The sequence below is a fragment of the Gossypium arboreum genome, chromosome 7, assembly GCF_025698485.1.
Source record: "Gossypium arboreum isolate Shixiya-1 chromosome 7, ASM2569848v2, whole genome shotgun sequence".
Classification (NCBI taxonomy): Eukaryota; Viridiplantae; Streptophyta; class Magnoliopsida; order Malvales; family Malvaceae; genus Gossypium; species Gossypium arboreum.
Genome location: NC_069076.1, coordinates 58,300,108 through 58,372,196, shown reverse-complemented (window position 1 = coordinate 58,372,196; position 72,089 = coordinate 58,300,108). Strand labels below are relative to the sequence as shown.

Sequence of the window (72,089 nt, the reverse complement as noted above, 5' to 3'; positions counted from 1 at the left end):
GTAAAAAGATTAGATCGTAAAAGTGCTAAATTTGTAATAGTTATGAATTTTATTCAGTTTTGGAACCAATTGATAGTGATTGAATACAATTCAAATCCACAAAAAAGAATAAAATATATGTTGATATTTGAATCTGCAATCCAAATTGTGATTCCTATGCATATTCTTCATAAGTGCCATCAAACTTGTTAATTTAAATTTATTTTTTATGTAGCAAACAAAACATGAAATTTTGGGCGAAATAGATGAAATGCTTCGGAACAAATCGATAAAGACAAAATTTAAACCGAAACGAAATTTAAAGGTTATCATCCCAATTTACTACCGAAATGGCGTGTTTTTGCCATTACAAGCGGTATTGGTACGAAATTGACCACTATACTAGAGATCCATATATTGCAATTGTGCATCATAAAACTCAAACCTAAGTATTTAAAAACTCAAAACCTTCGTCTTAACCTACAATGATAATGCCCCATTAGCCATTATCAATTTTTTTCTTTAAAAAATGGTACCTGAACTTTTTTGTCCTATTTTGGTACCTGAACTTTGTTCTATAACCCATTTTAGTACTTAAAAGATAATTATGTTTAAAAAAAGGTGGCCAATGAGAATGTGTTATGTCCCCCATGACAAGGTGTGTTGACCAATGTTGTGTGGCCTATTGACCAATGTTGATAGACATTTGTCATTGTTGATAGGACAACAAAATTATTAAAAACAGTAAATATTATTTAAAATGTTTAAAATTATTAAAAATAATTAAAAATTTGTAAAAGAATATTTTAAAATGTGACAAAAAAATTTGATATAATTTTTCGTAAGTTATTGCATATTTTAATATTTTGCAATTTTAAATTTTTAAACAACCATTACTTTTTAAATAATTTTTATTAATGAGTTTTGTTTGATCAACAATGGTTAACGTGATTATCATTGATCAACATTGATTAACATACTATGTCATGAATGGCATATTCCCAGTAGTCATCCTTTTTTAAGGCCATTAGCAACGACACAGAGTTGAAGAATAGAAATGTGACAGAAAAAAAAAAAGTGAAAAAACGAAGTAAGGCTAGAAAAACAAATCTTACAAGAATGTTTAAAAAACAAACAAATAAAACAATGTTTTTGGAGCCAACATTCCAAACGAGCTGGTGATTAAGAGATTAAAAACTGTGTTAACATTGAAAATCTAATGTTACAATCGAAGGCGCGAGATCAGAACAACAATTACATCTTTTATACATATTTTTAGTAATTTTTTATAAGAAAATTGCTATGGTTATCAGAAATAATAAACATTTTTCTCAGAAGAGTAAGAAATGAATACAAAATAGTACATAATGTCCAACAAATTCATTAGTTTCGAACTCTTGATGAATAAATTAAAAATAAAAACTCAAGTAATAAGGAGTTAAGTGTTATGAAATATTTATGTGGCTGTCATTATCAACCCCATAAATTATAAAACTCTTCCTATACCCCATATGTTATGAGACTTTTCCTATACCCATTAATATGGGAGATAAAAGGTCATGACCCTTTATATGCTCTATAATAATTAGAGAGTTACTTTTAACCCCTATATATATGGGGCTTATGTATTCATGAAATATATATAAAAAAAAGATATACTCTCTCTTCTACATTCTCTCTACACTCTTTCTTCTATCACATTTTAGTTTTTTCTTTCTTTATTATTTCACAACACGTGATCAGCACGAGTCTCTAATACAAGAAATCAAGGCCAACAAATTTTTCCTTAAAGATTGCCGAAGGACGCGTAGGTGAAGTAAGGGTAACAAGTTGATCTATTTCATTTGCATATGTGTTATTTCATTTGCATATTAACATGTTTTATTTTACATTATTGACTTGTATATTTTGCCTTATAGTTTTATAATGTCAAATCTTACAAAACTCGAATTTGTGGCTCTGGATATCACTGGAAATAACTATTTATCATGGGTACTAGATGCTGAAATTCACTTAGATGCAAAGGGTCTTGGTGAGACTATTAAGGAGGGAAATGAAGAAAGTACACAAGATAAGGCCAAGGCCATGATTTTCCTTCGCCATCACCTCCATGAAAGTCTAAAGACTGAATATTTGACTGTTAAGGACCCTCAAATTCTTTGGGCCAATGTAAAGGAAAGATATGACCACCAGAAAACTGTGATTTTGCCTAAAGCTCGTTATGAGTCGCTGAATTTAAGATTGCAAAACTTTAAGTCTGTTAGTGATTATAACTCGGCCATGTTCAGAATCACTTCACAATTGAATTTATATGGAGAGAAGATTACTGATGCAAAAATGTTAAAAAAAACATCTCAACTTTTCATGCAAATAATGTTGTCCTGCAGACACAATATCGTGAAAAAGGCTTTCAGAAATATTCTGAATTAATTTCTTGTCTCTGAGCAAAACAACGAGCTGCTAATGAAAAACCATGAATTACGCCCAACTGGCTCTGCTCCATTCCCTAAAGCGAATGCGAGTTTAGACAATGGGCAAGAATTAAAAGAAACACACCATGCAAATAATAGTGTGCGTGGCCGTGGTCGTGGCCGTGGGCGTGGCCGCAGACATAGATATGGATATGGTCGAGGTGGTCGTTTTAAAAATTCACATTCCTACCAGAAGTGGGATCGAAAAAATGGTAACAGGGAAGAGAAAGAAAAAGGTAAAAATGTGACTAATGTATGCTATTGTTGTGGAGGAAAAGGACATTGGTCTCGTGTGTGTCGCACACAAAAGCATCTAGTTGATCTTTATCAGCAGTCCATAAAACAGAAGGGAAAGAAAGTAGAAACTAATCTTGTGTATAAAGATGGCAAAGGTGATTTTGATGATGGCAATGCAACCCACTTAGAAGTGGCTGATTTTCTTTCTACCCCTGAAGGAAATTATTAAGGCCACAAATTTCGATAAATAATAAAATAAACCTCTACTACTCTATGTCCCATTTAGCAACTTTAATAATGATGTTGTGATCTTTACTAGTGCTATGTTTTATGTGATAATTTTGTTTTATAGACCTTTTAGTAATTTAAACTTTGAATAACTGTTTTCACTATTATGTGTGACATTTTGTAGTTATTTTGTTTTTTTGAAAGAACATTATCTCGCAAAGGAAATCAGCTATGAATGGTGAAAATATGTCTAGCAAACAGTGCAACTACTCACACCATATTGAAAGACAAGAGATATTTTTCTCATTTAATAATGAAAGAAGAAAGTGTGAGCACTATATCTGGTAGTACAACTATTATAGAAGGCTCCGGAAGAGCAATTATTTTATTACCAATGGGAACAAAAATTGAAATTATTAATGCATTATACTCCCCTAAGTCTCAAAGAAATTTATTGAGTTTTAAAGATATTCGCCAAAATGAATATCATATTGAGACTTTAAACGAAGGAAATTGTGAATTCCTTCAAATTACGAGTATTGCTCAAGGCAATAAACAAATTGTTGAGAAATTGCCTGCATTCTTTACTGGTTTGTACTACACAAAGATCAGTTCTATAGAAACACATGTTATAGTAAACCAGAAGTTTACTAATGACTTTGTTCTTTGGCATGACCGGTTAAGCCATCCCGGTTCAATAATGATGCGAAAAATAATTGAAAATTCATGTGGACATTCATTGAAGAGCCAACAAATTCTTCAAAACATTACATATGCTGCATGTTCACTGGGGAAATTAATAATCCGTCTATCACCAACTAAGATAAATAACGAACCACTTACTTTTCTTGAGCGAATTCAAGGGGATATATATGGGCCTATACATCCCCCATGTGGATCATTTAGGTACTTTATGGTTTTAATAGATGCATCGAGTAGATGGTCTCATGTATCTTTGTTATCAACTCGCAACCTGGCGTTTGCGAGATTACTTGCTCAATTGATTCGATTACGAGCCCATTTCCCAGATTTTCCTATTAAGACCATCCGTCTTGATAATGCTGGTGAATTTACTTCTCAGTCTTTTAATAACTATTGCATGTCCATTGGAATAAGTGTTGAACATCCTGTAGCTAATGTTCACACACAAAATGGTCTAGCAAAATCTTTAGTAAAACGACTTCAATTGATAGCAAGGCCATTACTTATGAAATCAAAAATCCCAATCACTGCTTGGGGGCATACAATTTTACATGCAGCTATATTAATTCGCATCAGGCCAACAAGTTATCATAAAGTCTCCCCCTTACAAATAGTTCATGGTCAAGAACCAAATATTTCCCATCTAAGAACATTTGGATGTGCCGTATATGTTCCAATTGCTCCACCACATAGAACTAAGATGGGACCTCAAAGAAGGTTGGGTATATATGTTGGATTTAAATCCCTATCCATAATTAAATATCTAGAACCATCTACAGGGAATCTATTTACGGCTCGTTTTGCAGATTATCATTTTAACGAGTCAATTTTTCCAACATTAGGGGGAGAAATCAAACGGCTGGATAAGAAAATTAGTTGGAAAGAGTAGTCATTAGCTCATCTTGATCCTCGAACTAAGCAATGTGATTTAGAAGTTCAAAAGATTACTCATTTACAAAGTTTAGCTAATGAATTGCCAGACGCATTTTCTGACCCAGAGAAAGTGACTAAGTCACATATACCAGCTGTGAATGCTCCAATAAAACTTGATGTCCCAGAAGGACAAAATCTAGTTGCTACTGAGTCTAATACACGCCTCAAACGTGGTAGACCAATTGGTTCCAAAGATAAGAATCCTCGAAAAAAAAAAAGGAGCAAAGATTAATGATGGCGTAATCAAAGAAAAAATGATTATACCGGGATCTCCTGAAGAGACTATAGACATGATTGGAAGAATAGTTTCAGAAGAAAATCAGGTACCTGACAATGAAGAGATCTCTATTGATTATGTCATGTTTGGTATAAAATGGAACCGAAATTAAATCGACGTCGATGATATTTTTGCACGCAATGTAACACTAAATGTTATAAATAATAAAGAGGATTATGAACCAAAATCGATTGAGGAATGTAAACAAAGAGATGATTGGCCAAAATGGAAAGAATCAATTGAAAATGAATTGAAATCTCTAGCGAAAACAGAAGTGTTTGGACCTGTAGTCTGCATACCTACAGGTGTGAAACCAGTGGGATATAAATGGGTTTTTGTGCGTAAAAGAAATGAAAAGAATGAAATTGTAAGGTATAAAGTACGTTTAGTTGCACAAGGATTCTCACAAAGACCTAGAATTGATTATAAGGAGACATTCTCCTGTGGTGGATGCAACTACATTTAGATTTTTGATAAGCCTGGCTATAAGAGAAGGGCTTGATTTACGCCTAATGGATGTAGTAACAGCTTATTTGTATGGCCCACTGGATACTAACATTTATATGAAACTCCCTGAAGGATTTAAACTGCCTGAAGCAGTGAGTTCAGGTTCTAGAGAACATTATTCGATCAAATTGCACAAATCCCTTTATGGTCTGAAACAGTCCGGACGCATGTGGTATAATCGCCTAAATGAGTATTTGTTGAAAGAAAGATACAAAAATGATCCAATTTGCCCATGCATTTTCATTAAGAAGTTTGGATCTGAATATGTAATTATTGCAGTATTTGTTGATGATTTGAATATCATTGGAACTCTTGAAGAAATCCAAAAGACTGTTGAGTGTTTGAAGAAAGAATTTGAAATGAAAGACCTTGGAAGAACAAAATTTTGTTTAGAGTTACAAATTGAGCACCTAAAAGAAGGAATCCTTGTGCATCAATCAACGTATATTGAAAAGGTGTTAAAGAGATTTTATATGGATAAGGCACATCTAATAACTACCCCAATGGTTGTAAGATCACTTGATCCAAGTAAAGACCCTTTCCGTCCTCGGGAAGATAGTGAAGATTTTCTTGGTCCTGAAGTGTCATACCTCAGTGCAATTGGAACATTAATGTATCTTGCTAGCCATACCCGACCTGATATATCTTTTTCTGTAAATTTGCTAGCAAGATTTAGCTCATGCCCAACTCAGAGACATTGGACTGGAGTAAAACAGATATTTCGTTATATCCAAGGCACAAAGAATATGGGTCTATTTTTCCCTAATAAATCAAAGACAGAATTGATTGGTTTTGCAGATACAGGATTTATGTCAGATCCTCATAATGGAAAATCACAAACTGGATATGTTTTTACATATGGAGGTACTGCAATTTCTTGGCGCTCAACTGCAATTGCAGCAACCTCGTCTAATCATACAGAAATCTTAGCAATCCATGAAGCAAGTCGTGAATATGGCTAAGATCTATGATCCAGCATATAAGGAATAATTGTGGTTTATCATCTGGAAAGGAAGCTACAACTGTCTTGTTTGAAGACAACACAGCATGCATTGATCAGCTTGATAGTAGATACATCAAAGGTGACAGAACAAAACACATTGCACCAAAATTCTTCTTCACTCATAACCTCCAAAAGATTAAGGAGATAAAAGTTAAGCAGATCAGTTCAAGTGAGAATTTAGCAAATTTATTCACTAAGGCGCTTCCTACATCAATCTTTCAGAAGCTTGTTTACTACATTGGAATGCGTAACCTTCGAGATCTCAAGTGATGTAGCCATTAGGGAGAGTTAATACGCGCTGTACTCTTTTTCCCTTAACCTTGATTTTATCTCACTGGGTTTTCCAGGTAAAGTTTTTAATGAGGTAGCATATCAAGCGTATAATTATGTACTCTTTTTCCTTCACTAAGTTTTTGTCCTACTGGGTTTTTCTTAGTAAAGTTTTAACGAGGCATAATTAGATAATGAACATCCAAGAGGGAGTGTTATGAAATATTTATGTGGATGTCATTATCAACCCCATAAGTTATAAAACTCTTCCTATACCCCATAAGTTATGAAGCTTTTCCTATACCCCATTAATATGGGAGATAAAAGGTCATGACCCTTTATATGCCCTATAATAATTAGAGAGTTACTTTTAACCCCTATATGTATGGGGCTCATGTACTCATGAAATATATAAAAAAAAAAGATATACTCTCTCTTCTACATTCTCTCTACACTCTTTCTTCTATCACATTTTAGTTTATTCTTTCTTTATTATTTCACAAAATTAATGACTTAAAAACAAGAAGATCATCATCACCCAATCCATCGAATACACTACCAATAAGAACCTTTTACCTGTTATCCTAACGTGTGCTTCTGGATTGATTTGTCATACCAAAATGAAGGCCACAGGTGATACTTGCTGAAACTTCTATCTCATCCTTATAAATTAAGTACCAGAAGGTCTGCAACAAAGCAAGTATATGATCCCAGCCCCTAGATGGAGGGGCTTGGATGAAGTACAACCGTGAAACAAACACAAGAAGACTCGAACCAAACACATCCAACATCATTGTTACCTGATAGCAGCTCAAGCTTATAACACGGAAAACCACAAACATTGCAATGATAGAATGAATACAGCTCCAAATAGCAAATATATAGATATATAAATTAAAGCAGGACCCTATTATCATAAATAGGAGTAGTATATTCTTGAGAAAACACCAGCTACTATGGTTATCAATCCTCATTTATTGCAAGAAACCATTTTAAAACTAAAATTGAGACAATAAAACTACAATGCTGGCCACAAATGAATAGCGGCAACACAAATGCTCAAACTCAGCTGACTCTGGAACACTGTGATGCTTAATATACCAACCAAGCCACCGTGATCATAACAAGAAAAAATTGTTGTTATGGTTATATCAAATCATAAATAAAAAACATGGAATATATTTCAACTTATGCAGTTTAGCACGGAAATTGAAGCCAGCCATAGATAACTAGATTCTAACAGAATTTGATTTACAACTATTAGAAATTATATCACGGATGAATCTGTCTCAAGGAGAAAAGAAATTGCAACAAACATATTAGATCTACTCTCCACACCTGCATCTAATTAGTTCACTATCAACGAAAATAGTTAATGAATCATAATCCTCTGGAAATTACAAATGGTTTAACCATAGTTTCACCATAAGTAAGCTATTTACACAAACAACTGTAACAGTAAACCTACCTTCAAAGACATAACCATAAATATGTACAAACCAGAAATGCAATAGAAGGGAAAACAATCAAACCAGCAAGATGATCAAAATCGATACGGGGTTTTATCTACTGGAATTGATAACTACAGATAATCATAGAAACGCAAAATTCCATAATGCCATATAGGAAATCAATTCCATTAACAGTCAACATCAATGCCAAAGATATAAGCAAGCCGAGGGTTTGTTGAACTTTAAAAAACACGAAACGAAGACTGGAAACCAAAGATCAAATTCCCCGATCAACAAATTAACACTATCTTTAACCTCCACGGTAAATCATCTCACCGTCTTTATTTTATTATTTCTTGTTTTTACTTCCACCATCACCGCCGGCAGTGTTACCTCCAGCTGCCGCCTGCGCTGCCTTCTTTGCGGCCTTTTCTTGTAAGGCCTTTGCATCTCTGCAAATTAAAAAATGGACCCCATTATCACAATCAGAGGCTAAGGAGGGGAAAAAAAGGTTATTTAGATTTCATAAAGAAAATTAAGAGAAAAAATAGAGGAAACCTTTCACGGCGTTGTTCAGGGGTCAATCCATCGTCCTTAGAACCAGCTTTCCCTTTGTTGCCTGACCTGGATTGAGCCCTTTCTCTATCTTTTTCTCTCTGGTTGCCGCGTTAGCTTAGGTTAACGAATTAACATAAAAAAAAAATTTCTATTTACAAATTAAGTTCCCGATTACACGAATTATTATTTTAATCAAAAGGATATGAGTCATTGTTGATATTCTCGGGAACCAAACAAAGATTAAGCCCTGTAAAATTCAAACTACATATAAGCAGATCAAATAGTTAAAAAGAAAAACAAAGGTGAAACATGTGATTAATCGGAAGAATGATAAAGAAAAATACCGTTGACGGAAGGAAAAGAGGAATTTTTTCCCGACTCCTGTCTTCGTTTGGCTTGCTGAAATTTGGATTTATAATTCCCGAAGGAATTACAATTAATAGAAAAGTGTAAACTGTTATCATGTGGATTCATTTTGATCAATTTCATCCTCCAATTTTTATCATCACATTATATTTACACTTTCATTTTAGTCATCTATTTTAGGTGAATTTCATTTTAGTCACCTCTAAAAATATATAAATTTTATAATTTTTTAAGTATGTCAAGATAAACATTAATGATTAAAATGAAAATATGGTATAAACAAAAATAATACATTAAAAAATTATCAAATTTTACTTGTTTACTCTATTCTAAAAGTTCTTAAAATTTTAAATTTCAAAACTTCAAAATTATTTAAATAATTTATTAAAAATGTATCCCTTAATACTATGAGCTGATTTATTACTATAATATTAAAATTAATTAATTTAATCTTCTAAAATTTTAAATTTTATTTTATGTTTTCAAATTAAAATCAACTTATTAACTTATCTTTAATAATTGTCTATGAAACCTAAATTTCCTTAAAATTATATGATCTTGAATCTTCTATGTTAAGCTAAAAGCAAAGAAAAATCATTGCAATTAATTAAATTAACTAATTTTATTTTCCATGCCAAACAAAACGCATAAATTTTTATCACTTTTTACCCAAACAAAGAACAAACAATTAATTTAATTAATTGCAATGATTTTTCTCATGTGCTTTTAGCTTTGTATGGAAGATTCGAGACTAGATAATCAAAAGAAATTTAAGTATCGTGACAATTACTAAATATGAGACATTTGTATTGATTTCATTAAGGATAATATAGGAACATAAAATAAATTTTAAGATTTAGAAGGATATTAAATTACTTGATTCCAATATTGTGGTAACAAATCAGTTGGCATTATCAAAGTTGGCATTATCAAAGGATAAAAAATTTCGACAATTTATTTAATTTATTTTAATGTTTTGAAATTTAAAATTCTAACATTAAAAAGAAATTTAGAATTTTCGACAATGGGATAAACAACTACAATTTGATAATTTGTGTATTATTTTAGTTTCTACTATTTTTTTTACTTTAATTCTTGGTTTTTTTACCCCAAACAATACTTAAAATATATATTTTTTGGAGTGACCAAAATGAAAGCGACATAAAAGTTAAGTGACCAAAATAAAAGTGTAAACATGATGTAACGCGTATAGTTGAACACTTGGGTAACTAAAATAAAAATATCCTAAAAGTTAGGTGATGAAATCGTAAAGATTTAATTTGAGTGACTAAAATAAAAATACCCTAAAAATTGAGTGACTAACTAAGTAGTTTAAGCTAAAAAATCAAATTACAAATTACATCTCTGAAAATTGATTTTAATTTTAGCTTTTCCCAAATTTGGTTTTCATATTTTACAAAATTTTAGAAGTGATAAACTTTTATCTTTATGAAATATTTTTAATAAAATCAACACTTCGACCATTAATATGCAATAAATATTAAAAATTTAAGATTAAACTTATAAATTTATAAACAATCAGACTAACTTTTTAATGCTTATAAAATATGAATTTTAAATTTTAACAAATAGATTAACTTCTCATACTTCTGCACAAAAATGAAATAATCTCACCGTCACTATTTATTTTACATTATTCGCAAATAAATGTACTTCCTATTCAAACTCTAGTTAAGGTTTGGTGATTAACACCAGTGTGCTGCAATTAGGGGTAAAAAACTCTTATCAACCTCACTGATGCAAAATTTGGATGACATTCAATGGTGTGGTTAAATTGGTTTCAATCACACTAGGAGCCTTTAAATTGATTGGAGCTTTTATCTCGTGGGGAGTATTCCATCATTTGCGAGAAGTTGTTTTGCTGCGGAGAAGATGAGGGAACCAGATTAAGGAAGGGCGAACTGTTGTGGTAGACGGAGGCTTTTTTTGAGAATGGAACTCTGGAAATGGAGAGTAATTGATTGTTGTTGGGATGGGCATCTAGAAGGTTTCTGTTTAGGCAATGAAATGATGGTGCACGCCTTTTAGTATTTCTCTATTTTTTTCTCTTCTTTTTTCCTTCCTATTACTAGTTTTGGGTAGTTTTTGGCCCATATTTGGGTTGTTGGTTGTTTTGTGTTAGGCTACTGTTGGACTTGGTGTTTGTCACGTTTTTTATTTTCTTTTATATAATATAGCCCAATCTGATTTACCTAAAAATATTATCATTTTATCTAATAAATAATTTAAATTAATTATATAATTAATTAAAATATTTATAATAATATATAAAAGATAAGTTTTAATATTTTATTAAATGAATTTATAAATTCACATATTTTCAATAATTTTGTAAAAGTAAAATAATTTAAAAATTTCATTATATATCATTTCTAATCTAATGTCTTTAATAGTCATTTCTTAATTTAAACACACAACCGACCACACTTTCTAATCTCACTATTACAGTATTCAATCTCATCGCTATAATAACTAATTTCACCACCACCGTTATTTTTAATCTCATCGGAGGTAAACGTACCGCCCATCTAAACTAACTCGAAATGCAGAGGAGAAATAAAAGGAAATTAAGAGAAAAGATTATAATTAGATGAGAAAAAGTTAAATGTTTTATTTACCTCCAATTTGAGAGAAAAACTAAGGAAATGGAAGCAAAATAAAGTTTAAGATGTAAAATATATATTTGTCATTTCTTTCATTTAAAAATAGTTTGATGAAAAGGTTATAATTATAAAATTATTTATAATAAATCCTTTCCTTTCCACTCTCTATCCCAACAAAAACATTAACATTTTTTTTCTTTCATTAATTTTAACTATCACAATAAGATAATAAGTTAATATTTACTTTCTTTAATTTTCCACTCTTTTACTTTCTTTTCATTTCTTTTCCTCCTTTCAATCCAAACTTGGGTAGCATTTGGTATGATAAAAAGTGGTCACTTTCCTAGAAATTTAATCAGTTGGAAAGTGATTCTAATGAGCGGGAGTCGACTTAAAAACAAAAATGGAGTCGCCACCGATCTTTTTTCGAGGTGTGATCGGATCACCTTGAGATTGATCATTTTAATAAAATATTTTGATTTATTAAAGCAATGATTTTGGGTCTACGAAATTTGAGAAAAAAGGGTACGGGAGTCGGTTATGCACGAGGAAGGGTTAGCACCTCGTAACGCCCAAAATTGGTACCAATTGATTAATTAATGTCCTATTATCTAAAATTTAAAAAAAATATTTTGAAATACAATTTCTTTTAAAACATTTGAATAACTCAAATTGAATATTAAAATTCTCTTGTTTCGAAGGAATATAATATCACATCCAGCACATTAGGATATGATTCTTTAAGCCTTCGAAACCACGATCAATTCTTGATTTCCAAAAGCTCATACATTTGAAAATTACAAAATGATATTTGATTATTTGGTCCAACGAAAAACCGAAACCCAACACGTTAGGGTACAATTTCTCGGATTTCTAAACGTAGAACATTGCCTTTATTTTTTTTAGAAATTCTTATCTCGAAATACAAAATGTCATATCCAGTGAGTTAGGACACAACATGTAATACGTTGAAAATTTTTACAGTAAGATATTATCCTTGATATAGTAAAATAAGGACATAAAGTGACAAAAAGGGAAATTTTGAGTTATGTCAATATTGAGAAGTATATTATGATATATTAATTCAAGAAAGGACTAAATTGTAAAAGTGAGAAAAGTTTTGTTGCACAATAGTAAATACTTAAAATTTGAAGGGTTAAAGTAAAAATATGAAAAAGTTGAAGGACCAATAGTGTAAATATTTTAAGAGTGGAATGATCTAGAAACTAAGGAAAATGGATGAATTAGGACCAAATTGAATAGGTAAAGAACTATGAGGGACTAAATTGCAATTTAGTCAAATTAAATGATGAATCAAGGATGGAATTTTAAAAGATAATAAAGGGCAAAATGGTCAATTGAAAGAGAGAGAAATCTAGAAAGTAATGATGATGTTGATGATATTTTATGATTATTTAATTAGATATATATTATTTTAATGAGATATTTTATTATTTTATTATTATTTTTTTATTAATTATTTAGTATAAAAGGAAGGAAAGATGAAGAATTTTCATCATCTTTCCATGCATGCAACCAACATTAGAAGAGAAGGAAAAGAAAGAAATTTTCTTTTTTTTACAATTTGGTCATTCCACCAAAAATTCATCATTTTCACCTAGAAATCAAAAGAATTTCCATAGCTACTAAGAGAGAAAAATGTTAAGGAGACCATGGGGAGTTAGAATATCAAGTTGGATTCAAGAAATAGAAGCTGGAGGAGAGAGAAAATCAAGTTAAAGATTAGTATCAATAGAACAAGGTAAGTATATCAAGATTTCAATATGTTTTTAAGTTTGTTATTATTGACAAAGCATGAAAATAATGTTATAGTAGAGTTTTCTTACATAAGGTCCTATGTTCTTGATATGTTAGTGAAGAGAAAATAAGAGAAAGTGATGAGAAATGGTGTAGAAAAAGAAAATAAGGGTGTTATAACATGGTAATTAATATCTTGTACTAAAACAGTTTTGGACAGCAGTAGTAGTCTAACTTCGAAAAATCATCAAAAATTGTAGAAATCTAATTATAGGATGAATAAAATATTAAATTAAATATTATTAAGTCTAGTTTCTTATAGAAGAAATGATGTAAGCAATGGAATTGTAAATCATGAGATATGATGAATTTTGTGAGACAAGGTCAGAATGATTTCGGGTTCCCCTGTTCTAAATTTGTAAAATCATAAAAAAATTGGATAAAAATAATTAGGGGCTTAAATTTATGTGTTTATAATCCTGAATGAGTCTATTTTTAATAGAAATAAACAGGAACATCATTCGAATTCTGTACGAGGAGATAATTAATTTTTAGTGAAGAAGGGCCAGAACTGTCAGACAGCAGAACAGGGGTAACTTTAAAGAATAAACTGTACTTATTAGCGAAAGAAAAAATTCTGAAAATTTTATGGTAAGAATATATATAAGTATAATTTCAGGAAAAATTAGCAGATCTTAATTTTGAATTCTATAGCTCCAGATATAAATAATTTAGTAACTATGACGCAGATAGACAGCTTGAATATTCATAAAAGTAAATAATAAAAATTATGGATAATGTTACTCACAAGTGTGTTATCTATATTAAGAATGTGGAATGGAGAGGAGGAGGAGGAAAAATATGTATGAATATTCATCTAGCATGGCTAATTTGTATATTTTAGGCTTAGGGACTAAATTGAATAAAAGTAAAACTTTATGGGCAATTTTGTAAAAAATGTCAGAAATTACCAAATTGCATGAAATGGATTATTTTATTATTTAGATTAAAAAATTGAATGAAATTATTAATTTAGTTCAAGATCGGGGGAAAACATGTTTTAGGGATTAAATTGAAAAGTGTTGAAATTATGGAAAATTCTGATATTTTATAGAATTCATGGACTATTATCAATACATATGAGAATAATAGCTGGAAATAAGGATTAAATTGCAAGAATTTTATTTTCCTGACCCTAAGGATGAAATCGTCATTAATTAAAAGTTTAGGGGCAAAATGGTTATTTTGCCTAGAGCATTAATTAAATGCATTAGAATATGAAATGAATGAAAATGATGATCAAATTTATTTATAAAGATCCGGACGACTCAAATATGAGACTTGATCGTGGAAAAGAAAAGATATCGGATTAATGAAATTATAAACACAAACAAGCAATTATGTAAGTTCGTGTAACTTGAATTATATTCTTAAATGCTTGAAATGTATGTTATTGATGTGAAAATAAATTGAATGTTCATTGTATGAAAATTGATGAAACATTGATACATTTGATAAAAAGGGAAAGAAATCCCTGTTGGATAGAAGGAAAATTCGATGGATCTCTGAGAAGGAATTGATGGTAAAAAGGATCTAGCCCAGACGGGTGATCCTATCCTGATATAGCCCTCCTGAAGAATATGTGGAGAATAGATTTAGCCCGGACGGGTAATCCGAATTAGGTTCTGAATTTAGTCTGGACTGGTAATTCAGATCCAAGCTCATTAGAGTAATTGTCGTTGCATGGGATTTAGCCTGGACTGGTAATCCCACTGTAAGGATGAGGTTCGTGGGAGTGTGCTCTCTGCTATGAAATGTGTAAGACCATGGTTGAAAGATACCATGGCAACCTGATATGAAATGTGTAAGACCATGGTTGAAAGATACCATGGCAACCTGATATGAAATGTGTAAGACCATGGTTGAAAGATACCATGGCAACCTGACATGAAATATGTAAAACCATGGTTGAAAGATACCATGGCAACCTGATATGAAATGTGTAAGACCATGGTTGAAAGATACCATGGCAACGTGATATGAAATGAACAAGACCATGGTTGAAAGATACCATGGCAATATGACAGAAAATGAGTAAGACCATAGTTGAAAGACACTATGGCATCATGTCAAAGATAAATAAGACCGTAGATGGGAGACGCTATGACATCTGTTGAACAATTGATATTCAGGTAATATGTATCAGATGATGAATGATTATATAAAATGGTTGTGTGAAATGTTTACAAGAACTGGTCATATGGAAATATATGTACAAAATAGTTGTATGAAATAATTATGAAGATAGATAAACGAAATAAGTATAAGTACATGGAATATAATTTATGTTAAGATATAAGCTATTACCTAATAAATATACATAAAATATATGGAAATGATGGAGCATGAAATATTGATATAATGAAATGAATGATATATGCTTATGAAGAAACGGTAAGAGCATGATATGTTTCATGACATGTACATATATGGTTATCTTTGATATGCTGATACAAGGAAATTATGTAAGTTGAGACTATTATTAAACTCAAGTGCGATATGTCGAGAAAATAGATATATCAATGTTGAATTTATATGAGATATGTGCAAGTATACTAACAATGTTGTTGTCTGATGCTTATACAAGTGCCAAACTGTTGATTGAATGGTAATATATTTATTTATATAATGCATTGAATCGGTAAGTAATTAAATTTTTTTTAAGTGATCTGCAAATGGTAGTAATGCTCCGAAACCCTGTTCTGGCAGTGGATACGGGTTAGGGGTGTTACACAACACCTCGAATTCCTGAGAATAAGCTTTTCTTTGAAACTTATGCGCTTTGATTGAAAAAGGGGTACTCGGTTACTTAGATTCAACGAGGAAAATTGGAATCCAGTAAGTTAGGGCACAATCTTCTCGAAGATGCCAAATACCGAGTATTGCCTTATTTTGAACACTTTTGAATAAAATGATTTTAAAACTTAAACGATATTAAAACGCGACCTTTTAAGCAAATAAAATGTGATGGAATAATAATGTACAACGCAAAGTAATAATTCATAAACAAAATGTTATAATAATGAATCACAAATAACAAATAAATACAAAGTAAGAAAATCTAAAATAAAATATAAAACAATTCTAAGCAAATGATACATAAAAAGGATTTAAAATGGATGTTATAAAAGCGATCTAAAGTATATAAAATAATTTTTAAAAAAATTAGTATCCATTTCAAGATAAAATAATATATAAAACTCTTTAAAAATAATATATAAACAATTCAAGATGTATAATGTGTAAAAAAAGTTTGAAATACATAATATATGAAAATATTAAAGTAAATAATGTATAAAAATTTAAAATGAGCGTTATATAAAAAGTTAAAATAGATAATAACAAAAATGTAAAATAAATAAATAAATAAATAAATAAATAAATAAATAGAATGTTAATAAAAAAAGTAAAAACATATATATGAAAAATAATAATGAAAATAATATTAGTATTTAAATAGAAATAAAAATATAATAAATAGAAATATAATAATAGTAGAAATATAAATAGATAAATAAAATTAGATAAATAATAATAGTATTACAATAACAAAGTAAATATAAATATAAACATAATAATAATAGCAATAATATATTAAATTAGTTAATTTGATAATAAAATAGAAAAAATAAAAAAAGATTAAATCAAACCTTAAAGCAAAGTTTTGGGGCAAATCAAAAATAAATAAAAGGAAATGGACCAATTTGAACATGCGAATAACAAGGAGGGACCAAAAGGGAAATAATCCCCACCCTCCAAAACGCACAGCTTCAAGGAGGACCAAAATGCAGTCAAAAAAAATTTAGGGCCAAAAAAAATAAAAACTTAATTGCAAAACAATAAAAAACGGAAGGGCTAAAAGCAATTGGACGAATTTTGAAAAAACAAAGAAATTGAAATGAAATGGACAAAATTCCCATGTAATTGAAAGAAAAAAGAAAATAACTCAATTCCAATGAAAATAGGAAAAAAGAGAATAATCCAATTCTAAATTGAAGTAGGAATACAAAAGTCCCCTCTTTCAAAGAACAAGATACCCCTATTTATATACATGGGGTTTACTAAAAATAGCCTAACTAATTTAATAATAAAATAAAAAACATATCTTCCTATTTTTAGCCTTTTACCAAGTCAATAAAATTTCTATCTTTTTGATTTGGCCACAATTTAATAATTGTCTTTCAATTTGACTATTTTTGGCTTATTTTCCACCGATTGCATCTTTTAGCTTCGGTTATTATTTTTTGGGGGCCCAGGCCAAAATTAGCCTATTACAATTGGTATGTCAATTTCTATTTACTTTCCTTAAAATTTAACTTTCCTTTGGGAGTTGCTTTCCCATGAACATGGCAATGTGATTCCCATGTAGATTAGAAACTTAAAAAAATATGAACACAAAGTTAACCCTATCTTATATTAATTTAGGATATTAGGTAGCGTTTGGTATGAACAAAAGGAGTCACTTTCTTGAGAATTTAATCCGTTAGAAAGTTATTCCAACAATTAGCATGTCAAAATTTATTTACTTTCCTTAGACTCTAACTTCCCCTTGGAGTTACTTCTCCATAAACATGACAATGTGATTCCCATGACAAAAGGTGAGAAAGTTACTTTCTCATGTAGATTGGAAAGTTTAAAAAATATTAAGAAAAAATTAACTCTATTTTTATATTGATTTAGGGTAGTTATTGCCTCTTTCTTAATACTTAATCTTACTTATTACTTCAACAGATCCTTTGGAAGTAAGGTTTTTTCTCTGGTTTTGTTTTTTTTCTCCTAACCACAAAATTAACTTAGCACTTGTATTTGTATGAAATACTTTTTTTTTTTGTAGAATATGGGTAGAATTGTCTCATTTAAGCTATGTAGATATTATGGATTAGACCTGTAACACCCTAAACTTGATCCGACGAACCAAATCCGAATCTTGGGTGTTACTAGTTTAATACATTTGTAACTCAACTCTAATTACACAAATTACAATAGATTTGAACTAATTAATTACAAGACCTCATAATACAATACATAAGTATAAACATTGAAGAATTTCACTTTTAATTCATAGGGATTTGATTACAAATATTACTAAAATGATGTCTTGATCTAATGTGGTTATCCTGATTCAAGGGTTTCTATGTGCCAAACAAACTCAATCAGGCCATCAAGCTTGCTTTGTATGCATAATAATCCAATACGCCGCTTCTTGGGTGTAGAACTAACATCGTTTCCCCCAAGCACAACATCACATTCAACCTGAAATAGAAAACACAATCCATGTAAGTTCATGAGAACTTAGTGAGATAGACACCCATTTACCTGAATCATTTTTTTGTATTTCACGTCTAGTAATTCAATTCACCTTCTCATTTTTCTATAGAATACCTTCCAAGAATGCTATTCTCCGTACCATAGATGTTACCTTTGACTCTGAAGCCATCTCTAATTTTCTGCATCTTTGATACATTACTCACGTTCTTCACTTTACAGCTTCGTAACTCCTTAATCATACCCATTCTAGAGGCTTATACAGACAAAATATTGTTATTCTTATATACATACTCTAAGTCATAGTTTCTTCGAAATCCATAAATGATTTCGTACTTAAATAGAAACTACATTCTTTAATTATACAACTTGATCATTTATGGAGAATACCCTTTTTCTTCTAAAAATTACAGACATGTAACCTTCTTCAATTTAGTAGACATAGCCCTTACTCAATTTGTTCTTCAAGTATAATTAACCCATACTTCAAATTCGCCACATGCTCTAGCGCATTCTAGTTTCCCTATTCTTGTTTATAGACCATGCAGGGTACGCCATAACATTTCATACGAAGCTCGCTATAAAGGAAGCTCATTAGAATATCTTATCGAAGGTATAACATGATACGCCACAGGGGTTTTTCCTTCTGAGTTTATTGCAACTATCGTTCCTTCAGAGTTCATCGTAAATACCATTTCTTTCTTTCAAGTTCGCCATAGAGGCGTTTTCTTCAGATGGTTGCCAAAAGGGCCATTCTTTAGATTGCGCCACAAAGGCATTCATTTCACAGATTGCCATAAAGGCTTCCTTTTCATAGGTCGCCACAAAGACTTCTTTTTTATAGACCGGCACAAAGACTTCTTTTTTTCTAGCATGTTTACAATAGGGATTCACCTAGACTCACATTTTGTGAGGTTTGCCCCTTATTGTCCTGGGTCACACAGAGAACCCCATTGGGTAATAACCTTCATTTAATTTTTTTCTATATGATGTCATAGCCCAAATATGGTCTTACATAATATGGTGCCATGGCCATAGATTTTTCCTTTTAGAGATTCATATCAGAGATCATGTTTTTAGTCCTGACGGATCCCTTTAGACTCCATCGCAATGAATAGACATAGATTCTTCATACACTGACATCATTCAAGACTCAACGCTTAATTCATATAGACACCCAAGCTATTTCTAGACATGCCCATACAACCATATTTTAACTTCAGAATCACTTATTTAAATTTGTTAGATTTCATACAAACTACACATACAAAGTCTATCAAACTTTCATGCAATAACATAATCATCATGCCATACTTTTTTAGATTCGGTTTCATAGATCAATCACCTTTCACAAAATCTCTCACCTGAACAATATTCAAATAGGAGTCGGCTCAGAGACTCACTTGGCAACCACAAATAGTAGCTTGAACCTTAGATCCAACATCCAATCAGGGATTATAGCAACCACTGCCTTATAAAATAGAAAATCACCATTAAAACTCATTTCAAATAACCTTATCATCATCTCTAACCTAGATAACCCACATAAAAAGTCTTACTTTTTCATCTTACGGTTCATACATTCTTAAAGGCCTAATTTTTCATAACATACGAAGCCATAAAACTTACCTTAACATGGAGAGTCATCCATATAATCTAGGATTTCATCATCAACTCAAAGAAATACTTTTTTGCTTCTTAAGCTCCAGATAACAATATTCTAGAAGAAGGAAGAAGAGAACTCCCTTATCCCAAATCTTGAATATCTATTAATATAATTTAAGTCCCTATTTGAACTTGAAAAGTGTCACTTTTTACTATAATATCTTATCTAAAAGTCCACAACTTCTGAGAAACCTATTTGAGTACCCCTTTATCCTTTAACTATTCAGGTTCACATTCAGTTGGTTCCTAACCAACTTACCTTGCAACATAACTTGCACAGTATCACATTTAAAGTATACTATTCTTCTGATGTGAACTCACACTCTCAATACCGTTCCACTTTGTCACTACCTTATTCCAATTGACATAGCTATCTGACATAGCATTTCATTAACTGAAACACAACTGTATCTGCCCAAAATGTACCTAGGCGAATACTACTCCGCTAGTCATAATACCTTAGAACTATTCGTCAAACCTTGTATCCGTCAGAACTGGGGCGTTATAGGAGCGCCTATGGTTAGCCTTTACCTAAAACAAAACGTGATTTCAAGTATTTTTTAATTTATTCCAAAAAAAAATTATATATTCACGATTTTATATATGCATTAGTATGTTTAGAAAATACATACAAGACAAATTTAAAACAATTTACTTTCAATTAAAATTATAAATTAAAAATAATTTAAAAGTATCAATTAAATTTTATTATTAAATCTTTTATCCAAATATTTGTTAAGAATAGTTTTATTATAAAATTAAATACATTAATATTATTTTTATTTAATAAGGGTAATTTCATAAATTATCACTACATTCCTAAGAAAGTATTTAGTGAACCAAGCAAGATAGTATAACTTTCTTGAGATTTTAATAAACACCTTCCAATGTATACCAATCATTGTAAAGTAACTTTCCTGACAATCACATTCTATTGGAATCAAAACATGTGAAAGCACCAAACGTTACCTTAGTCTATTAATAAATATAAAAATAAAGCTATTGCCTCATTCCTCCTTGATTTTCTCTATTGCTTCAACGAATTTTTTGCAAGAAAGTTTCCTTTTCCTAATTTTATTTTTTATATAGTATATCGTTTACATAGTATGTTTATTTTCTATTGTTTTCTCTCCTTTCTTTTGATATATTAATTTAAAATTCAATTTTATTATGGTATTTATGAATATTTATGAGCAATAGCAAAAAAACTTAAGGCTTAAGTTTAACTTTTAACATTATAAGTTTATTATATTCTCTCTCTTTTTTTTTTTTTTTAAAATTCACTTTTTGATATCTACTTGAACCAAAACAACAATTCGTTTATGAGAATTAGATCATAGATTAGGTTTAATTCATTACAAAATTGAGACTTCTTTGGAACATCTTCGTTCTTTTTGAGATTTAACCACCCTCAATCTTGAAAAAAAGAACAATAAAGAACCAAAATAGGGTAACCAACTCTTCCAAGCTACGATTTGATTTAGTACTTGCATTTATATAAAATATTTATTATTTTTCTGTAGAATATGGGCGAAAAATTTCCATTTAAGCTATGTAAGAATTGTAGGTTAAACTGCCTTCCAAAACTGCTCTTGCCTTTACTTTAAAAAAACAAAATCCTTACCAAACATCATTGAGAATCCACACCTCCAATAAATGTAGTAATATTTGTAGCTGAAATCGCACCATCCGTGTTAAGTTTTATCCATCCCCTCTCCGGTTGAGACCAATGCCACAATGTAGGCATGGGACTGGGTTGAACCAATTTCAATGCTGGCTCGACATAACTCCTCGCCCAAGAATAACATGTATCTACGATGACTTGTACATAACGATGGCTGTTAGAAAAAACAAAAAAATTACGGTCCTTCCAAATCAACCAGCAAATTGCTGAGAACAGAGTTTGTTAAACTGTGTCGTTGTTACCATAGTTTTCTAAATTCTACATGTTCCATATGAACCACTCCTAGAAAGAGATTAAAAAAAAAACTTTGCACTCGTCTTGGAACTACTGATAATCATACTGATCTAGAATACGTTCTAACATTTGAAAGTTTTATATTATATAAATTCTAAAATTTGTGGAATATTTATTTATATTCCTTTCTCATTCTTATTTTTTTACATGTTTTATAATTTCATATAACCATAGGGTCTAAAAAGTTACAAAATTATAATTTACACAAAAATAATTACTAAATTATTTTATTAAACAAATTTGTTATTCACAACAATTATTAACTTATGATAAAAGTTAATTTTAGGTCAAATAATTAAATAAAAGAGTTCTCTATACTCCCATCTTTTTCATTTTGTTTTAATAATTAATATGTGGATAATGTATTTAATTTCTCAATCAAATCTGGAAAAATTTTATGTACTTTTTTAGTTTTTACATATTTAAAATTTATATATATTTATAAATTTTGGTTTTTTTTAATTTTGTACTCATCTAAAATGAATCAAAATAATTATTTGTTTAAATTCATTGTATATTAACATCTTAATTAAAATTTTTAAAAACATTTTTATTTTATAAGAAAATATTTTTGCTGACGAGACATGTCACGTTATCATAGGCATATGTTAGCATACTACCATATAGTAGTTTTAGTGACTTTTTTTTGGTGACATAATTTATAGTGGCTTTTGTCATTCATATTAGTACGATTAACGGTTAAATTGGTCGATTAATAATTCTTGTTAAGATAGAAATCTTAATTGATTTTTGTTGGGAGATAATTTTTTATAAGAGTTGAATTAATTATTTTAATTTTTTTTTATATTTTTAGCCGACTACATAGAGAAATAGAAGGAAAGAAGTTAACTGTTAAAGAGTTGGATACTTTGGGTTTATTTCCGTTTAATTTCCGTGAAGCAAGGAAATTAAAAAAGGCCCCTCCCTTAATTTCCCCCATAAGACTCGCTCCATTTTCACAATCTCAGTTTTTATCTCCCTCTCCAAACCCTAACATTGAAACCAGAAAGAATTCTAAACAGAGACAAACAAAAGACCAGGCCAGACAAAGGAAGTCTTTTTCAGTGCGTGTCCCATACTTCATAATGATTAATATATTTCTTCTTCTACTTCAAAATTATGAATAATTAGCTATAATTGTATTGTTTCCTTTTACAGGTGAATGATTGAAGGCTGTGAAAGTCTTTTTCGTCAGACTTGTTCTGTTTCTGTAGATGTAAATCCCGATAAACTGCCACACCAATCTTAAGGTATCCGATGTTTGTTTTATTTCTGTAGATGCAAATATCTTTATTATTATGATTATGATGATTTCATATTACTAATCATAAACAATATATGTTAACTGTAATGCTATGGGAAGTGGTAACCGGAGGCTTACGCTGTTGGAGCATATATCAGCGGTTGAGAACGGCCGGATTAGTATGGCTGGTTTAAATAATGATGGAAAATCGTCACCTCCGCACCGTACGCTTCTGGATATTATACGGGACGATAGGACCCTCAAAGACAAGAAGAGTTGGAAAACGTTTCGGGATAAGTTACGACTGAAGCGAGCAGGTTCGGCCTGGACCTCCTCCGTCCGTGTCCCCACTTCCGATGTTAATGTTCAAGGTAGTAGATCACGGTCCCCGAGCCACGGTTCGCCTCGTTCTAACTCCTCTGACACCACCCATGCCAAGGATGGAGGCGAATGTGTCCCGGTTTCTGACCCGCCAGTTGTGAACTCTAAGATGCAATTGGCGCGGAGGGATTCTATTAGGTTTGGCAACAATTCCACTCATGCCGATCACAATGATTCTCTTGATGCCGCCATGCCCAGCGATGCTCCACGCTCAAGAAGCTCCAAGCCGCAAATGGCCCGCCACCCATCGATTCGTTTGTCTTCCGCGAGCCACCACCAAGATGACGACGACGACGAAGACGAATACGACGTTGCTGAGGGCAGCGATGACGAAGAATACGAGTCTCCTGAGGAAGATGAAGGATCGCAACCTCCGGTAGAGGTACTATCCAAAGAGAGATCATTGTCGGCGAGGGAGGCGGTGGCGGCACAGGAAGCGGCGGAAGCAGCAGCGGGGAAGGGTGCGGTGGTGGAGCCAGTTAAGATGTCATTAATGGACTTGTTGGGGGAAACGGGATACGGGATGGGCGAAGATGATGACGACTACGACGACGAAGAAGAAGATGAAGAGGAAGATGAAGTAGCGGTGTCATTGAGCGGAGGGATGGAATACACGTGTGGCGTGTGCATGGTTAGGCATAAAGGGTCGGCGTTTATTCCATGCGCCCATACCTTTTGCCGGCTTTGTTCTAGGGAGCTAATGGTTCAGAGAGGTAACTGCCCGCTTTGCAATGGCTACATCTTGGAAATTCTTGATATCTTTTGATAGTAGTAACTTCTATCACCCCATGGAGGAATGAATTAGTGTAAACAATAGCACTTGGAATCCCCTACCAATTTCTTCTTCAAAATTTTGATTAGGTTTTGTTTAATATGTGATTTAAGTAAGCAAGTATTCCCAAATGCAGTGAAAGGTTGACACTGAGAAAGAGAATTTGGTTGATCTGCTCTTCCATCTTCCTACAATAAATACAGGTAAAAAACATAACGTAGAGTGAGTATTGGAGGGAAAAACTTTAACGAAATATCCCCTTTTAATTTCCAATAAATATTTAAGTATAATAAATAGGTTTTATAAAATTTTAGGTGACTTAAAAAAAAAACCCATACTTTTTTTATTGGAAAATTGAGTTTTACTCGAAAATTGTTTCCATAATTACAACATCACAAGAAAAGGTTAAATTTTTTTCAACTTTTTTTTGTTAAGTTATAGATTGAAAAGTTATATTGGTTAGATGATTAATCCGACCTTTCAAAATTTGCTTGTAAAACTTTACATTCATTTTGGCTGATGATCGGATGCAAGATGCCACATTCGTTGCCCAAACAACTCAAAATTAATTCACATACATACAATATTTATGAAATTTTAAAGCAAATTATACAAATGTGGCAATTAGTACATGTTATGCGTGTTAAATGAACTCAAACATGCCCTCATACATTAAACCGAGATCAAGGATGCTTAGAAATTGAGCCAGGTTACGAATCCTGGATTAAAGTAACAAAATGCAGGGTAATGTCTTGAGACAGTAAGCCATGTCTCGAGATATGTCTTTCTTATTTCATGATTTTTAGTTTTGAAGTTTGAAGAATCATGTCTCAAGACCTTGACTCGTATGTTTGTTAAGATTTTTGTCCCTTTAGTTTAGTTATTTCGTAATTCATACTTATAATTTTTAAAATAATAGATTGGTTAATAAAATTCCATATAGTTAAATTACTATATTTCGTACTTTGTGTAACACCCCTTTCCTGACCTGATTCTTAGGTCCGAGCCACGGAATGTTACAGTCATTATCGGAGCAACTATATACAATTAACATTCACATTAAAATATAAATCATGCAAACACAACGATTACAGATCATAAATCACATTAGGACCAAATTGCAACACTTCTAAAATTTCAAAACACGTCGTGACGTGAGGAGTTCCTCGTTGCAATGTGATTATCTATTTTGCCTCATTGTAATGACGGGGTTCCTCATCACGCCATGGTCCAAAACCCAGATCTCGTCGTGACGACCATCGCTTGACGTCGCGATGTGGATTCTATTTTTGACACAAACTAAGCCTTTTGGTGTCTATTTCAACCAACTAAACCATTATACATATCTGGTGCATTTAGCATCACAATTAACGGCATAAAAATGTGCCAAAACACATTTCAAACAATCATTTAACCATTTTCTCAATCAACTAAATCAAAATGTCACAATTTGACACCAAATCAATTCAATTCAACTTATACCAATTCAAGCATACATGTAGTTATTCCACACTATCATTTAGTCATATCATTCTTACTCAAATATATATCATATCAAGTATTGTACTTTTAATTCAAAATGTTACTAAAACAAACATATTTAAATAGGCTTTACCTTACCAAATGTTCAAACATTAGAATAGGTTGAACAATGCTAACATTTATGTTACCAAAAGCATAACTCTTATTTACATGCTACGAAATCGGATTCAAAACTATTAAAAGACTACCAAATCAATAACGAAATAGTGTGAAATTCTCGTAGATCTGATCAACACGTTTAGCAAAATGGTAATCTACAAAGAAAGGGAAAACAATGGAGTAAGCATTTCAAATGCTTAGTAAATTAATATAAATTTAAATGATAAACTTACCTCGATTTACATTTTAACAACTCAAACTAAATAACTTAGTAAAAGTATCTAATATAACAAATCACAACAACAAGATGGGTGTTAATTAGAAAACCAATCATGTAATATATCAAATTTCTAATATATCAATTTGCTACATGTTAGATAAGTGGTCAAAAGAAATTAATTTCTACAATGTTCATGTTGAAATTGAGAATTTTTAAAATTGGAAATTATTGATATCTTTTAATAGTAGTAAGTTTTATCCCTTCATGGAGGAATGAACTAGTGCAAACAATAGCACTTGGGAATCCCTTACCAATTTTTTTTTTTTCAAAATTTTGATTAGGTTTTGTTTAATATGTGATTTAAGTAAGCAACATATGATATAATGAGAGTATTCCAAAATGCAATGAAAGGTTATTGCTGCAAAGTGGTTGACATTTTGAGGTGCTGAGAAAAGGAATTTAGTTGATCTACTCTTCTATCTTCCTATAATGAATACAGGTAAATCACATAATGTAGAGTAAGTATTGGAAGGAAAAAGATTTCAAGAAATTTTCTAATGAAAATATCACTTTTTAATTTAAAATAAATATTTAAGTATAATAAATAAGTTTTATAAAATTTTAGGTGACTTAAAAACCATAATTTTTTATTGAAAAATTGAGTTTCACTCGAACAATGTTTCAATAATCACAACATCACAAGAGAAGGTTAAATTTTTTTCAAATTTTTTATTAAGTTATAGATCGAAAAGTTATATTGGTTAGATGATTAATCCGACCTTTCAAAATTTTCTTGTAACACCTTAAATTCAATTTGGACAATGATCGGATGTAAGATACCACATCCGTTGTCCAAGCAACTCAAAATTGATTTACATACATACAAAATTTATGAAAATTTAAAGCAAATTATACAAATGTGGTAATTAGTACATGTCATGTGTGTTAAATGAACTCAAGCAAGCCCTCACACATTAAATCAAGATCAAGGATGCTTAGAAATGGAGCCAGGTTATGAACCTTGGGTTAAAATAGCAAAATATAAAGTAATGTCTTGAGACAATAAAGCCATGTCTTAAGATGTGTCTCTCCTATTTCATGATTGTTAGTTTTGAGGTTTGAAGAATCATGTCTCAAGGCCTTGACTCGTATGTTTGTTAAGATTTTTGTTCCTTTAGTGTAGTTTTTTTTCTAATTCATACTTGTAATTTTTCAAATATGTTGGCTAATAAAATTCCATAAATTAAATTACTATTTTTCGTACATTATGTAACAGCCCTCGCCCGACCTGATCGCTAGGTCCAAGCTACGTGTAACGACCCCAAATTCTAGAGTCAACGTTGAAGTGTTTACCTGGGTTGGTGATGGATAAATTTATTCTGGGATTGGGTTTTGTTCCAATTAATTTGGGTGAATTTTGTATCTTTTTATAAGAAATTAAGGATGTTGAAAAGCTTGTGTGAAGTAGGAGGAAAATGGATAGCTATGTAACGCCCCAATTTTCGGGAATCCTGTGAATGTTGGCATAGGTTTAATTATGTTAGTGGGCCTCTAGAAAGCCCAAGCTTAAGATAGAACCCGGTAATTTTAGTTAATTTTTGTTCCATAAGAAAAATGGAGTGAAATTATGAAATAGGACCTATGTGAAAATGTTTGGAAATGCTATAGGCTAAATTAAAGTGGCCAAATAAATAGGAGTGCAAAATAGGAGGATTTGCATGACAAACCTCCCATTTTATATGAAGTGGCCAGCCATCATGTTGTTGTAGACAAAATGTACACTTGATATCCATAATTTATGGTACAAATTGATAATAGGTTAGGTAAATGTTCAATGATAATAGGTTAGGTAAATGTTCCATGATAATGGGTTAGGTAAATGTTTCATGATAATGGGTTAGGTAAATGTTTCATGATAAGAATTTCATGTCTTTTGTATTAAAGAATTAAATGGATGAAATATGAAGTTTTATTAAAAGAAAAAGGGGTGAAAAGAACAAAGTTTTGTCCATCTTTGTTCATCATAGCTGAAAGTTAGAGAAGAGAAAGGAGAGGAGAAAGCTCTTGAGTATTTGGTCATTAGGAGGAGGAAAATTGAAGGTAAGTTCTTGGTACCTTGCTTCTATTTTGAGGTTTATGAGTTCTTCTTGATTCTACCTTAACTCTTGAAGTATATTTTGATTTTTAGTTGTGTTGTGAGCATTTAGTCATGAATTAAAATGAAGGAAATGGTTGTTGTTTCATATTCTTTTGATGAAAAATGGAAGATAGGTGAAGTTGAGCCAAACAAATGAGCATGCATGTGCCTTAGATGCTAAGAGGAAAAATCGGCTAACATGTTGTGCTTTAAAATGATGAAATGGAGATTATACTTAAGTAAAATCATAGATATGTGATGATTGATTGGCGATATACATGTTTAAATAACAAGCATGCAAGTTAGGTGTGAAAGAGTGATTTGGTAATAAATCTGCTTGGGACAGCAGCAGTAATGTGACTTTGGAAAATCACCATAAATTATGGGGGATGAATTAGAAGCTGAATAAATTATATAATTAAAGCTTATTGAGTCTAGTTTCTAATGAAATAAACAAGAACATATTTTGAATTCTGTACAATGAGAAATTTGATTCGTAATGAAGAGTGGTCAGATTAGTCAAACAGTGAAACATGGGAAACTTTGAGAAAAATCTGGTATTGATTGGCTAAACCAAAAATTCTGAAAATTTTATGGATAGAATATATATGAGTCTATTTTCAGGGAAAATTAACGGCACTTGATTTGGAGTTTCGTAGCTCCAGTTATAAATGATTTAGTGACTGTTGCTCAGGAAGACAGCTTGCAGTGAAATTATGATTATGTGGTAAAATTGACAAAATTTGTTAATGAGTTGCTTATTGATTTCTTATAAGCTTACTATGATCTGTAGGTATGGTTGGCGAATATTGTAAGGGTTAATCGTAGTTTGTATTTGAATAGTTAGATTAACGTGTTAGTAATCCAATTGTAGGCGGTTCGTGTGTGGATCTCAAATCAAGATATGTCGCAAACAGTGTGTAATCGACACCTCTCATAGACTAGATTGGCAAAAGCCGAAAAGCCGAAATGCCGAAAAGTCGGTATTTTGGGAATTTGCAAGTGTGCGAATGCTCGTAAGATAGTTGGGTTTGTATATTTGGTAATCTAAAGTAATAAACTACAGTACGCGCGATTTCGTACATTTTGATAATTTGGGCTTAATGGGCCAAAGATCGGGTTCATGGGCCAATGAGCCCAATTCGGAAAGTATGTGCGGTAAGTGTTCTGATAGTACGTAAATAGTTAGGATATGCATGAAAACGCTAAAAGTAGCTAAATTACTATAATACCCCTATGTATGGAAAATTACTGTTATACCCCTAGGTGTAAAATTACCGTTATATCCCTAGGGTTAATTTTGACTGAAAAGCATGACGATCTGATTCTGTATGATGTATGCCATGATTATATATCTGTTGCATGGGGACATGGGTTATATTATGGAGGAAGCGTTACGGTGGCTATGCCACAAATATTCGATCTCGTGGCTCGCCACAAATATTCGATCCGGTGGCTCGCCACAAATATCGATCCGGTGGCTCGCCACATATATCTGATTCGGTGGCTCGCCACGATTATTCAGATCTGGTGACTCTGTCACATTATTCTTCTGCGCCATGCTGCAAATTCTGTGGTGTGTAGTGGTTGGGTGGGTCGAGTTGTCTCCCCACATGGTGTAAGGTTGGTACGGGGGTGTTATGGATGAATCTGGGTTGGGTTTCTGCATAAACATGTAAAATCTGCTTTGTTCATTATGGGCCTATGGGCTTTATTCAATTGCTTCAGGCTAAGGCCAACTTATTATGTTTCGTGGGTTGAGTGATATAGGCTATGGTTGGGTTATTTTACACACCGAGTTTCCCCAAACTCACCCTTTTATTTTCATCCACGCAGTAATCCCCAACCATAGTGGGCTTGGAGTCGTGAGGGAATTGGAGTGGCCACCCGCTCAAAATTTGATTTTCTCTGGTGAACTGGACATCCTTTTATTACGTTTGAGGTTTTGGGCTTTTAAATGTAATAAGGCCGCTTATTTATTTTGATGGTTTTAATATGTATTACTAAGATAGGTAATACTTATTTTAACTGTTGAAATTGGATAGCTTTAGGGCGCGTTTTCAAAAACAACAGTTGATTTTAAAATAACACGACAACAAGCAAAGCTTCCGCAATGAAAGTATTTTCCAAAATTAATCACTTTTCCCAAAAAATGACTTAATCGAATCGGTTTCCTAGAAATATCCATGACGTTAAGGTGTGGCAATGGCGGTATGCATGTCTAGGATTGGATCCGAAGGGAGCTTGGTACTTAAGCAGTCCGATGGACTCACCACCTCTTTTCCGGTTTCCTACCTGGTGCACAGCTTCCATTCACTTTAACCCTTAATGAATTAATCTTTTGAACATAAAGTACGATTTTCTGGACTTAGAATGGAAAATTATTTTTAACGTTTTTGATGTGGCATGCTGGATCCGGCCATAACTTCTGGGCCGGGTTTGGGGTGCTACAGGCTAATATGGTGATTTTACCATATTTGAATGTCTTTTCCCAATTAATGGGAAAAGATGGTTTGGTAGATTGAGGTATGAGATAAAGTGGATTTATCCCTATTTTTCCCTATATTATAATCATCCTATTGTTTTTTTTTCTTTTTACATTCCTTCATTTTTTTTCCTTCTTTTCTCTATCTATTTTTTCTTAGCAAATCATGTAGAGGAAGAGAGATTTGAGTGAGTTCTCACTATTTTTTTTTATCCTCCAAATCTCAAAGAAGGTAAGGGTCTTGATCTAGTTTTTTTTTAAAGTTCCATGAAAGAAAAAAACATCTATGTTCATCAAGGATGAATGTGGAGGTTTTTTGGTGTTTGGAAAGGTTTGAGTTTAAGGAAGTCTCTACCATCTTATCATATTTTATTTATTTATTTAAAATATGTATTTTTACATCCTATCAACTCTTTTTTTTTATGAGAAATCTTGTGTGTTATATGGTTATTAGTTAAAGAGGGTGGTAAATCTTCTAAAGCTAAGGGTAAAGGCAAAGTGGTGGAGAGCTAGATAAGAAACTTTGTTGGTGTTTTTCCATCAAGGTGGTACCCTCTAACTCTCCTATACTTCTTGATAAGTCATAAATATGATGCTTGTGTGATAATGCATGCATGTTATATGTCTTTGGGTGGAAATCATGTTTGGATGATTTAAAATGAAGCTAAAAACTTAGTTGTGAAATCTGCCAGAAACAAATTATTACATGAATAGTAAGTTTAAAAATTCGTCATAAATTCTATAAAAATAATTAAGAAGTTATCTATACATCATTGTAACCTTGAGTCAGTCTAGTTTCGTTTAGAACAAATAGAGATTGAGTTTAGTTTTTATTTTAAAATATATGAATTTTTGAGTGTTGAAAGGTCATAAAAATCTAGCAGTAGAATTTTTATAAAACAGATTTAGCAGTGATTTAAGAAAATCACAAAAAATTTCATAAGATAAAATAGGAATTGAGACTTATATCTCTGTAATCGTACAGAAGTCTAGTTTCGTTTAAAACAAACGGTGCTCAATTTAGAATTATATATTAAGAGTTATTAATTTTTGAATGAGAAAAGGTCAGAATTGTCAAGGTAGTAGATTGTCACATCTAATTAGTTAATATTTTAGCTGGAATAATAAGCAAGTTGAAATGAATGTGAGACTCAAATGTCATGGTTGTATTTTTGTGATTAAATTTTTGATGTTTTGTTTGCGCTCAGCCTTCAGGCTTTAACCTAACTAGTGGCTATGAGTGGCGCTCGGGATAACCCTACGGACACTTGGGATTATTTGACTAGCGGCTATGAGTGGCGCGGGACTATCTGGATACCTGATTATTTGAGTAGTATGTACAATCTAACAGGTTTGACAAGTTTGATATGCAAGCAATTTGGTTATGTAAATTTAACGACTCATGATTTAATTCTTCGATACTCATGTCATGTTTTTATGTATACATTTGATTTGCATGCTTATATTTATAGATTGCTTGAAGTATAGTAGATTTGTTGTGTACTACTAAGTTTGTAAAGCTCAGCCTTTGGATTGTCTTAATGTTTAGATTTGTAGACTTTTGTTTGTGTTTGAGGAACATCATCGATGAGAGACTCCTAGCATCACGTATTCAGAGTACAGTGCCTTATCTATTAGTGGGCATTGTATTCCTAAGGCCTTACTTGTATTTTTTTGTAGGTCTGTAACTCATTTATCATTTTTGTTATTTTGACTATTTTGATATACGATGATATTGGAGCTCCACATATTTTGTATAACTACTTTTATTACTATTTTCAGTATAACTATATATGGTATTTTCTCTTATATAAAATATAGTTCAATGTTTTAAAATTATTTGAAAATTTTGCTGGGTTACTCCAGTGACCTGATGTAGCAATTTTGTATTCGAGTACTCTGTATTCGGGATTAGTGTGTTACACTACAAAATGCTACAGTCGTTGCAGAGCAACTATGAACAATTAACATTCACATTAAAATGTCAATCATGCAAACATAACTATTATAGATCATAAATTCATTGTACGATCTTTCTCGACTCTTATACGAGCCTATGAATGCTTTGAGGTTAACCCAAAATCACATTAGGACCAAATTGCAATAATTCCAAAATTTCAAAACGATGTTTTGACGTGAGGAGTTCCTCGTCGCGACGTGATCGTCTATTTTGTCTTGTTCTGATGAAGAGGTTCCTTGTCACGCCATGGTCCAAAACCCAGATCTTGTCGTGACGACCATCGCTTGACGTCGTAACGTAGACTCTGTTTTAACACAAACTAAGCCTTTTGGTGTCTATTTCAACCAACTAAACCATTATACATATTTGGTGCATTTAGCATCACAATTAACTGCATAAAAATGTGCCAAAACACATGTCAAACAATCATTTAACCATTTTCTCAATCAACTAAATCAAAATGTCACAATTTGACACCAAATCAATTCAATTCAATTCAACTTATACCAATTCAAGCATACATCTAGTCATTCCACACCATCATTTAGTCATATCATTCTTACCCAAATATATATCATATCAAGTATCATACTTTTGATTCAAAATGTTACCTAAACAAACATATTTAAATAGGCTTTACCTTACCAAATGTTCAAACATTAGAATAGGTTAAACAATGCTAACATTTATGTTACTAAAAGCATAACTCCTATTTACATGCCACAAAATTGACATTCAAAACTATTAAAAGACTACCGAATCAATAATGAAATAGTGTGACATTCTCATAGATCTAATCAACACGTTCAGCAAAATGGTAATCTACAAAGAAAGGGAAAACAACGGGTTAAACATTTCAAATGCTTAGTAAGTTCATATGTATTTAAACAATAAACTTACCTCGATTTACAATTTAACAACTTAAACTAAATGATTTAGTAAAAATTATCTAACATAACAAATTACAACAGCAAGGTGAGTGTTAATCACAAAACCAATCATGTAATGTATCAAATTTATAATACATAACATTTGAGTACTCATAATGTATTCCAAAATTTTACATTAAATTAATTCTTTAATATCACAATTGATCATCAATACATTTTGGATCACTTCGATTTCTCATTTAATATTATCCATATTATCCAATGAAACTCAATAAATGAATTTGAATACACTAGTGCTATCACATCTGTTGCTCGTTTGAACTGAACATATAATCTTGTCAAGTTACAATTTTGTATGGAATGAAAGTAGACTTCATGTAGTTTAGGATTATGATGCTACTCGATCTTTTCGGGAGGCTGTTCTACTAACAAGGTTTGTCATTTTTTCTTTCCATTGTAAAGATGGTTTATCTAAAACTTGCAAAATGTTGATGGGATATGGGTTGAAGAGGACTGGAGCATTTTATTCAGCATTGGTTGGAATGAATTCCTTTTTTGTAATGGGAATATTTGTGTTAAAAGGAACTTAGCAACAGCTAGGTCTGTACGAGGAATATTATGGAAGGTAAGTTGCATGGTGTTAGTACAATGACTGGTGCAAGGTTGATTGGTGGTTGGAAAGCACCATCGGAATGTTGGGTGAAGTTGAATACAAATGGCACGGTGATCAAGGAGATCGACAACGTAACTGTAGGAGGCATGCTTAGAAACTCAGTCGATGAGTGGATTACAAGTTATTCTAGGAACCCGAGACTTTGCTAAGTCGAACATGCAGAAGCTTGGGTTGTTTATGATGGCTTATATTTGACATGGAATAAAGGTATTCAGAAAGTAATAGGTGAAAGAGATAACAAAGTCATGGTTGAGATCTTCATGAATGTTGCTATTGATGGGAATATCGACACCGTGATACATTTATCTCATATTTCACAAGGCAGAATGGGGAAGTTCAATTTAAATACGAGAACAGGGATGTAAATCACGTTGCAGACACCTTAGCAAAAGAAGTAATACAAGATGATTTTCATTTGAAGACTTTTGAAGTACCACCAGATAGTATTGCAGGACTAATTATTTCTGATAAATATTGAAAAATATGGATATCACACATATATAATAAGAATAATTACATGTTATTATTTACTATCATAAAATGTTAGCCCAGATGAAAAGTATGAGCCAAATATGTGTAGATATTCTAATAATTAATTTCTAATTGATGATGGACTGATTAGAAATTAGGGTTAATATACAAAAGTTATATATTAGGGCTATAGTTCCCAAATTACACATAGGTCACTTTTCTAATATCCCATCTTTAGAAAATAGAGAGTCACATTCTCTAGATTATTGGTGTGCTAATTTGGAAGATCAAAACCACAATATCCATATATTTCAAGAAATCGATAAATTCAGGTACGCTTCTGCATCTAGTTTTATTCTTGATGATTTGACATGACAGATCCTGGTTTATAGTTTTAAGTTTATATTAGATCTTGTTTTTACAATTCTAACGAGTGGCATCCAAGCCTCGTCAAGTTGAATCATTAAGAATGAATTGATTCTCTATTATTTTTAAATTGATTCATTTTTTTAGATTCTATAGATTTGGTGTTTTGATCATACATCTGTTAAATATTTTAGATTTAAAATTTTTAGGGTTTTAAAGCAATATAAATTGAATCAATAATTGTTTGATTTTTGTTGTGTTTGTTGTTATTATAGATGAGTGCTTTTTTACATGGATTATTTAAGTGAAAAATGGTGGTAGATTCAGGTTAAAATTAGTGCATCATTTTATATCATATGAATGTATTTATGTGATATAAATCTTATAATTTTTATGCATACCAAGTCGACCACCATTGATTTTTATGTGATTAAGGAACATTTTATTTGGTTTGGCCTCTCGCTAGTTAGAGAAAACAAAAGCAATCATCTTTAAATTTTAAAATCTTCCTTCGGTTATTTTGTAAATTCTTGAATAGTTGAAATTGATTTATGCAATTAATTTTTTTCACCACAAATGCTCTGCAAATTTGGCAACATTTGAATTGATATCTAATATGTGAGATTTTCGCGCAATTGCTTTAATTCATGAGAATTGCTTTGGACTTTGGTGCATTGTTGGATGGGATACAATATAGGTGAAGGCAGTGATATTGCTTTAGTTCTTTTTTTTTTCTTTAAATATATATGGTTGTAGTATTTTAAGGATGAATTTAGGGGTTTTTTTTAATGAGTATTTGATTTTGGCTGATTTCGAATATTTAGTTAAGTTATAATTTTTTTTAATCAAATTGGTTTAATAGATATTTGTTAAAATTGTTAATTATATGCTATGAATATTTATTCAGTTTTTGGATGCTTTGATGCAAACTCACGTTAACCATGATATAAGAATTTGGATTTAAGTTTGGTTCAATTTAACGACTGCTTGTAATTCATCAAAGATTAAGATATTCGGTTTAAATTTGAGATGAGATTTACCTTTGTTCAAATGATTTTGGTTTACATTTGAAATATTTTGAAACAAATAAATTCAGATTTTGGCTTTGGAATTTAATTAAGAATGTCTAATCTTTTAAGTAGATTAGTTGAAACAAAATGTCATCAAAGTGGTCTCTTTTGTGTAGATTAGTTTATTTATAATATCAAAATGATTATATGTTTTTGTGATTCATACGTTTATTAATTGACCCAACGTAAGTTAATATTTGGCAAAATTTCAACGAAATCTGTGGTGATAAATGTGTGACAATTATGAGGTACTTTATATGAGCAATAAGTTAGTCCAAAGATTGATTCATTGTTTGACATAATTTATTGTCAGTGTTTGATTACTACAACAAGACTATCACTTACTATTAATATTACTATCCAAAAACTTGATATTAATATTGTGTTTGGTATCTTGAAAATGGATTAGTCACTATCTTGAATTTATTGTTTACTTATGAATATTGTTGTGAGCTTGTTTTTATCTATTTTGTTTTATATTCAGCTCGTTCATCTTCTACTACTACAATATCCGCTAATATAAATTTTATACCTATGCTTAATGGGACTAATTTCAATGAATGGAAAAGACACTTACTTATAGTGCTTGGTTGTATTGACATAGACCTTGCATTAAGCGAAGAACAACCTACACCTTTCACCATAGAAAACAACCTTGAAGCTAAAAGAGATTTTGATAGGCGGGATCGTTCAAATCGCACGAGTCTAACAATCATTAAGCACAACTTTCCAGAAGCCTTTAGGGGCACAGAATTTGAAGAGATTACTCAAGCCAAGTGTTTTCTTGATGAAATTGAGAAACATTTTGTCAAAAATGATAAGGTTGAGATGACATCACTTTTGACTTCTTTGATGTTTTTGAAATATAAGGGTTAAAGAAACGTGAGGGAGTACATTATGGAGATGCTCCATGTTGCTTCAAGACGTAAGGCACTTAAGATCGAGCTTTCTGAGGAATTGCTTATTCTTATGGTTTTGGTATTGCTTCCTACACAGTTTAACCAATTTAGAATTAGTTACAACTACCAAAATGAAAAATGAATTCTAAATAAGCTCATTTCTCATTGTGTGCAAGGGGAAGAAAGGTCTAAACATGATAAGTTTGAAAGTGCTCATTTGGCCAAGTCCCTCTAAAGACAACAACTTATATTTCGAATAGAATACCCATTAAAACAACTACAAAAACACTTTATGAGCTTTGGACAAGTCGAAAGCCTAGTCTAAAGCACTTTCACATTTGGGGATGTCTAGTTGAGGTAATGCCTTATAGGCCACATGAAAAGAAATTGGACTCTAAAATAGTGAGCAACTACTTTATTGGTTATTCTAAGTGATCTAGGGGCTATGAGTTTTATGATATCACAATTAGGAATATTTTTGAAGCGGGAACTACGACATTTTTTTAGGATTTTGAGTTTGGAGGGAGAAATAAGGTTAGAGGCATTACTGATTTTAACTCAGTTCCTGCTATTATTTTTGATGATTTTTAGGTTCTCATACCTATCATTGATCAAAAAATGAATCCAGTACCTCAACAAGACAATGTTGAACAACTCCCTATTCAAGATGATGTAATTGTTCTAAAAGAATAAACTTAACAACCTTAAGAACGAATGTCATTAAGAATGTCCACTAGAGAAAGGATTATAATGGCTTTAATGGAATATTTTGACCTTAAGTTGCATTAGATGAATATTAAGTTAATGGTTTCTCATTGGTAACATTGATCATACTTTTATATGGTGCAACTAGAAAACTTTGTGTTTGATTATGCAAAGTTAATGATTTTCAAATTAAAGAATTTCATCTATGGGCTTAAGCAGACTTCTCGTCATTAGTATTACAAATTTTACCAAATGATTATTTTATTCGATTTAGAGATTAATTTAATGGGAGTAAGATTCTATATTTGGTTTTATATGTTAATGACATATTGCTTGTTAATAATAAATTAAGTCTTGACCAATACCTTAAGAATGATTTTGAGATTAAGGAAATGCATAAGATTCCCTACATTTCAAGAGTGGGGAGTCTAATGTATGCTTAAGTATGTAAGCGTCCGGACATTGCGTATATTGTTAGGATGTTAGGTAGATATTTAAGTAACCTAGTATGAACATTGGATAGCAGCCAAGAGGATAATAAGGTATCTTAAGAGAACAAAAAATTACATACTCACATATTGGGGGTCTGATCAGTTAGAGATCATCATGTATACAGACTCCAATTTTGATCGTTAAAAGTGATGCAAAATTTTGTCACTAGGGTGCAAATTGTGACGATATTTGGTAGTCTTTTATTCCAATAACAACAAGAGCACATCAAAGTCAAAGCACATAGACTTTAAGTTCATTGTTGTTAAAGTAAAAATTTAGAGTGGTTAGGTGCCTATAAAGCATATTAGGACAAACTCAATGATTGTGAACCCGCTTACTAAGGGATTACACCCAAGATTTTTCATGAGCACACTACTCATATGGGTGTCATGTCATTTAAGAATATTTGGTTTTAGTGGGAGTTTGCACTTTTAAATGTTATTATGTTATAGACACATTTTCAGTTATTGTAGTTTGTAGCTATTAAGTTTTTTTTTTTTTCTGCAGAAATAAAGTTTATTTGGTTTATTTACACTCTGATTTTGGTAAAATTTGATCTCACTAAGTTAAGGAAGACTAGTTGAAAATAGGCATGTTTGGATCATATTGCATGTAATTTCCATTCTACACATCCATACTTGATTTATGTCATTTGGTTGTGTTAATATGTGATCATGGATGGATTTAGTTACAATAAATGTAACGAAAGTCGCATTGGTTCTATATTAACATAATTAATAGACGAGATTGTTCGGAATACCTTTTGGATATGATAGTAAAGTTTTGAGTTCATAAGGTTATAATGACATGTAATTATAGAGTAATTAGTTTATATATGGGGTTCAAATGGGAGATTGTTAGAAAATATGGACATCACATATATAATTAGAGTATTTACATGTCATTATTTATTATCATAAAAGGTTAGCTCAAATTAAAAGTGATTTAATTTGGTTAAGGTATATTGGGCTTTAGTTATTTAATAAAGTATGGGTCAAATATGTATAGATATTCTAATAACTAATTTTTAATTGATGATGAGCTGATAGAAATTAGGGTTAATATGCAAAAGTTATATATTAGGGTTATAGTTCCCAAATTACAACATAGGTAACTTTTCTAATATCTCATATTTAGAAAAGAGAGAATCACCTTCTCTAGATTTGTGATTTCATGTCACTGTAGCTGTGATTTCTTAATGCTTGGATTTCCTACGTGATTTGTAATTGTAGTGAGGATGTATATAGGATTTTGAAGTTGAAGTTTAGGCCAGTTGATATTTGGTGGATAAATACAAATATCGTGTTTCTTTGTGTTGATTGCGTTTCTTTTGTTTTCTTTTACATTTTTCTTTTCTTTTCGGTAAACTAAACTATTATTTAGTAAATATATATTTTTTAGTTATTTAACTATAAAAAGTTATGAAATGGTAGTTTAATTATTAATTAATTTCTTTTTATCACTCAACAATGACAACTTTTAAAATTGACGTAATAATAATTTTAACCCTTAATATTTATAAATTATGTCAATTTAGTCTTAATTCTAAAAAATTAACTCTCAATATTTATGCATTGCATAATTTGGTCTTTTCTTTTTCTTTTTGCAGTTTTACTTTTGTTTATAACATTAATGTTACATTTAATACGAGTATTATTTTTTACACATGTTTTAATATATGACTTAACAATAAACTAACTTAATTAGAAATAGTTAGCCACTCTCATGAATTATTTTTAGCAAAAGAGAAATTTTTTGCTTATTGTGAAAAGGTCTTAATTTTTACAAAAGTTATTACTCATATTTCTAATTTCAAGTTTAAATTTGTATTAATTATTCCTAATTTTATGTCTAATTATTGTAATATATATGTAATAAATAAACTTTTTTTTCTCATGTTATTGCATTAGTAACCAATTGAGGCATTTAAAAGAATTGAGAAAAGATGAAAATTATTTTCTTAGATTTTTAGGCGTTTCTATTTTTATTTCTTTTGTATATTTTCATCAAATTTACCTAATAAATTTAGTTTTTTAGCTTTTTAGGTAAAATGTCAAAAAAAAAAGATGCAACAAAACTACACAAGACCAAATTATACAATGTGTAAATGTTGAGGGTTAATTTTTTTTAGAATTAAGAATAAATTATCCATGCACATCCTGCCACTATTTGAGCTACCCCTCATGCAAACCGACATTTTTACATTGATACGTACAGAGCTCTCTTGATACCACAAGTCTCCCGTTACAAATGAATAATGAGAGACCCCGACTTCAGCAAGATTACCATTCTCTGATCACCCCTAGTCTGCCCTCGTTCCACTCTAAGACGATAGCATCCAGTCCATGTCCACTCCTCAATCCAGTGGCAAATCCTTGACGATTTGAAGTCCACCCAACCCACCACGGCGCTTAACAGAAATGCTTCTCCTGTAACCCATCCCTCTGTCGTTCAACGCTGCCTCTCGCTCAATTTCCTCCTCCCCCTCATCAAAACTGATATGCCACTCGTCAACTTCCCTACCCTCTATGAACAACGCCGTTAGAATCGCTACCATTACCACTCAACAAATCACCAAACTTAGACGTTACCCTCTTTCTCCTAAACGCTTGGAAAACTGAAAAAACTAACCAGAAACCCAAACTATTGTGCTATAGAAGCAGACATAACCGTACCAGAAAATAAGTTGAAACCGTATTAAGAAAACTTTAATGGAGAAATGCTTCTTACATGGATGAAAATTTCATGAAAGCCTAAAATAAAAATGGAAGTAACAGATTCTTCATTTAAAAACGCCTAAGAGAACTATAGGCAAAAGGCAGTTAACGGCACCAGTAAAGACACTTATGCTTTGCCTTTGCCCTTTTTTCAATGTCTAAAACTTCCAAAAGGGAAGTTACGCGGCCTATTCGGATTGTAACATTGTAAGTGAAAATGAGAGAAAAAAAAAGTCAAATGCAAAATGAAAAAAAAAAAAGAAAATCTAAAAACGTTAATTCTGGCGTTAAAAATCTAGGAGTGTTGACACTTCTTTGGGACATTCCTTCTGGGCGTGGTGATTATTCCTTTTTGGTGCTCTGATCCTTGTGTGGTTGTTTTACTTGGCTTCCAAGTGCTCAAACAAGCATGAAGAACGGAGATGATTGTGAGGATGATATTCCAATTCCAACCACATCGGCTGGAGATGTGATGCTTTTGATAAAGAAAGGTTATTCTTTTTGATTTGTTGTTTTGCTGCTTGTTTATTCTTGCCATGTTTGACTGATTATCCTTATTTGCCCTTAATACCACTGTAAATGTACAAAGACAAGGATGAAAGCACTGTTTAATTGAATTTTTCCTCACAGAACCCTATCTGATCCATTCAGGCTGAGAATTCCAACCAAAGAAATGCTTTAGCACTGTTGATGCTGATGAACCATTTACACAGCAATATACTTAGGTTGTCATCCACAACCATACGACCTTATCCTTTCACTACATATACCCCATATGAATACACAACTTCTGCTTACCAAAAGCTTTCATTACGTCTTTTCTGAAACCCACCTAAAATAGGTGGGTTCTCAAACATCATGACTTCCATGTATAGGTTACGGTCACAGGTATATAAAACAACTATCTGACACATACAACACTACTGAAAACATAAACACTTTGATGTGTATTATGAATTCCAACACATCCCACAAAAGAATGCAGTACCGGATTATATACCAGTCAGACCCGAGCTCAACCACCACATTTAACTAACAGGGAGATCAAAGGGCCAAAGAAAGGAAGTTCAGAACAACACTTATCTATTCAGCCTTTGGTTCTCATAATGGTGATGCTGCCTTTTCCACCTTCAGTACGAATTTTAGTTTTGCCAACAACAGGCTTCCCAGAAAAAGCAGAAGTGGGGAAAGCAGCAGCAAGATCTTCATTGCTTTGTTTTGATTTTGATGGTGGTGGGGTTAGGATTCGCTGGTTTATATCCTTCAGGGTAACATCTCCATGGAAACCACAGGGTTTAATGAAAGCAAATGGGTAGGCAACAGAAGATGCTAGCTTAGGGGCTGCGTGTATGATAAACTTCCTACCTAAATGAGCAACATTCAATCTGACAGTGTTAATCTTACATAGTGTAATAAAATTTAATTTAAAATGTGATAGAAAAGCCAAAGGCATAGCAAACAGAAGGAAAATGAGAATGAATGTGATTACCTTTGAAGACAATATTTTGAGGAGTTTGAATTGCCTGCTTTTGAACAGCATCAACTGCAGACTCAGGTCGGGAATTGCACAACTCTATGAACAGAGAATCAAGTTTTTTCATAAAGTTAAGATAAATGACAATGAAAGAAATACTTATTCAGAAGAAAATGATTTGTGTACCTGAAATACCAATTTGAACATCAGATGTGCCCATAAGATTCCTGAAGCTCACATTATAAAGCAATCAGAATAGATTGATATCATGAATTCATGATCAAACAAAAAACGCTGCAAGTCAATAGAAGCATACAACTCATCAGAGCTAAGAAGCATCTCTGCATCGTTAAAATATTCAGCAAGCCACTCTTCACACGACTGATCTAGACCCTCGTAACTGGAAGATGATGCATCCTCTGCAATATTTTGTTATGATTAAAAACTCAAGTACACATTTGATTCAATTTGATTATTATTGTATGAAAATGGACTTGTAAGGGAAACCTGAAAATCCAGCAGTCCACTGAGCTGAACCAGGTAAAACCTCTTCAATCGAATCATCCCTCTCCTAAGCATGGAAAGAAGAAAAAAAAGAGAGCAAGAACCTGGTATAAGCATAGTACACTTAAACCAATACTTGAAACTTTTAATTGCATAACATTAAAAAGAAACCAGATATAGATGCAATATGTAAACTTTTAAAAGGCCACCAGAATAGGTAGAACTCCAGTACTCGTTATGGATGATGAATGAATTATAAATAATGATCAAATTTGAAAGGGAAAAAAACCAAGCTCTAGCCATTAGAAACGCTATACAAGGTTGTCTAGTCCAAACAAGTTAAAGATAAGATGGATGCACAAATAGCATAGATGAAGGATTTTTCCTTCTCAATAATACAGTCCAAGTCCATTTTCAAAACCTAGTTTAGAGATAGCAGGTCAAAACATATGATATAATGAGATGCTTTTGTTCATTTCTCAGCAACAAACATGTTATCTAGCACTCACCCTTGGTTTTAGGAGTGCAGATGGCATCTCATTGCAGATGAGGGAAGAATCTACTACATGAGTGTCAAACTGAAGCATTCTTCGCCTTTTAACTTGTGAAGAAGTCTCCCTTTTCTGTTCCAGTTCCTTGGTTATATTATCTGAAGTTGATGGCCATATTACTTTAAAGGAAAGAGAAGATCAACTATTATAAAGACAAGAAAGCTTCAAGGAACATAATTTACCGTTATGTGTAACATAATAAGGCAGTTTTTCACAATCTTTAACAGGGGTTGTTTCATCAAACATGTAGGAAAGGTCTTCCTCATTCAAGGTCACTTGAGTCCATGCACCATGGGAGGGATCTGCTCCGATGTTATTCAGACATCAGTAATCAAATTTAAAAAAAAAAAAAAAAAAATCTCTTTATCACTTGGCTACTTCAAACATATTGACTTGAAATAAGTCATCATCGGTGTTAATAACTTACCCAAATTGTAGTTCTTTTGAATACCGTGATTCTCCCCATGCGGATTCCAAGGCTCCCTGCCACCAATCAAACAATGAACATAGAAAATAAAGTATTCAGGCCAAAGAAAGGGCCAATGCAGATGGACCTCGCAACCAATGCTTTACTGAAAAAGGAATCCGTGGTAAAGTATACCACGTTAAGCAAAACCATAACCAGGGTTTCAACAAATAAGAATCAAATTGCCAGCACAGACCATAAAAGAAGGGAAAAACAAGGAAAGGGAATCATGGTTAGTCTACATGTCTTTCAGTACTAATGTTTATGGTAATCGAAAAGAACTAAAACACAGCGAGACACAATTTTATTCAGAGCCCACACTTTCATTACAGTAAAAAGTACAACCCCCAACATATCCCCACTTCAAAAGTTAAAGGAAATAACCAAAAAGAAACTCATAAAATCCAGCAGAAACCCTTCTGAGAAATAAATTGTCATAAAAAAAAAAGCAATAAAAACCCAGAAACAACCCTCAGAAAGCAAGCATTTTAAAATCAAAAGACAGAAAAAAGGGAATTTACTGATCATTGTTGTAATTCATTTCTTCTGGTTCCCTTCAAAACTGAGTCAAATCCACCCCTTTGTTTTATCTTAATTTCTCGGTCTTTACTACTTCAACAACACAATCAAAAGTAGCCGTTACACAGAAATCACTGCCACCAACACCAATGCGTTTACATATTTATAGAGCACTGGAAGCAGCAGCAACTTCACTGGCCTTGCCCTTTCGGCCTTTTATCTCTGCTTCAAACCAAAAAGAAAGTGTTTAAGGGTTAATATACCATTTGGTACCTGAGTTTTTCTTTAATTCTTTTATGTTCAATTTATCACCCGAATTTTTTTAATTTGATACTTAAATTTTTTATGTTCATTTGGCTTTCATATTTAATTTAGTACTGTCCTATGTTTTTTATTATAACAAACATGTCCAATGTTCATTAGACCATATGATGACATTTGGTATAGAAACTAAATTGAACATGAAAATTAAATTCGAGATGTTAAATTGGGAAAAAATTGAGTATCGAATTGAATATTAGATTCAAAACTTAAGTGCCAAATAATTATTAAGGAAAAATTTTGTTATATATATGGTTGACACCTAATTTTGTTAATTTTAATGTTGAATTTTTAATTTTGAAGTTTCTATATTGATTCAATTAAATATGTTAAACTCAAATTTTGTAATTAGTGATGTATTTTATGAGTTGTAAATTTAATTTATACTCCCTAATTTATCTTTTTATTTTTATACTTGTTAAATTTTAAAATGTTAGTTATTACACATGTGATATATTTGCAACATAAAATTTTAAAATTGTAAAATTTAACTTAATAATTTTGACCGCAATCGTTTAATTCAAAAATAAAAATTATAAAAGTTAAAATATTAAATCTAAGTATAGAAATTTATAAATAATATACCACTAATAATAAATTTTGATGATTTTAATCACCTTTCTAAGGATTTGTCTAAGCCAATTTAGGTTGAGTTTGGATGGGCATTGTGTTTACTTGCGATTAGTGTAAAATTAACTGTGGCAGTGAGATTATATACTGTAGCATGATACAAACAATAAACTAAACGCACCGCACTACACCTCGTCACCCATCTAAACCCACCCTTAATCACCTTTTCACCATAAATTTGATCTATCGTTAAGCTAGAATTCTTACCAAAATGGGAATTTAAGAAATGTCATGAATTGTCGATTGAGTCTTAACTCGATTTGTATGGGCATTGTTGTCAAAAACAGGAAGACATGGGTTCGAGTGCGCTGAAGCACAATATCATCCTATTTATGAGTTGAGGAGGGGTTATAAATAGTTCTAAGCATTATATCAAAAAGAGCATATATAATCAGAATTTATAATGAAATTATTCCGCCAAAAGAAAAAGCCATGAATTTCCCCCTTTTAACAGTGAGTGGGTGTGAATTACACGCTTAAGTTTTATTATTAGTCCATGTATTTTATAAAAATGTGTATTTAGTTTTTGTATTTTTATTTAGTCATTTTTAATATTTGTACTTCTCGATATTAAAATTCCAATCCTCATCAAACAATAATTTTAAATTAATTATGTTAAGGTTTGCTATTTCAAAAATTTGATGTGGCAAATAAATTATCATATTGTGATAACATATCAACTTGTGATTTTCACATATTACTCGCTAAAGGGCTAGTTAATAGATTAACAATTGTCATTTGCCTCAACACTGAAATTTCAAAATTCGAAAAGTATAAGGACTTATAGTGATTCAATTAGAGAATATAAATTAAATCTATAATTATACACATAGTACAGGAGTAGTAATTGAATTTAACTAAACAAATTTAACTACTACTATTTGGGTCAGGGCTAAAATTTTAAAATTTGAAAAGAATAGATTCGAAAAATGCAATGATTAAAATTGATCAAAGTAAAGTATAATGACTAAATTGTCAATTTGCACAAAGTATAAGGGCTAATGCAAAATTTAACCGAATCACACTATTGGTCGGGAGAGTGGGTCAACAATCCAACTGGTGAAGAAATAGTTATATTTGCTTAAAATTACGTTTTAATTATTAAAGTTTCCAGAAATTTACGTAGCAGATCAATACGAAAATTTTAGTTAAAATTATGCTATTAATGACTATACTTTTAAAAACTTGTGCACTTAAGATAGTATGAGTCCGATACATTTATTAGAGTTAACTGTAGACATCCAATTTTGTGCATGAAATATTATTTTGATTTAAGCCTAGTTCTACTAAACCCATTTTTGAGGTTGATGAGTTCACCTATTAGTTAGGCCGAATTGAATTTTGAATTAAGGTGGTTTGTTTGGGTTAACGTTAGAATGTGTAATTTGTTTCTTTTTGGGCCTTTTAATTTTGTTCAGATCTAGGCTCTTATCTATATTTGGGTTTAAAAACCCACTATCTTCAATTTTATTTATTTTATTTTATATACATTCGTGATTATATATATTTACAAAAATTGAAACATCAAGTCCCATTTAATGTTTGCCATAACAACCCCTGTCGACTAGGTTTAAAACGCCCACTACTACTGCAATCCTATACAGCCTTGCCTTATGTTCACTTGCCGGTCATTTTCGTCACCAGCTTGGCACCGTTATACGCAAGTCCCATACCTGGTGATCATTACCTCTGCGGCTCTGCCTTGTTATAAACAGCACGGGAACAAAAAAAAAAAAAAAGAGTTAGCAATCTTGGCAAAGAGAAAAATACAAAAATGGTGAGAGCTCTCGGTTGAACCTCACTACCCAACAACAATCATCCTTTATCATTAAGTCTCGTTGGAATGAACTAGAGGTTTGTGGAAGCAGAAAGGGAGCAAAATTTAACCGAAAATGGAGCACAATTATGAGATTCTACTAATTGCAGTACAATATCAGCAAATCGTAGTACAATAGCAGAACATATCAGCAACTAACTTCGAAGAAGGAAGTGAGAAATTATAATTTTTTTGACAAATTTGGTATTGCATGACTACCCTATTATTGCATGGTTTCTTATACTGTCAGATTCGATTAGGTTTGCTGACGTGTATTAGATGACAAAATCTGCAAGTCTCTGGGTGGTTGTTTACGCTGGCGTGAGCTCCTCTTGGGACCATGTGGTTCTTCATGTGGCTCGCTAGGCCTGGTGGCATTACGGGCAGTGGGTTGGGTCACAACATTACCCCCGGTTCGAAAGGCAACTTGTCCGCAAGGTTGCAATCGGGAAAAGTCTTCAAGAGATGCGTTTTATCTTCCCAAGTTACTGCTTCTGGTGGAAAGCCATCCACTGGATAAGCAGTTGGTTGATTTGGTGACCGTAACGTTCTATGACACAATGAGCTAAAACTTTGATTGGCTGCAAGATGAGTGTGTTGGCCGAGTCAACTAGATGTAAGGGAGTGACTTCTTGTTCTGGAACACCAGTGCATTTGCGAAAAAGGGAGATATGGAAAACGGGGTGGATTTTAGCAGTGTCAGGTAAATCTAATTTGTATGCAAATTCATCGATTCGATTAATGACTTTGAAGGGACTAATTGACGACTGAGTTTGTGGTGGTGACGAAGACGGATGAAATTTTGTCGGAATGGTTGGAGCTTGACATAAACCCAGTCCAATCTGAAATTGCAGGTCATAGCGGTGTTTATCAGCTTGAACCTTCATGCAGTGTTGGGCTTTCAACAAGTTATGCTGGGCAAGGAGAGCATCTCTATCGAGCATAAACTGGTCAACGACGGAAGAATTGGCGGAACCTGGAATGTATCCAGGGGGAGTATGTGGAGAGCGATTGTATAAAGCTTGAAATGGCATCATACGAGCTGACGTGTGGTAGGTCGTGTTGTACCAATATTTAGCCCAGGATAGCATGGGCACCCAGGTGGCAGAAGTATCGACTACGAATAATGGAGATACATTTCTAAGTACTTGTTAAGTGCTTCCATTTGGCCGTTCGTCTGAGGGTGGTAATGGGTGCTGATGGCTAATTTGGTTTCTTGGAGGCGATGTAATTCTTGCCAGAAAATATGCATGAAGCGTAGATCACAATCAGTGACAATGAAGCAGGGAATACCATGGAGACGGATAATGTTTGAGACAAATGCAGTGGCCACCTTTTCACGGGAAAAATGATCGATAAGAGCCACAAAATGACCATATTTCGAAAGACGGTCAATGACCACCATAATGACTGATTTTCCCTTCGAAAGTGGAAGACTAATGATAAAATCCATAGAAATGTCTTCGAAAACCAATTCGGGGATTGGCAATGGTTGAAGCAAACCAACAGGTGGAAGAAATGAGTCTCTCTTTTGTTGACATGTTTGACAATCCTTGACAAACTGCTGGACATCCTATTGCATACCTTTCTAGAAAAAATTGGAAGACAAACGATGAAAAGCCCGTGTGACACCGACATGGCCACCAATCGAAGATGAGTGAAATTCTCGAAGCAATTGGGGGTGGATGGGAGAATCTGCCAAAAGTACCAAACAACAGCGAAATAGAAGGCCGCCATCTTTGTAATTGTATCTCGGTAAAGCATCAGGATTGGATTGAAGATGTTGTTGTAGTTGTTGGAGTTTTGGGTGGGAATGATTCGCGTCTTGAATAATGGTGACAACTGAGAAATTGGAGTAGGAGATAGCAAGGGGGGCTGCAGTGGTGACTCAAGATAGGGCGTCAGTGGCTTGGTTCTATTTGCCAGGGCAGTAGATAATCTGGAAGTCATATCCAACAAGTTTACTCAACCATTTTTGCTGCTCCGGTGTTTGGATGGTTCGCTCAATAAGACTCTTAAGTGACTGCTGGTCGGTTATAATGGTAAAATATCGGCCAAACAAGTATTGATGCCATTTGGACACGGCCTGGGTAATGGAAAACATTTCATAGTGATAAGCGGAGGTGGATTGCAGTCGGGAACTTAATTTCTGGCTGCAATAGGCGATTGGGTGACGAGCTTGGGAGAGAACGGCGTCGATTCCAATTCCAGAGGCATCGGTTTCAAGGACAAATGGCTTAGCAAAATCTAGTAGTTGGAGGACCAGTGTTGAGTCCAATAATTGTTGCAATTGAGAAGAGGTCGGGGTGACGGACGAAGACCAAGTGAAACTGTCTTTTTTAAATAAGTTAAAGGACCAACCACTGTAGCATAATGGTGGATATATCGACGGTAGTAACCTGCAATACCCAAAAAACGACGGACGTTATAGACTGATTTAGGAACGGGCCAGGAAAGGATGGCTTGAATCTTATCTAGATCAATGGAAACTCCTTGGGTCGAGATGTAATGGCCCGAATAACTGATTGAAGTCTTGCCAAACAAACATTTGGACGGCCTAGCAACTAATTGATAGGCTCGGAGTAACTGGTGTACTTGGGTAATGTGTGAAAGATGGGTCGTCCAAGTGCTGCTGGAGATTAAAATATCATCAAAGAATACCAAGATGAAGATACGGAGGAATGGCCAAAAAATATTTGTCATCAAGCTTTTGAACACCGACGGTGCGTTGGTTAAGCCAAAAGGCATAACCAAAAATTCGTAGTGGTCATCGTGGGTGCGAAAGCCAGCTTTACATTCATCACCAGCCTGAATGCATATTTGATGATATCCGACGATGAGATCCAACTTGGAAAAGAAACAAGCGTCATACAATTCGTTAAACAGTTCATCAATGGAGGGAATCAGAAATCAATCTCGAATAGTGATGGCATTAAGGGCTCGATATTCAACACAAAAATGCCAAGTGTCGTCTTTTTTGTGAACAAGTAGTACATGTGACAAGAACGGGCTTATACCGGGTCGGATGATGCCATCATTTAACATTTCTGTAACCATCTTCTCTACTTCTCTTTTTTGAAAATACAGGTATCGGTATGGTCGAACCTGTATTGGGGCGACCTGAGGTGACAAGGGAATTGCATGATCGTGGGATCTAGATGATGAAAGGCCCCATGGTTTGGTAAACATGCCAGAAAAAGAATCTAATAGTGATTGTAGCTTTGATGGGTAAACTAGGACCAGGCTTGGTTGAGGAGGATCGAGAAGTTCGAGGTGAAAAAAATCGGCAATACCTTGTTTGGTAGATAACTGTTGTAAAAACTCAACAATACCTTGTTGTACTCGGCAATACCCAAGATCTTTGTTACCAATGCGATGAGAAGTATAATTGGCGTAGGCTATTGTACTCTGATTGGGAAGTCGTTGTGGAAGAACTTGAATGTAGAAGTTGCATAATTTGTTATTACAGAATCCAGTGTGGCTAACCAAGCGACACCCAACACTATGTCCCATAATTGCAAGGGAAGAACATATAAATCAATAGAGATGTCATGGCCTTGGATGTGGAAAGGAACTTTGTGACTAATGCCAATGCATACCAATCGATTACATTGCCGACTATAACATGACACTGTGGAGTTGTTTCAATTCGTAAATTGAGAAAGGAGGCCACCTGCGTCTGGATAAAATTATAGGTGCTTCCACCATTGAGAAGAACCTGAACTGGGTTGTCGTGGATGTGTCCGATAAAACAAAGAGTAGTAGTGGAACACCCACCGGCTAAAACATTGTAGGAGATAGCGGAATTGATAAGAACTTCCTCCAACTGTAATTTCTTAACGAGAGCTTCGGAGGTGGAACATGGTGATATTGGGTTCAAGTCAAGGAGCGGAAGAGTGGGTGGTTTATCATCGAAAAGGAGTAATTGGGGCTTGGCCTTACATTTGTGATCCGAAGTAGACTTCTCATCGCACTGGTAACAAAGACCTTGGGATCAACGATAGGCGGCCTCGGCTGGAGAAAGGCAATGAAAAGGAATCTTAGTGCCCGTCGAAAGGCTAGTTGGACGTCATAGGCTATGGTTGTAGTGTAGGTTATGAACCAGAAGGGGAACGTGGGTTGGCCAGGAGAGGTTTGCTATTCCCCAAGGTTGTCTTCATGGACCCTCTCTCGATAGCGAGATGTTGTTCATGAATTTCGGCCAACCCAATTGTGTCTTCAAGCTGAGTTGGTTTGTGGACCAAAACAACTGCCTTGATATCAAATCGAAGACCTGAGATGAAACACTGGACCAAAAATAAGGGAGGAAGAAACATTGTATGATTGGTGATGGCCTCGAAGCGTGCACAATATTCACTCACTGTGGTAGTTTGTTGAAGCTTAGTGAGTGGTCCTTCTAGTGATTCCAGATCAGGAGGTCGAAATCGTTTAATCAAGGCTTCGGTGAAATGGGTCCAATTAAATAGTTGACAGTTTTGATACATCCTATCGAACCACTCGGCGACATCATCATCGAGGTAGTTGGAGGTGATTGTCAACCGGTCAAGTTCTTAAATGTTGTAAAAAGTGAAATAGCGTTCAGCCTGGAGAACCCATCTATTTGGGTTAGATCCAGAGAAGCGAGCAAACTGGATAGGTGCTGGTTTGTAAACGCCCAGAGGGTTTGAGCCTGCTGGAGATGAAGTAGTAGAACTCGATTTGGAAGGGGGGAGTCGATGTAGGTGGACAAAGTCGGTTCAAAATTTCTTGTAACATTTGTTGGTGGGAAGCAAAAGAGGTGGATAGGGAATCAAGGTCTTTGCGCAAGGATGTTTGGGATTGTTGGACAGATTTCATGGATTCATCGAGAAGTTTCAGACTCGTTCCATCAGTTAGCTGTGCTGATGGTCAATGAAAGCACCAAATGGAATGAACTGGAAAGGAAAAGGGAGCAAAATTTGTTTGACAAATTTAGGATTGTATGACTACCCTATCATTGCATGGTTTCTTATACTGTTCAGATTTGGTTAGGCTTGCTGACGTGTATTAGATGACAAAATTCGCAAGCCTGGGTGGTTGTTTGTGCTGGCGTGAGCTCCTCCTGGGATCATGTGGTTCTTCATGTGGCTTGTTGGGCTGGTGGCATTACTGGCAGTGGGCTGGGTCACAACACTCGCTCACCAGCAAACACTAATCTCAACTCAGGCAAACAGAAATCCACAACACCAATAGCAAACATTAGAGACTGGAGGTAGTTTTCCTTTTTACCTCTTGTCGGCATCTATTTTCTTTGTTCATAAAACCAAAAGAAAGGGGTCTGAGACGAGCTTTCAATTCAGCGACGGGTCATTGGACTTAAGTTGCGGGAAAGCGAAGATCCTTAGGCTTTGATCATCATTTAAAAAAAAATTATTTCTCAAAACATCAAAAAGAAGTGCATAATAAAAAAAAAAAAGAAAAGAAAGTAAAAGGAGATAGTTTTATAATAATAATAATAATTGAAACCATGGATATTCCGGCAAGCCATCGTCCTCTGAGCAGACACGTTCTTGAAATTTTTGAGGCTCTGGGCCAATTAATATATTGAGCTCCTTTTAAAAAATTATAAAATATAATATAATAAAATAAAAATATATAATAGTAATTTTATTAAAATAATATATTTTATGACATTAAGTAAATAAGATATTTTCTAACAAAATAAAATATATATATATATATTTTTCATTCAATTTACTCCTATGTCATCAACTACAAAAACACAAAAAAAAAAAGTTTTATAAGCATTCCAAGATACAAAATCATTAATGGTAACATTAACATCAATGTTTTCCAAAAAATCCTTCTCTATTGATAAAATTGCTAGATCATTCAATTGTTCTTGTGACGTTGACGACCTCAAATAGGTCTTGATTAACTTTAGATTTGAAAAACTTCTTTCAGTTGATGCTATAGTCACAAGGACCGTTAAAAAAAATCTATAAGCGATTGAAACATTCGAATAGCAACTTGCAAATTTGACAAACTCAAGAATTTTAGTGGCTGACATTAATTCATTTAGTAAAGTAAATTGCTACACTTTCAATTCAAAGAAAAAATCATTTAAATCAACATATTATGAATTACCATGAGAAAAAGGTAGAGTGAAAAGTAACACAATATTCTCTTAATTCTTTTTCATCCAATGACTTTGACTTGTTTGAATCAAACAAAAATCCAAAAATACTTTCAAATATTTTTAGTTGCTCAAATTTGCTCTTCAAAGAAGTAATTGTCATGTTTAAAATAACTAAAAAATAATCAACTCTAAATAATTCATCAGTTGACTGAATTTCTTCATCCTCTTAGTTATTCTCATCAAATTGTTTTTTTTTCTTTCTAATAACACGACGCTTTGTTAGAAGAGTGGGCTCTACATTCATATCAAGTGCAATACTTTTAGCAATATTCATACTAGAAGTAAAGCCTTCATCTCTATACTTTTCAGAATATGACAATACACCTTCTAATTGCTTTATGGTGGTGTCAATGTACATAGACTTGGATTGCAATTTTATGCTCACCATATTTATAGCAAATAAAATTTCATACCAAATTACCATACCAAGAAAAAACTCAAAACTCTCAAGTGCATTGACCAAACTCTCCACTTCACTCTTTGACTTTGCATCATCACAATATTAATATAATTTCGACAAAGCCAATCTTATTTGGGGAGTTTGAAATCTAATAGCTTTAACATTTTTAATTCGACTCTCCCACCGAGTATTAGATAAAAATTTCACAATTAATTCAGGGACATTGTCAAGCAAAATTTTTCATATAACGACCTGGTTTCCAGTGGTATCAAAAATTACAGTTCTGAAATGTCATTTTCATAAAATGTGTTCGTAAATATTAATATTTAATATTTAATATTTATGAGACTAGTATAGAAACATATTAAAGTTGGTCTGGTAATTTTGCTTAATTGATAATAAATTAAGGTACAAGTGTAATTATACTAAAGTCAATTGGGGTTGAAAATTATGATAATTATGATTTGAGATCTCATTTTCATAAACCGAGCCAATAAATATTATTAAATAATATTTATGAGTTAATTTTAATTTTACATTAAATTTTAATCGGATAAATTTACTAATTGGACAATTAATAAAAGTATAAGTGTATTGGTTCTAAAGTCAATGATTTTAGAAATTAATGTATCAGATCTCATTTTCGTAAACTAGATTTGTATATAAAATATTTACAGAATTAATTTTTAGGCAAATTAAATTTTAGTTAAGTAATTTCAGTATGCTTAGTACTTAAATTAAGTACAGGGACTAAATTACATAAGTAAAAATTTAATTTATAAAAATATTATAGTTTGAAATTAAATAAAGGGGTTAAAGTGAAATTAACCACTAAAATTCATTGATACAAACAAACGTTAAAAAAGATAGAGAAGAAAGAAAAGTTATAAAATGAAATTATAATAAAGAAAACAGAAGAATAAGAAGGGGTAGTTATAGTGGATGGAAAGAGAAAAAGAAAACTTCTCTTTTTCAAACCATAATTTTGAAGCAAAATTAGGGCTTTCAAAGTTTGAAGCTTAAATTGGTTTCTACTATTTAATTATTTTTTTCGTTTTTAGAATCTCGGTATTATAAGTTAATTGATCCATATTGTAATTTTTGTTATTGTTAAAATTTGAAGACGTTACTTTAGTTGAATGTTTGAAATTTTGGTGTTAAATGATTAACTTTTTAAACTTAGATTTGCAAAAGAGACTAATTTATAAAGTTTAATTGTTAGTTTTGGATATAGGGACCAAAGTGTAAATTTTCAAAAAATTGGTATGAATTTTTACTAATTATTGATATTAGAGGGCCATAATAGGATGTATTGAAATCTTTTTAAAAATTTGTACTCAAATTTGAAAGATATAACCATTTCGGTTTTAAGGACTAAGTTGAATAAAATGCAAAATTTTAAGAAAATTATGAAAAATATTAATAGGAAGAATTATGCATTATATTGAATATTATAAGACACTTGAGATTGATAATTGAAATAAATTATTATATAAATCGAGATTTGAGCTAATTGGGGAATAGGTGAGGAAAAGTCAATTTTTGGCGGATTTTCATCAAGTAAGTTCATATGGAACTTACTTTATTAATTAATGATGCATTTTTGTTATATTGTTTTGCTTACTATTTGAACTATTATTTATATAATTTTTGTGACAACAAATGATTAAATAAAAAAATATTAATTAAACGATTACGATACGAATAGCTTGAAGTTTACGGTAAGAAAATTCTTCGGTGGATGTTTATTAAATTCTATATGTTTTGATAATTTATATTATTTATTGTTGAAATCCAATGCTAAGAAAGAATTGATTTATTTTGAAGTAGTTTATATAGAATTGATTTACATATATTAATCAGATTGAAATCGAATAAGAGCATGTTTGTATCCTTGTAACATTTGATATGCTTTAGATGCTGACAAAAGTAAGTTTCAAATGCTATCCAAGTAAGTTTTAAATGTCATCCAAAGCATGTTTTAATGCTAATATTGTAGGCAAATAAGTGTTTATGTTAAATTAAATGTTAAGATTAAATAAGTGTTTATGTTGATTTTAATGCTAATTGTCGAAACCTTTTTTTTGAAAACAGGGTCGACTTTAATTTTGAAAACGAAAACAAACGTGGGAGTCGCCACCAATCATTTTTTTATGAGGTGTGATCGGATCACCTCGCAATTTGATCATTTTAATAAGAAGTTCGATTCATCAAAACGATGATTTTGGTCTACAAAATCTAGAAAATGGGTTCGGGAGTCAGTTACATACGATGAAATATTAGCACCCTCGTAACGCCCAAAATTGGTACCTAGTTGATTAATTTAATGTTTTAGTGTCGAGAATTGAGAATTTGAAAAGATTTTAAAAATATGATCCTTTGTTAAAATATTATTTAATTGAAAATTTTTCGAGAAAAGGGAGTATTTCATGTTAATCGAGAAAAAGAATTACGTCCCGTAAGTTAGGACGTAATGTCTTAAATCCTCGAAACGAGAATAAACATCTAAAAATTTATTTTAAAAGACATTCGATTATCTCGGTTTAGAAAGAAATCGTATTTCGTAAGTTAGAACACGATCTTTTTGTAATTCCCAAGATTATTTTTTAAAAATTTTAAAAAATTCGTTTGTTCGGATTTGTCAAGAAAATCGAAACCCCCCAAGTTAGGGTACGATTTTTTTGAAATAAAAAACATGGAATATTGCTTATTTTAAAGAGCGTGATTATATGTGTCAAGATTAATGTAACACCAATTGTAAATAAATCACGAGATAACATGCGTAATAAAATAAATGCATAAAAATTAATAAAAGATAAGCATAAAATAAAGGAATTAACACAACAAACGAGATGATTACAGATAAAAGAGAAAAAACTAAAACTAAAAATAGTAAATAATTACGTAAATAAATAATATATAAACAGCTTGAGAAATAATAATATTAATAAGTATAAAAATAATAATGTTTGAAATAATAAAAAATCATATAAGTAACAAGTAATAAGCATAATACTAGTAACAATAGTAAATAATCTAAATGTGAAATTATGAGAGTATATAAGTAAATATAATAAAATGATAAAATAAATATATTTACAGAAAACATTAGGTAAACTCTCAAAAGAAATATAATAATAGTATTAATAATAATAATAATAGTAATAATAATAGTAATAATAATAATAATAATAATACAATGTTAAATTAATTAATTTAAAAATAAAATAGTAAAATAACCAAAAAAATGACTAAAATTGAACTCAAAATAGAAATTTGGTTCAAATTAAAAAAACATAAAAAGAAAAGGACTAAATTGAACGCCCGAATAACAAGGAGGGACCAAAATGGGAAATAATCCTCACTCTCCAAAACGCACAGCTTCAAATTGGACCAAAATGTAATCGAAATAAATCGTAGGGTAAAAAAATAAAAAAATAAAAAAACTTAATTGCAAAATAATTAAAAAGCGGAAGGGCTAAATGTGTAATTAGCCCATCCGTAAAAAATACGCGGATCCTAGGCATGGAGCGGGTCAGAGGTTGAAATGATGTCGTTTTGGTGCCTAAGAGGCTTGCCCAAAACGGCATCGTTTTGGAGACAAATTTAAGGTAAAAATTGTAGAAAAAGATCATTTTCAGCCCCCCTTTTCCAAAAAATCTGAAATTCTCTCCCCCTCTCCCCTTTGCCTGCGAACTCCGGCTTAGCTCCAGTCATCGGCCACAGCGCCGGCCGCCTGTCGCCAGCGACGGAGCCTTCGTCTACGGCGTCCGGAAGGCCAAAAATTCCCCTTTTTTTGGATGATTCGAAAAAGGTAAGTTTTTCCTTTTTTATTCTTTCTTTTTGATATATATGTATATATAACAAATTCGAAAAAATGAAGAAAATAAAGAAAAAATAAAAAATACCCTTAATATGTTTTTGGACCTTGTTTTTCTCCCTGCTTGCTGTTTTCTTTTGTAGTTAGTTTCTATGTATGTTTGAAACACTGTTCTTGATATTTCATGTATGTCCAAAAAAAAATACATTTGATTTATAATGGCTTTTATAGCCATTTACAATGCTTTTTGATCTATTTTTTATGTTTGCTGTCACTGTTGCTTGTGTGCAGGTGCAACTTGAAGGCGGTGGAGCAGTGGCGTGGTAATGGCGGTGGCAGAGGCAATGGCAGAGGCGATGCAGCAGGCCTAGGGGCTAGGGTTTGGGGCGAGGGCACTAGGGTAAATTTTTTTTTTATGTTTTTTGGTTTTGGGCGGTATTAGGCTAAATTGTTTAGGTTTTGGTTCTGGGCTTGTTTGGATTTTGGTATTTGGTTTTTGTAATTGGGTTGGTTTAGGACTGGGCTGTTGGATTGTAATTTATTTTGTTTTTTTAAATTATGGGCCCCGGGCTGAATTGAGCTTGTACACTAATATTATAGGAGAATAAGTGTTTATGTCGATTTTAATGCTAATTTATATGCGAATAAGTGTTTTTCCAAAGCTGGTTATATCTCATACGTTTCATGCCAATTTAATGTTTTACTTGATTTTTCTGTTATATTATTGTTTCAACGGGAAAGATAAACGAGTGTAATTCAAGGTTGTTCAAATATTGTTGTTTTACACTATTCGGTTCTTACAATATTAATGTTATTTGAGTGTCTGTTAATATTTTAGTCAGAATATTATAAAGTGGGTGAAAGTTATAAACTATGTTGTATGTATGTTCAGTTCTAATGTTCAAAGGATGATGTTTCTATAACCCAAACTATTTCATTTGTGGCTTTTATATATATATATATATATATATATATATATATTGCATTATTTGGTAAGTATATAAGGTGAGTGGTCTTTTGAAATAATATGGTGGAATGCTAAATTTTAAATGAAACAATGTGTTTGAATAATTGCACAAATAATGTGTACTATATGTGAGATTAGCTTTGAAATGAAATTGAGATAATGGTTTTGTATAAATGAGCATGCAATAGAATAAGAAAGATTTTATGACTACATGTCGGGCTGTGCTGAGCACCCCATTTGTCGGTTTAATCGGCCAGCGTAAGGCCCAATGCATTATTACATATCTATTTTCAGTTTTACCAACTAGTGTTGGGCACATTTATTGTCAGTTTTACCTGTCAGCCGCAAGGCGCAATTCATTATTTACAGATTTATCCGTCAAGCACTTGGTGCCAAATTTGGTGTGATTGTTGAATTCGTGTAGACGTCTAAATTTGAGTCACATTAACAAGGAAAATGAAGAGAATGAATGAGAATGGGAATTAACATGTGAATAATGAAGGATACTAAAGTTAGAATGAAATAAGATATATATATATATATATATATATATATATATATATATATATGGTTATTTTATGAAGTAAAAAATAAAATGAGATGCTTCATATTAGAAATTCTAGAAAGATTTGATGAATGTAGTTCCGAAAATACGAAAGCTACATGTTTCTTTGTATATTTTTTATGGTATTTAGATTGCGTACTTGGCTATTTCGTAATATGTTTAAATATTCAAATTATAGAAATGCTATGGGGTTTTACTCATCGTATGATTTGTTTTCTGTTGTGTGCTCAGGTTAGGTATTCATTGATCCGATAATCCCAAACTTAGCATTGGTGAATGGTTCTTTTCATTCTTGGCATGTACCTAGGATGTTTAATATTTTGAATGGTCATTTTATTTTTAGTTAGTCTTTTTGAGATTATGTAAGTATGCATGTGTGTGATGGTAATAATTGTGATTAGTATTTTGATAGGTTGCCTTGGTTTGATACTTAGGTATGTGATGGTTGAATGTATATGTGTGTATATTGAATTCTTGATACATCACTAAGGGTATATTGACATGAATGAATGTGGTCAATTAACTAGTTTTCAAATGAAGTTTTTGAGTGCCAATTGTGGCATATTGGTTAGACTCTTAAGATGATTGTACCGATGACGATTTGAGTTTAAATTAAATGCTTTTGAATAGGTTAAAGTTGATGTAAATGGTAGCTTGTGGTACAAGTGTCACATGGTTAAATTACATGTTTTAGCACAAAATTTTCCAGGAGCACACGGTCTGACACATAGCCATGTGCCACACACGGGCTGGACTTTTTCACATGGTCTAGGGACACGGTCGTGTGTCCCCTGTTATCAAATTTTTTCCCCACTTCTTATTTTGTTTCAAATCAATCCCTAATCTTTCCTAAATTGTTTTTTAGCTTCCGTATATTCAATATTTATTTGAATTAGATTAAAAATGATCATTCGCGTGCCTGTATGTAATTATTTAGTAATTATTTACTTCTTTTAAATTGTAAATTGTTTGTATTTGATTGGTGATTGCTTGTAGCACCTTATTACTCAGGTCTGGCGATTGAACCGAGATATGGGTGTTACATTCCATCTTTTTGTAGAACTTGCAAATAATGAATATATGCGTTGAACAATTCCAAAAAATGAAATAGCTCTAATGCAAGAATATGCCATATCACTAAGAGTAAGATACAGGCTATATGACAAGCACAAGGCATATATAATGTTCTTGTGTTTATTTTAAGAAATCACTTTTGAACACCTTGGTGCTTCCCTTTCATATTGGAACATTTATCATAACCCTGACCCCTTACGTCATCAACATTAAGATCAAGAGACTTAAAACATCTTGTAATTCATTAAAAAGTCCCAATCCAGACATATCATCTACATTCAAAAACTCTATAGTTACTCTATTTTATTTTATTAATTGACATATTCACACATCGTACACTATGACCAAAAGGGAAATCAATTCATTTCGAATTTTATACTTAAGATAATGATAATGAATTTCACGATTTTGAATGCGTCTAACATGATCTTGCATTATCACATTGAATTCTGCAATCATTTCAATCAATCCCAAGAAATTACCATTGCTATCTTGATAGAGTTTTTCATTTGATCCTCGAAAAGCCAAATTATGAGTAGCAATATATTTCACAACTAAAAATATTCTAAGTAAAACTTGCCTGTATCGGCTTTTATCATTTGTTTCATTTTTATCCAACTTTACTCTCATTTCATTCCAAGTATTCATATTACTCATATGCTCAGGACTTTTTTCATGCTGTTTGAGCCTTTCACTAATATGCCTCCAATCACTTAAACCCTCATTTGCTAACAAACTTTTGTTACTAATAGATTTAAACAACTTACAAAAAAAAAAAACACATTGTCAACATGTTTGGAATAAACCAACCATTCTCTATCGCTAATCTCACCATTGCTCAACTTCCTAGAAAAATAAGCATATGAAAAATGTCTATTATTATTATCGAAAGGAAAATCAAGATTTATTTATCTCATAGGCCCTTTTTCAACTAAAATGTCCCTTGTCTTGTTATCAAGATTAGCCTAATTTCTAAGATCATTAATATCCAAAGAAGGAATTATTTGTTCTTCATCAATGCCAATATCAAGAGGAATTGTTTGTTCATCATTAAGACCAAGATTTTCAATGTTGATACATGTGGCACATCATTAGGCTCATTTAGAACATTAATTTCATCATTCTCATGGACATCATTATGCAAACTTTCATTTGATTGATCCAAATTTTCATTAAAAACACATTTTAAAAAAAATGAATTTATCAATAGCACCTTGTTGTGATTTTTTTAACTCTTCAGCACGTTTTCTCTTTTTTCCTTTTTCACTTCCAAATAAATGTTTTTTAGGCAACAGATACTCAAGTAACACAAGAAAATAAAACAATAGCACTCGATAAAAGAATCTTAAGTTGAATATTTGCTTTTCAAAACAAAACTTGATGTTTTCGATGTTATTTGAAATTATGGGAGATATTTTTGCTCCATAATAAAATGTGATTTACTCCAAAAAAAAATCTACATGAATAAAATTTTATTTTTATGGGATTATATTTAAATATTAAAATTGAAGTCACATTTTTAAAATTAAGATAATATATGGTTAATAAAATATTAATTTTGGGGTGTTACGAGAGTGCTAAATTTTCTTTTCACATAAGATTTTTAAATTTAAAATTTTCTGCAGATTTGAAATTATCTTTTAAAAAATTAAAATTCTTTTTAAAAAAAATCGATTTTACAAGTGTCCAATCATATAAGCAAAAAAAAATAAAAATAAAAAGTCTGCAACAACTCCCTTTTTAATTTAAACTCCTGTTTTTAAATAAAACCTTGTGTTTTGTCAAAATAAAAAAAAAATTATCAAGCTAAATTTTTTTTATTTTCCACCGAAAAGGGTCGCAACATTAACCGTTTATTTCACTTATCGAAATTTACTTGTTTCAGTAGTAGTATCAGGCCATCTTTGTACTAATCTAAATATGTATTTTCCTTAAAAATAAAGAAGTTCTCACATATTAACCTTGTCTTATTAGGCCAAATATCATGAAAAAGTATGTCTATTTTCATGTTTTATTATTATTACACTTTTATAACACTTTACCTTTAATAAATTTTTGTAATATCCCATACTCTGTCTGGTCACTAGACTCGAGCTATGGAATACTACATTAGCCATTTAAATGAATCTTTGGCCAAATACCAACCGAACCTCTAACACACCGTACAAAACAAGTTCAGATTTAAGAAAACTCAAGCTCGCGAACTCCCATCGCTTGCTTCATGGTACGCATCAGTAGTAATATACGAACCCCCAAGCATGCAAAACAATACACCCTGCGAAACACAGTAATTCAACTATTAGACATCAGGGTTCGCACCTTGCTCAGCTCACGCATTCTAAGTCTTCGCAGAGTAAGCCCTCTTAAGCAGGGTAAGTCTCATGAATGACCCCTACGCATTTAGATTCTGCAAACACGTTTTCGCAGGGTCTCTCCTTTTCCCACATTTCAATAACTATTAAGGGTTTGGAGGTAGTAGTTCACTAATCGTTAAAGTTCGCACTTTGCACAGTTCGACAACCTTGTTACTTTGCAATAATTTTGGCGAACTTTGTATAAGTTAGATAGTTCTAACTATTTCATGCTTTTGCTTATGGTGAACATTCTGTTAGAAATTAAATACTTAAGCATGAATTTGTTATTTAAAGGACATCAAACTAGGATTGGACTAAATTCATATACTTAAAATTAAGGTATGTATATATATAGTTTTATCGGTTCATAAGAGGTAATAAAAATATAAAGAAAAAAATTAAGTCCTAGAACAATCGGTGAAGTCAATAGAAAGAAAGATATCTCTAAGCCCAAGCTGAATCCCACATTGCCTTTAAGTCTAAAGTTTGTTTCTACCATCTATCCAGCGTTTATGCTTCGTTTGGATCACTCGCTTCGCTGTTACACACTGTGCAATCTAAATGTCGGCAATGTTTAGAAAGGAGTGTGTCAGCTTTTGCGAACTTAGTGAATGTACAAGAAAATCGCATAACACACACAAAAACATAAGTTAAACAACAGTTTTAACAAAGTTACTGTTCTATAAACTAGGTTTGTCATATTTATGCGAAGCCTGGTTCTCGGCTACCTACCGTTAGCTAGTTTAAAACAATAAAACATAATATTTTGGAACACACAATCTTATTCGCATGTTCTTTCCAGTTAGATAAACGAATTTCATTAAAACCTCTCAATTTGACTCAAATAGTTCAACATATCCCATAAGTGAGTATTAAACTAACACTCTTAACACACCTGCATCTCCCATTAAATGGAGCTTGGCTTGTCATTCCCTTATTTCTCCTAACCTGTCTTAGGGCTTCTCGCCCAAATCGCAAAACATAAATGTGAGTAATCATAATCCTATAACATGTCATTATATCCAACGATTTAAACAAGATTATAGTGTCAATACACATACTTAAACATAGAGCTCACAAATTATGAGGAGCTCGCAAAACACTGTTCATATCTAGCTCGCAATATAGAGTTCGCATATCACTATTTATAAAACACATACTTAACACAATCAAATCACAAAATAGAGTTTAGAGAAAACTTACTCACGAAACTTAGGGTAAAGCCTTAGGCTCTTGATTAACTCTATGGTTCGCACACACAAGTGGTAACCCTTGAACCCAAGTTGTCGCATCGTCATACGCAATGATCTTGTGACCCACTTGTTGAGCGTTGATCTCGATGCAGTGTATGCTTCTGAGTTCCCCGAGTACTTGTATATAATATCTGTTCACCTGATGTTGAAAGATCCTGAATCGAAAAAGTTATTCATGGACTAAAGATTCGCGAGCAAAGATGATTGTATCGCTGCTATCAAGTGGTATAGTATGATAATGTTGGTTGACTACAAAGTCATTGACTTTAAATTAAAAATATATGTTGGCAAGTGTTGGAGGTCGGTAGAATGGTGTAAGTGGTGAGTATGAGCTCCATTTATCCAGAGGTTCCAACTATGAGAGATACGTAATTATGTTGGGCCTCATACGTGCACTTCTGCACGTATGATGCAAGACCACTACAATCTTGATTCGAAAACTATCTACAACTGCATCATGCCAATAGTTAAAGACATGCCCACCATTACTGTATTGGTGTTGATTGTCGAAATGTAAGAACAGTTCTAGTACCGAGTGTCATATTAGAAGGCATGGTTGGCTAAACAGCAATTGTAAGGAAATTGAAATGCGTCGTACAACGAACTTCAGGAGTGGATATCACAATATAGGAGTATGTGTCAGAGAATGCTGTTAAGTTACAGATGTGACCTTATTACGACTAGGGCGACCAACTATATCTGGGGAAAATAATTTTCCACCAGATGTTTTGGACATTCAATCCATGCGTTCGGGCCTTTCTCCACTGTAAGTCGTTCGTGCAGGTTGATGGGGCCTGGCTGTACAAGAAATATACGCAGATCCTCCTTATTATGGTTGCACAAAATGGAAACTAGAACTTGCTATCGATAAAGTTTTCTACTGTAGAGTCGGAGAACATGGAATCGTGGCAATTTTTTTGATGAACTTGCGGAGGTATGTTGTTACACAAGACAACATTTGTATAATTTCTGATAGATCAAATACAACAACCCATTCTCTATGTATCGCTGTTGGTAGTTGACCGATGGTGTGAAATTAAAAAAACATGATTCCAACCAAGGCTTTCTCTCCAACTGGGCATTTCACAATGCAATATATTTTTTATGCTCTAATGCCCAATTATTTGCATCTTCTTCCCTTTTGTTAATTTCGTGGACTTTTTCGAAATTTTATGGAACGTTTGAAATATCTTGTTTGCACTCGAATTGATGCAACATTGAATCCCTGTCGTACCACTCAACTGTTAAAAAATGAACACGAGTGCGTTAATGCACCACATGAGTGAGTAGACGATAGCTGACGAAGGAATGATAGATGCAACATTTGGGATGCTATATGGCATCCATACGAACTTTATAACTAATAACATGGTTACGGTGACATGATTAAAATACTTAAAATAACATAAGTAAATAAATGAAGTAATTACATGACATTAATATAAATTTATTTTATGAAAATAAATTACACCCTTTCCGACATGTGCTTTGATCATCAGTCAATAGAAAACAAGTGTTTTCGACTTCTCAATATTTAGACAAGTATACCATCTAAAAAAGCAAACTTGTAAGAACATATTTTCATAAACAATAAATCTTGATCCAAGTTTCAAAATTTTTTTTTACCTATTTACAAGTGGGAACATGTGTTCAGTGACCCACTAATGCCAGAATGGCATCCTGTATAACGCCTAGGACTGTTGCTAATACTGTTTTTTCTCCCAAAAAAAGCTCACAATACAATGTTGCTAATATTGCTGATCCCCAACTGTACAAATAAACAACTTACAAATCAAATAATAGAGACAAGTACATCAAGTGGACTTTATTACTTTTTACGTCTGACATAAGTAGCCCTCTGTAAGCTGCGGTATATATACCCGAGAAGCGCACATCTTCTCCCATTCAGTCATATTACTGGATCAGGTTTTGAAATTTGCCTTTAACCAATAAAATTTCAAACTTGTAAATGTAGCTTCTATTGGAAAAAAAACCCGGTTCGAAAATGATTTTCTTGCATGGTGAAAAATTAAAATTTTGAAAATTGACTTGGTTTGTGATATCTATAGCAATAAACCTTAATCGAATTCGTATCTGTGTTTTTGGATAAACGGATTTTTGATGCTTTCTGGCTTTCAAGCAAACGATCTTCTCCACTATTCTCGTACCATGAACTATAACAAGTGTGGGCTAAAACCAATTGAATCAAAATACAGCACTAGAAAAAATTTCCTTTTAGGGGTGAAAATAGAAATTCTCTCTTCTTTAGTAGAAACAGGTAAAATTGTTATTTTGAAAAATATATTTATAAGTTGAGAATAAATTCTGTTTATTTTTTGACAGAATAACATTCTTTCAAAAGTTGTATTAATAGCTCTATTAGTGTCATCTATTTATAGGAAGAAAAAGTGAAGCCCTAGTAGAATTGTAAAGGTTTATTTTAAATGGAAAAACAACATCCTTCTTAGAGTAAGAGAGGGGTGAACGATTCACCATTGTATTTCTACTAGGGTTACCACCCCCTTCATGTTATATGAAGGGTTTTGGGCCTCTCTCACATTGGGTCCAATTACGAGTACTTCCTGAGCCTTTTTGACCTAGTACTCTGTAATGTGACCCAACCTGGTTCAGCTTTTCTATTTCCCAAAATAAAATTTAATATTTACATATTAAATAATTGTATCATCCCAATTTTACTTTAGTAAAATTTTAACGATTTTACCCCTAATAAAATTTCGAGAAAATTCATTCAATATGTCTCAGCATATTCACTATGACTTAATGGTTTATTTTCATTTTCAAGCTTTAAAACAGTCCAAAAACATGAACTCATTCTTCTATCATTTTTTAAGTAATCCTATATAAGATTGCAAATTTCTATTTTCATTTTCATTTTTATTTTTGAAAACCTACATTCATTTTTCAAATGATTTCATTTCCCAATTTCATAGAAAACCACAATCATTCCTGAATGTTTCTCATTTCTCTTTTTCTATTCATTCTGTTCATTTTTATTCAAAGATGCAACTCATTTCTGGTTTCAATTAGCTAGCGGAGGGGCCAATTGGACATAGAAGTTGAGGCTCAAATGATTTATAATTAAGTTCTAGCTTTTCACCCATTAATTATAAGCTCGTTTAGTCAAGAAGTCATTTCACTATAATATCGTGACTAAACTCTCCCTAACAACATACCATTACGAAAACAACTATTTAATGCTTGTCCAATGACCTTATCATTAGTGTATTACCTTCATAGTATATCATTGATCTCTTTGGGATAATATCCGTTCTTCTAATATGATCCTATTTTATCTTATGGTAATCATTAAATCTTCCTTTATGAAAAGTCAATCACTATTAATTAGTGATAAAGTCATCCATCATAAAAACGGACGGCCCGTGACCACGTTTACTTTCATCAACCATGTAATGCCAATGAGAGGATATCATTTACTCATGTTTTGGGCTATGAATTTCACTGTTGTGAATGACACTACATACTACAAAAGTTGTACAGCCAACGCATCAGCTTTCGGTTCCTTATCTATTTGAACTCAAGTCACCATCCACTTAGGATTTAATTATGCTACACTATGAACGTCATAAGTGAATAAATCCATAAATGAATTTAGGATCTATTCTGTTTAGGTCCTATCCGATGTACTGTCAGTCCAGTCAGTCACATATATGTCTATATCTTCTAGGAGTCATCCGCTCCAGTACCCAAGACAAAACATTTCCTTAATTGGACTTCATAGAAGATATATTAGTCTTTTAATCAGTTTGATCATTTTTTATTAGACTAATGACATGTTTAGTTTTGTCTACTAATACAACCTATCTTTTCGTTTTATGATTTATCCATGTAGTACTGCTTAGCATTAATTAAACATTAGACTACCAATAAGCAACATTTATTGCCATTTTACTTTGCGTGAAAAAGCCATTTGAGGACAATAATACAAAGTATATTAATCGTAATAAATGGATTTGTTTTATTAACCAATTTGTTTGAAAAATTATAAGTGTATATTGACGAAAATACTGCATTTAGGGCACCAGATCTAATAGCTTCACCATCATCAGGTGAGTGTCCAAGTAAGTCGTAGTAGAGTGTCGCATGTTCAAACACTTTGCTTGAATTGATGACCGCATCACTGTCAACGGGGAGCTCTAGTTGCAGTGCGACATCTTCTAGTGTGATGGTGCATTCTCTACACGAAAAATGAAATGTGTGCATCTCTAAGCGCTGATGCGGAGATTATGTTTGCCCTCAACTCAAACATCCGGATCAATATCGTTGGTCCAAATCCGACAACATTTACGTAGGGCATAATCGTTCATCCGACCAGTAGCTCGAACCATGGACATGCACCCTCAGCATGCGATACTCACCCTAACCATATTAAATTATTACATTAGTTAAAATCTTCCAATTAAATAAAAAAATTACGTGCAACTTTACATATATACTCGTGAATAAAAAATAACACATTTTTTTACCGGCACATCAATCATCTTTACTGTGTGATTGTTCTCTTATCAAAGAACCCATTTTGATATCTACAGAAACAATAAAAAATTAAATCGTCAATCGAACAAATAAACAATATACAAATAACAAAAACTATTTTTTCCTAACCCATTTTTGTAATTAAATTTTTATATACAATTTTAAATACAAATTATATCTTAATATAAAAATATAAAATTAATATTACAATATAAAAATATATACACTAGTCAAACCAATCTTAATATTAATTTTAACACAAATCTAATCATTCAAACAAAAATATAATGTTGAATGTTATATCTTAAAATATACAAATTAGTATGACAATATAAAAAACATACACTACCAAAACTATCTTAATATTACTTTTAACACAATTCTAATAATTCAAACAAAATTATATAATATTACCTTAATAATAATAATAATAATAATAATAATCTAATATTATTTTAATAATCCTTTAACATAAATCTAATCTAAAATATAAACAATAATTCTTTTTGCAAATTTAATATTACAAAAAATAGTTAACACACCTTAATAATCCTTAATTTTTTCTCCTCAAACCTCCAACAAACACTCAAATTTTTTTGTCTAACCCTCCCTTTTTTTTTTACCATTTGTGGTTGTTGCGGGGGACCAAACCCCCCTTTTGTACTAAAAATTTAAACATAAAATAAATTTAAAATTCAATAATAACAACAGATAAAAAAAAAAGGAGAAAGGGAAATTAAGCAGAAATCGTGATTGATCGGTCACCTTTTTTACTTAATTTCCACATTTTCAGCTTTTTTTCTTATTTTTCCTTTTCTTTAATTTATCTATTCTAAAAATTTCAACTAATACTCCCTACCATTAAAAAATATTTTCTTAATTTGATATTCATAAAAATATGGCAATATATACTGGTTCCGTCGATTGCTCAAACAATACTAAAAAAATATATATTTTCTTAGGGTAATGTCACTGATTGCTAAAATGCCACCAGTTAAACACAATCTGTTTTGCCTATTTTTTAAATAATTTTTCTATCCTATTTCAGTAAAAAAATTATTATTTTTATATTATTAGGGTAAGAAAGCGTATTTTCTTTATCCATTTCAGAGTAGTCCATCTGGTCCTATTGGGCTTGCCTCTTGTTAACTGTTTTCATTACTTCACCCACTAAACCCTAAAATCTACTATTCACAAATTCTGCTTTGCACCCAACTTCCTACTGAGAATTCCAAGAATCATTTCAATGTTTTAGTCTGATCAATTGCTTTGGGGTTTCCTTTCTCCCTCGATGATTATTCCAGGTATTCTCTTCAAATCCCAAACCAGTTTTCCTTCCATTTTCAACCTAAAGCATAACTTCAAATCTTTCTTAAACCCTAAGTTCACCCTCCAATTTAACCCCATTTCAAGCCTCAAAGTTGTTTGGAGAAAAGATTGGACATTAGATAAAGCAATTGAAAACGATAAACGATACAAGCTCTGTGCCCGGGTCGTCAAGGAAGTCCTAAACGAACCGGGTCAAGCCATCCCACTCCGCTACTTAGACAAAAGCCGGGAGAGGTTACGCCTTAATGTCAGAGTTAAAACCTTCATTAACAATAACCCGGGTCTTTTCGATACATACTATGATCGGATTAGACCAAAATCCGATCTTGTCCCGTTTTTGCGGCCTAGTAATAGGCTGAGGAATTTCCTAGAAGAAGAAAAACGGATTTATGATGAAAATGAGGACTTGGTTGTTTCTAAGCTTTGTAAGTTGTTGATGATGTCTAGATATAAGGTGATTAGTATGGATAAATTGGTTCATGCGAAGAGGGAATTTGGTTTGCCAAATGATTTTTTGGTTAACTTAGTGCCCAAGTATTCGAATTACTTTAGGTTAACAGGGTCCCCTGGAGAGGGGCAATCGTTTCTGGAATTGGTTGAGTGGAATCCTGAGTTCGCTAAATCTGTTATCGAGCAAAGAGCAGAAGAGGAATCCCACTTAACAGGGATTCGAGTTAGGCCGAATTTTAACTATAAGTTACCACCGGGGTTTTCTCTTAGGAAAGAAATGAGAGAATGGGTTAGGGATTGGTTGGAGTTAGATTATATTTCTCCATATGAGGATGTGTCACATTTGGACCAAGCCTCACGAGAAATGGAGAAGAGGATGGTGGCAGTTTTGCATGAGCTGCTTTCCCTGTCATTGTTGAAGCGGGTTCCGGTGCCGATATTGGGGAAGTTTACCAATGACTACAGGTTTTCGAATGCTTTTTCTAGTGCATTCACGAGGCATTCAGGGATATTCTATATGTCACTAAAAGGTGGGATCAAGACTGCAGTGCTGAGAGAGGCATATAAGGGTGATGAGTTGATTGATAAAGATCCGTTACTTGGTATAAAGGATAAGTTTGTTGAGTTGCTGGAGGAAGGATGGAGGGAGAGAGCCGAGATGTTGAGGGTGCGAAGAGAACAAGTTAAGAAGGATATGGAAATGATGGCAGCAAAGAATGGGGAATTGAGTGAACAAAGTTGTGAAGAGGCAGAGCTCTGAGTTTGAACAGATAAAAAGTTTGACTTGGAGTTTTGAGTTATTGATGATGCTGAGCTCTATATTTGGTTTTGAGAGGATTTCACTTATCTAATATAACACAGTGGTTTAGAGAGGAACTACAATGCAGGCACCTTACACTTTTGTCCGGGATATCTTCAGATTGTTGCTTGACTTTTTCGAGAACAAGGAGCATGAATTGGTTTTCTTATCCAAAGTATTGGGTATTTGGTACTCTTCATGTCTGTTTGGTAAAGCTGTTTCACTAGTTAGAATCCATGCTTTGTAGCTTTTCTTTGAGAAGTTAGTCCCCATTCTAGCTTTCAACGTTTTTTTATGGATTAGCACTTTTACTGTACTTGTTGCAACTTCCTTCTTCTTTGTGCGGCCATGAAAAGATCTTGGAAAGGGTCCTTTGAAAGGGAAAACCGAATTCTTGTATAATGAATTTCTTAGAAACCGAGCATCAAACTTTTTCTGGTTGAAGTTGCATGAGAAAATCACACCTATTTCGGCATGTTGTATTTATGAGTTTGGTCATGATTTGCATCAGGTGGCTGCTACCCGTGTCTCTTTTGAGTTCTTGATGACTCAATTTCCACAGGTTCCTCTATGACTTTGTTTCTCGAGTTTGCGGGAACTCAGTTTTGGTTGAGTGTCCATTGTATTTATTGATTCAGATCGGAGATGTGTCCACCGTCACAGTAGTAAAG

At 32.4% G+C, this 72,089-nt stretch overlaps 5 protein-coding genes and 1 long non-coding RNA gene across 8 annotated transcripts; 4 read left to right on the top strand and 2 right to left on the bottom strand.

Annotated features, from left to right (window-relative positions):
• The first annotated feature begins 1,905 nt into the window (after window positions 1–1,905).
• On the top strand, window positions 1,906–2,916 carry LOC128295422 (uncharacterized). Its single transcript, XM_053030986.1, has 2 exons — window positions 1,906–2,238; window positions 2,425–2,916. Exons 1-2 carry the CDS (start codon window positions 1,906–1,908, stop codon window positions 2,914–2,916), a joined length of 825 nt encoding a protein of 274 aa, XP_052886946.1.
• Window positions 2,917–8,167: 5,251 nt separating this feature from the next.
• On the bottom strand, window positions 8,168–9,095 carry LOC108469176 (uncharacterized). Of its 2 annotated transcripts, none has more exons than XM_053031153.1 (4): window positions 8,961–9,095; window positions 8,822–8,863; window positions 8,617–8,726; window positions 8,168–8,510 (listed from the first exon to the last, which is right to left on the bottom strand). In XM_053031153.1, exons 1-4 carry the CDS (start codon window positions 9,078–9,080, stop codon window positions 8,408–8,410), a joined length of 375 nt encoding a protein of 124 aa, XP_052887113.1. In that variant the 5' UTR covers window positions 9,081–9,095; the 3' UTR covers window positions 8,168–8,407. The 2 variants fall into 2 exon arrangements, with proteins under 2 accessions (XP_052887113.1, XP_052887114.1); XM_053031154.1 differs by having other exon boundaries at window positions 8,822–8,877; window positions 8,961–9,066.
• A 14,125-nt stretch (window positions 9,096–23,220) lies between these two features.
• On the top strand, window positions 23,221–24,970 carry LOC108472773 (uncharacterized). 2 transcript variants are annotated; one of them, XM_053031191.1, is made up of 3 exons: window positions 23,221–23,396; window positions 23,491–23,582; window positions 23,696–24,970. In XM_053031191.1, the coding sequence occupies exon 3, from the start codon at window positions 23,757–23,759 to the stop codon at window positions 24,720–24,722; it is 966 nt and encodes a 321-aa protein (XP_052887151.1). In that variant the 5' UTR covers window positions 23,221–23,396; window positions 23,491–23,582; window positions 23,696–23,756; the 3' UTR covers window positions 24,723–24,970. The 2 variants fall into 2 exon arrangements, with proteins under 2 accessions (XP_052887151.1, XP_017629821.1); XM_017774332.2 differs by lacking the exons at window positions 23,221–23,396; window positions 23,491–23,582 and having other exon boundaries at window positions 23,595–24,970.
• Window positions 24,971–42,061: 17,091 nt separating this feature from the next.
• LOC108467263 (protein XRI1-like) lies at window positions 42,062–45,235 on the bottom strand. The gene is made up of 9 exons (XM_017767864.2): window positions 44,971–45,235; window positions 44,411–44,466; window positions 44,166–44,285; window positions 43,942–44,081; window positions 43,436–43,499; window positions 43,245–43,347; window positions 43,115–43,155; window positions 42,944–43,027; window positions 42,062–42,819 (listed from the first exon to the last, which is right to left on the bottom strand). The coding sequence occupies exons 1-9, from the start codon at window positions 44,988–44,990 to the stop codon at window positions 42,542–42,544; spliced, it is 906 nt and encodes a 301-aa protein (XP_017623353.1). The 5' UTR covers window positions 44,991–45,235; the 3' UTR covers window positions 42,062–42,541.
• Window positions 45,236–57,931: 12,696 nt separating this feature from the next.
• On the top strand, window positions 57,932–58,773 carry LOC128295151 (uncharacterized). Its single transcript, XR_008285473.1, has 2 exons — window positions 57,932–58,106; window positions 58,404–58,773. It is a non-coding gene; the product is annotated as an uncharacterized LOC128295151 (long non-coding RNA).
• Window positions 58,774–69,945: 11,172 nt separating this feature from the next.
• LOC108471510 (protein WHAT'S THIS FACTOR 1 homolog, chloroplastic) lies at window positions 69,946–71,862 on the top strand. Its single transcript, XM_017773122.2, has one exon. The coding sequence runs from the start codon at window positions 70,132–70,134 to the stop codon at window positions 71,377–71,379; it is 1,248 nt and encodes a 415-aa protein (XP_017628611.1). The 5' UTR covers window positions 69,946–70,131; the 3' UTR covers window positions 71,380–71,862.
• The last annotated feature ends 227 nt before the right edge of the window (window positions 71,863–72,089 follow it).

What these genes read in the sequence shown, in the direction of transcription:
- LOC128295422 (XM_053030986.1), top strand. Translation starts at nt 1,906, where the DNA reads ATGTCAAATCTTACAAAACTCGAATTTGTGGCTCTGGATATCACTGGA. An exon ending in GATTGCAAAACTTTAAGTCT is followed by an intron (nt 2,239 to 2,424) that starts GTTAGTGATTAT and finishes CTTGTCTCTGAG; the next exon opens with CAAAACAACGAGCTGCTAAT.
- LOC108469176 (XM_053031153.1), bottom strand. Translation starts at nt 9,080, where the DNA reads ATGATAACAGTTTACACTTTTCTATTAATTGTAATTCCTTCGGGAATT. An exon ending in CTCTTTTCCTTCCGTCAACG is followed by an intron (nt 8,864 to 8,960) that starts GTATTTTTCTTT and finishes TGAATTTTACAG; the next exon opens with GGCTTAATCTTTGTTTGGTT. An exon ending in CGAGAATATCAACAATGACT is followed by an intron (nt 8,727 to 8,821) that starts CATATCCTTTTG and finishes AACCTAAGCTAA; the next exon opens with CGCGGCAACCAGAGAGAAAA.
- LOC108472773 (XM_017774332.2), top strand. Translation starts at nt 23,688, where the DNA reads ATGGGAAGTGGTAACCGGAGGCTTACGCTGTTGGAGCATATATCAGCG.
- LOC108467263 (XM_017767864.2), bottom strand. Translation starts at nt 44,990, where the DNA reads ATGAATTACAACAATGATCA. An exon ending in ATGAATTACAACAATGATCA is followed by an intron (nt 44,467 to 44,970) that starts GTAAATTCCCTT and finishes GATTGGTGGCAG; the next exon opens with GGAGCCTTGGAATCCGCATG. An exon ending in GTGGACTGCTGGATTTTCAG is followed by an intron (nt 43,348 to 43,435) that starts GTTTCCCTTACA and finishes AAAATATTGCAG; the next exon opens with AGGATGCATCATCTTCCAGT.
- LOC108471510 (XM_017773122.2), top strand. Translation starts at nt 70,132, where the DNA reads ATGATTATTCCAGGTATTCTCTTCAAATCCCAAACCAGTTTTCCTTCC.